General features: G+C 40.7%; 1 protein-coding gene across 5 annotated transcripts; it reads left to right on the forward strand.

The window, feature by feature from the left end:
* Positions 1-218: 218 nt before the first annotated feature.
* Positions 219-42213, forward strand: LOC125903306 (muscular LMNA-interacting protein). 5 transcript variants are annotated; one of them, XM_049600138.1, is made up of 12 exons: positions 219-410; positions 11575-11700; positions 21185-21322; positions 21672-23285; positions 24032-24103; positions 25734-25829; positions 25908-25991; positions 26088-26144; positions 28228-28272; positions 28845-28907; positions 29037-29156; positions 40044-42213. In XM_049600138.1, exons 1-12 carry the CDS (start codon positions 381-383, stop codon positions 40263-40265), a joined length of 2667 nt encoding a protein of 888 aa, XP_049456095.1. In that variant the 5' UTR covers positions 219-380; the 3' UTR covers positions 40266-42213. The 5 variants fall into 5 exon arrangements, with proteins under 5 accessions (XP_049456095.1, XP_049456097.1, XP_049456099.1 ...); XM_049600139.1 differs by having other exon boundaries at positions 220-410; positions 28231-28272; XM_049600140.1 differs by lacking the exon at positions 26088-26144.
* Positions 42214-72089: the final 29876 nt, after the last annotated feature.

Consider the following 72089-nt stretch of genomic DNA (forward strand, 5'->3'; position numbering starts at 1 on the left):
GTATTCACAACTTTGACTCATTCATGGCAATAAAAGAGAGAGAGTTCATTTAAAAAAAAAAAAGGTGACATTGAACATGAAAAACTCTCCAGGGACAACAGAGCTGTGTTGTTCAAAGCTCCGAGTGTGGGTTACTGGTGCCCAGCAGGCTGACTGCTGTCTGCAAGCTATTTGTGGCTATTATGTGTCTATAAAAGGAAATCTGCGGGGCGATACACACACCGACAGTAATACACTTTGAACTTTGCGAGGCGGGCTGAAAAGTGTGCATCTTGCTTCCTGTATCCGCTTTGATCAACAATTTAAGTGCTGAGAGAAGTTTTCCTGAAGCACGGACATGAGCAGCACTACTTGTGGATGGAGAGGCATTTGAAGCAGAAATGGATGGTCTGATTAAGAGTCTGGGGAAGGTAAGAGGGTTTGAACATCTTTGTTTTGTTTGGAATGATTGTTCTTCTTCTAACACATTTGTACCAGATAAAAAACCTCTTCTTGGGGATTTTGCTGTAAGGCTGGAGTAATATCACTGACCTGCCTTTAGTTTCCATTAACCTTTGTAGCTACAATGTTCTGGCTTTAAATGACTCTTTGAGATGATTTTAGATTTAATCCATCAGCACTATTAACCCCTGCATTGTGCCCTTTACCACCCACTCCCACCTTCCAGGCTTTCACACATAAACACAGACACAGTATACACTCAGACGCTGCTACTTGATACTTATCCTGTTATGTCCTGTCAAACAAGGATGAAAAACAGTTACCGAACTGCTTATGGGTGAATTTAAAAAAGTACCAACCACACTAAGAATCACAAGAATAAATGTAAATGCATCTTGTCAGTGTTAATATGTGGTGAAAATTGCATTTATGCGAGTACATGCTTCACTTCTGTAATGTTTTTTAACTTCTACAAAGCATCTGAAGGTCATATAGACGCCGTTATAATGAATAAAATCATCATAGAAAAATTTAAAGTATGTGAGAAATTCTGAGACTTCTTTCAAAAGAAGTCTTTGCTCAACCCCACTGGCATTTTCTTCCTTAGTATGCTGCTTTTTAAAATTGCAGGCATTGATTGGAATATGTGCGTTCTCTTGTTGTTTTTGTCCTTGCGTATAAGACTTGGAGTCATAAAAATTGTTTATTATGTGAGAAAGATAACCCAGTGTTCTCAGTAGCAGCTGGCAGTGGGCTATATTTGCACACCCTATCTACTCCGGAGGGAGGGGCGGTGTGTTTGTCTGTAATTAAACTCTTTACTTAGTGACACGCCCAACTGTTTATGCGTTTACTGTGGCACAACGTGAGCCACTCCAGATATGCATTTTTAACATCTGTGGAGTGCAGCAATTGTATTTTTGCTCTGAAGAGGAATAGCTCACAATGTGGCACCCAACTGAGCATCATTGAACGCAATATGAATGAATATGTGGATAATGAATGCAAAGCTTATGGAGTGTATAGAGTGCTCCTTAAAGTTGAGCTTCTGCAGAGGGAGCATTAGAAATAACATCCCTTGTTTTCTTTAAGTATGTTTGTCACTTTCTGGCTGTGTACTGTTTACGACTGTCCCCTTTAAAGGTCTCCACAGGGTGGTCTGCTTCAGAAAATGATTTAGTGCTGCTTTTATTCTGTCTTTGGGATGCATCCGACATGCCACAAGAAATAACTGAGTGACAGCACGCATGCAGTGAGGCAACATGTAGCACAGTGAGCCAGTGGCGGCTGGAAATGTGATCTATGGGGACGGTGTGACCTCGGCAACACTCAAAGCTATTAAACATTCAAGAGGGCTCCGATGGGCAAGTAGGAAATGCACGCTTCGACCTTTCACAGTATAAACTTACTCTGCTTTGACTACAGAGGACATGCAAACAAGGAGGTTACATAAGAACATGATAAACAAGTTCATGAGATGGCACATGATTACTTTAGCCGAGGCATTTGTTCCGTTTCTTTATTTATAGCTGATCATGGATACGCTGGTGTCGCTGAGATAAATATCTTGGCCGTCAGAAGTGTATGTGAACCTGCTCGGGCTCAGGAACTAGGTGTCATGTCACAAAGAACATGGGTGGCATGGGTTAAAGGAAAGTGGGGGAAGAGGTACCCAGGTCGTTGACATAAGTGAAGCACAATGTAAAAATACTCTGTTACAAGTTAAAGTCCTGCATTCAAAATGTTAACTAAAAGTGCGTAAGTATTATTAATAAAATGTACTTAAAGTATTGAAACTAAAACTATTTATCATACAGGCAGAATAGCCAGTCAGTGTTAAGGCCCAAACACACCAAACCAAGTTCAGAGAGCAAGCAGCAATGACAGTCGACTGCTAAGTGACCTCATGTTGCCTGTATCCGAGCCAAAAAGTTGCACAAGAACACATCGCTATGACCACAGCTGACGGCCAACTAGAACGAACATTCTGTGCCTGCCAGGAAATAATTCTCTCATACCAGCAGGCAGCGGCGGTCTTTATTCATCACTCAAAATGGGAAACCAGAAGACCGTCTCAACGCTAGTTAGCCAGTGAGCACATTAGCAACACAATCCAGTGTTGAAAGAGCAGACTATATTTACCGTGTGCCAGTGAACAACAGCACAAACCATCATGATACTTTTCTGCTAAAGAGCTCAGAACAATCATACCTTATGTAACAATTTTGTTTTGGTCTCACTCCCTCTAGACATTTGCTCTTTGTTTACTTTCCTCATTTTGGTTTCTCTTCTCGTGCACTGAGCTGAACTGCCAATCAGAGTGGTTTCATTCACCGACACGCTCTGCCATCGCAATCGCAATTCAATATGCTGAATCAGCTCAGAAAAAGCCAACAGGGGCTGATGAGAGGCAACAATGTGGGACACACCGCACTGACTAAGGTGTCAAATGGGGAACTGCCCATTGGTGTTCCGACCATATTAAACTCATTGTTCCGAAGTTTGTTCCGAAATCATCATGATGCCCTGTGGTTAAGGTCTGGTTAGGTTTAGGCACAAAAACCACTTGGTTAGGGTCAGGAAAAGATCATGGTGTGGGTTAAAATGAGAAAGAAAGTGACAAACTCATAAGCCGTGAGCCTGCTCTGCCTCAAGCCGGTTGCGGCGCACCATACGTCCGCCGCGAGCCGTTCAGCACCGTGGACATTCGGACTAATGGCATGTCGAACCAATGGGCTGTCAAACCAATGACATGGACCCGTCAAATGCGCACTGATGGCCTAGTGTGTTATTGCACAGAGTACAGGCACTGAGACAGTGAAATGTGGCTAATCATTATTATATGTTTTTTGGGCACATATCTAGTTGTGTCAGATTTTTTATTTATGGTGTCACTTGCTGAGATTTTAGCTTTTCAAATGATGATCAGTAAGTGTGTGCTCGGACATCATCCCTTGAACCTGTCGAAAACTCTGCTGGAGAGATGCAAGTTTGTAAATGGGTTGAAATTATTTGTAAATTGTGGCTCAGAAGGAAGAGCGGGCCGTCCATTTATTGAAGGATCAGTAGCTCGATCCCCGGCTCCTCCAGTCCACGTGTCAAAGTATCCTTGAGCAAGATACTGAATCCAAGATTGCTCCTAATAGCTGTTCCATCGGTGTGTGAGTGCATTAAACATTTGAGTAGCAGGTGGCATCATATGCGGTGGCCTCGGTGAATTATGTGTCTGGATGGGTGAATGTGACTGGCAGTGTAAAAAGCACTTTGAGTGGTTGGAAGACTAGAGAGGCGCTATACAAGTGCAGGTCCATGTACCATTCCCTTTCAATTTTGTACACACATTATATCAACAAGGAAGATTTATAGAAACTCTGAGTGCTTCTGAGATCATATGAGTTATGCTGCGGTCACATGGGATCAGGGAGATGGTAGATGATAAACTGGATATCATTTTAGTGGATGAAAGGAGGCTGGTAAAATTAGGAGTCCTCCGTGACAGAATTTCCAACCCAAAAAGCTGACTAATTGTGGCGCTGTGCTCTATATATTTTCCTGCTTTTTTTGTCCTTTTGCAATCAAACACCTTAATAATACTAACCAGTTAATTAATCGTAAGTTAATTTTAGGCCTTGGTAACTTGTGTTTGCTCCATTAATGAATCTGTACTGTGGCAGGGTGGTGGTGATTTTAAGGGCACTCACTAGAAAGATGAGGAGCTGACACACCACCCTAGGAATTTCACCTGAGGACTCATATTACTTTAAATAACTCAGAAGGCGCTCAGGTCTGTTATACTACAAGGCAGGAGATGTACATCCATCCAACATTAATTCTTAATTAACAATCTCTTAAAATGATGAATCATAAAAAAAGCAATATGAGTAAAAGGGACAGTCAACACACATTCAAACACTCAGTGGGGACAGGCAAGGGGAATTCACTGAAGCTGAGGCTTACCAGTGGAGAGGTGGGCCAATAAGGGAGGATGGTAGCCCAAATGGGAGTCACCCCATATGGCAAGCCGTTTTAACATTTAATCGCTAAGTTTGACTATCTGAAATTACCATTATAGATATCAACAACATCATTTTGACTAGTTGTAATGTCATTGTGACTAGTATGCATTTTAATTGAAGATATCTATGACATCATTCTGACTAGTCAAAACAACAGTTACAGATATCTGTAATTCAGTTTTGACTAGTAACATTCAAACTATTTTTGCCATTAATGTGTATGGGATTTATGGCAAGCCATTTTAACATTTAATCACTAAGTCTGACTATCCGGAATTACTATTATAGATATCTATAATGTCATTTTGACTAGTAGTAATGTCATTGTGACTAGTATAAATTTTAATTTAAGATATCTGTAACGTCATTTTGACTAGTCAAAACTGAATTACAGATATCTATAATGTCATTCTGACTAGTCAAAACTACAGTTACAGATATCTGTAATTCAGTTTTGACTAGTCAGAATGATGTCGTAGATATCTGTAATTCAGTTTTGACTAGTAAGATTCAAACTATTTTTGCCATTCATGTGTATGGGGTTTGTCATTATAGATATCTACAATTACATTATGACTATCTAAAATTCCAGTTTGAGATAACGTCATTTAGACTAGTCATAATTCAGTTGTGGATATCTACAACGTCATTTTGACTAGTCATAATTCAAATTCAAGATATCTACAACGTCATTCTGACTATCTGAAACTCAATTCAAGATATCTAGAAAGGACCATGTAGATATCTTCAATTGATGATAATTAAAGATATCTTGAACTTGAATTATGACTAGTCAAAATTAAATTGTAGATATCTCAAACTGGAATTACAGATATCCACAATTCAGTTGCAGATATCTGCAACTACACTGGAGATATCTATAATGACAAACCCCATATACATGAATGGCAAAAGTAGTTTGAATCTTACTAGTCAAAACTGAATTACAGATATCTGTAATTAGAGTTTTGACTAAGCAAAATGTAATTACAGATATCTTGAATAAGAGTTTTGACGAGGCAAAATTATGTTGCAGATATCAGTAATGAATATCCAGTCTAGCGACTAAATGTTAAAACGGCTTGCCATATGGGGTTTGTCATTATAGATATCTCCAATGTAGTCTCCAATGTGAATTGGAGACATCTGTAATTCAGTTTGAGATATCTACGTCATTTTGACTAGTCATAATTCAAGCTCAAGCTATCTACAACGTCATTCTATCTGAAACTTAATTCAAGATATCTAGAAAGGACCATGTAGATATCTTCAACTGATGATAATTAAAGATATCTTGAACTTGAATTATGACTAGTCAAAATGACGTTGTAGATATCTGAAACTGGAATTACAGATATCTACAATTCAGTTGCAGATATCCGCAACTACATTGGAGATATCTACAATGACAAACCCCATACACATGAATGGCAAAAGTAGTTTGAATCTTACAAGTCAAAACTGAATTACAGATATCTGTAATTAGAGTTTTGACTAGGCAAAATGTAATTACAGATATCTTGAATAAGTGTTTTGACTCTGCAAAATTATGTTGCAGATATCAGTAATGCATATCCAGTCTAGCTATTAAATGTTAAAACGGCTTGCCATACACCCCATGTCACACATTCACACACATGCATGAATGATGAAGATGAGGGTGGACAGGTGAGCACAGCACACACGAAGGCGATACCACCACCACTCTCAAAGAAAGAGGGCTTGGATGACAACTACCTGTCTTTATAAAGTGCCCACCCATGCCGACTGGCTAGAAATTGCTGAGGAATTTAGACAGCAAAACAATACAAACCCATTTAGGCTGAACAGGATGACGAGATATCTCTCTCTTGCAACAGATGGCTGTGGCGAAAACAATGTCATCCATTCAAGCGAAAATGAGTGCTTGAAAAGTACTTTGACTTGTCCCTGTCTGTACGAACTCTTTGATACAAAGTGTAAATGCATATGTTAGTTCTCAGCTGTTTCTGTCTTCTGCTTCCTCTGGAAAATAAAATGACCCAGAGAGGCCAACAACCCTGAATGAACTCAAAAAGCCTCATATTTGGTTTGTATAAATGTCATCTTTATGACAGAAGTGACATTATGATCCTGCAGTTATTTCGATGCTACGTCTGGACACACAGATAAGACCAGTATATTTGAGACTGGAGGCTAATGGAAAGGTTGTTTTGACAGCAAATACGACTTTTCCTCATTGCTTCATTTGAATTCAGATGTTTTTTTTTTCATCTTTGCCAATTCTTCAACATGTGGACATGTTTATTTCAGAGGCTTTTCTTTGCCATTAAAGTAACTCCCTATGGACTCATGGCACTCATGTTGAATAACAGCACCTCTAATGTATGTACGTTAGATGAATCTTGAGGAGGTTGCGATGTGCCCAAACCTTGATGTTTAGAATTAAACAAAAAGATTGCATCAGCGTTACATCAAAGTGCGCAGCCTTTCTCTCCTCTCTTTTCTTTGATGTCGACTGGCGAGCTTGCACCTCGCTACAATAGGTGAGCTTTTTATTCAGCAGATAGGACCTCAGCATTATTTTACATTTCCACTGATATTTATGTAGCTGGTGCATTTACTTTATCTGAACATGTTAAATATGTCAAAAACAAACCCTCACCCACTGATATGCCTCGGTAAATTATACATAATGACTCAGAGATCAGTGTTTTTATCTTGATGTGTTGGGTGTTATAATGAAAAAGGCCTGTTCAAATTGAGCTGAAGGGCAGCAGAGGTGCTGGTGAACTTGTTGAATAGCCATGCTTTCAAAGCTTCCAATGGCCACGGTCCTTCTCGACATTTAAAAGTATAGCACACCATAGGGCATGCCAAAATCTCAAGGCACATTTTTTTTCTTTTCTTTCGGTGGTAGGGCGCTTCACTGGTACTTTGTTGTAATTTGCTCCGTACAATAAACTGGCTGCCAATCACGGCTTTTAATGTGTCGCACACTTGTAATTCCCATGCACTAACTGCGAAAAATAGGTTCCCTGTGAAGGTTTTTAAAATTAAAGCTAAGATTTGCTCTTTATCAGGAAGTGGGATAGGAAGTTGAATACTGCAATATTAATGTGTGGTTATCACAGAATTCCACGGCACACTTGGATTGGCATCACGGCACACCATTTGAGAATCACTGGCTGCAGTGGTGCAGTGGTTAGCATTGTTACCTAACAGCAAGAGGGTTACTGTGCAAACCCAGGGTGGTGGGTTTGAACCTAAGGATGGGGGAGCCCTGCTGTGTGGAGTTTGCATGTTCTTCCTGTGCTAGCTTGGGTTTGCTGCCAGTACTCCAGCTTCCTCCCACAGTCCAAAGACATGCAGGTTAACTGGTGGCTCTAAATTGGCTGTAGGTGTGAATGTGAGTGTGAATGGTTGTCTGTCTCTATGTGTCAGCCCTGTGATAGTCTGGCAACCTGTCCGGGTGTACCCTGCCTCTCACCCAATGTCAGCTGGGATAGGCTCCAGCCCCCCATGACCCCCAAAAGGATAAGCGGTTATAGAAAATGAATGAATGAATGGCTTTGATGTATGTAATGATGCATAGAAAAAACACTAATCATTCAATCAGACTCAAAAGCTGTTAAAGGCATTAATGTTTTGTTTTCTTTAAAAAGTTTATGTGACAGAATTTTTTTACACCCGACCATGAGGCTGCACAGACTACAGAGGAAATCATATAAAACATTTTTTTCTCCTCATGTAAGGCAGATACCAGCACTCATTTTGGAAACAGAAGTTGCCTTCAAGTGCAGTCAAGTCGTTCTTGAAGTCCAGCATGTAATTATCAGACATGATGCACAAAGTAAGAGCTTAAAAAATAGTCACAGCAGGAGCCACAACATGTCATCCAAACAATACACACAATTTTACATTTTAAAATGAAGCTCTGTGGAATCTAGCTTTGTTAACATCTTGGTGATCATTTTGTCTCGGAGCTTTCATCTTCTTCAAATGTTCGACCCACCAAATATTATTATATAAGAACCAGGCAAGCTGGTGGAACCGCAGTGAAACTGTGAGATGAAAGGTGAAAAGTAAACAAATGCTGATTCTTTGACTGCATCTACGTCATCCAGCGGGGGCTGTGTGATCTATTTTTAATACAGTCTCAAGTATGTGCTACAATAACTGCCACTGATTAGTGTAGAAAATCTCAGTGCCCTTTTCCTTCAGTTTAAATTTTGCAGATGACCTGTCGACACTGTGGAGAGAGGGAGCGTGATTAGTAAGCAGCATCAGGTGCAGTACTTTTGAGGAGTGTGTTTTGATTGCCGCAGGGAGAATAAATAGGAAACGTTTTCACATGTCCAGACTATGAAATTTCATTGAACACAAACAGCACTGGGTATTGTGTTGCCACCTTAGTAATTGAAGCCCTGCTCACATTTATGGACAGCATATAGAGTGGCTCAACTACCAAAGTGTGCGTTCACTGAGAAAGAAATGTTTTTATGAAAAAAAAAAACAAAAAAACCCACTGATTTTCTGAATTAAAAAAAAAAAATTTCATTCATTCAGAAAAACAAGAATATGCAAGATTATTATGTTGTTGTTTCAGAAACACAAGAGCAGAATTTTTTTGTATATATTTTTTTCTTGTAATTTTGGATAATAATTTCATTAATTCAGAAACACAGAGCATTTTTCCCCAAGTGCATTTAAGATTAGTAAACTTGTAAGCTTAGTAACTGGAAACATAAATGTAAATGTTCCCCTTGAATTTAGATTTTTACAGCTCTAATTCTTTCAAGATAATCAGTACAGAGAGATGTTGTGGTGTTTTCTATGTGGTGCAGCTCCACCAGCATGAGGGACCCCAGTGAAAGTCGACCCAATATTGCTGATGGCGTGAACGCTGCCCTGTACCCACTGAGCTATGCAGGCTAAGAAAAGCTGAGAGCCGGATGCAACAAGTCACTTCTGCAGACAGAACAGTGGTTTCACAGTATGGACCTGCTTGTCCCAGAGGTTGTGACAAGCTGTGACAATGTAGCAACAGCTGGTATTGTCTTCACCTCATGAGTCTGAGAGAGTGTGTCATCAACGTGGTTCATGCGACACCAACTGTAGCAGGAACTACCACAGAAGCCATTTTGAGTATTTTGCCAGGTGTTTATATGTCTGTCTGTCTTTTGTAAACGTGATGACGTCGCGATCAAGAGAGATCAAAATGAAGGCCAAGTTCAAAGATGGGTGAAGTCCAAGCAAGGTGGGCAAGTAGGGCAGTAGGAAGTAAGGAGGGCGCCACAGGCCCCCCAACCTTATGCCCCTGGATCACTGTATTGCGGCTGGTGTGATCCCAGCACAAGATGGGCTCTAGTTTTATAATGTCAACACCAAAGTGGATTTGAATAAGCCTTTTCATTTTCACAGAGGACACCAATAATTATTTGGCAGTGAAAGTGCTATTTTGAAAAAAGCACTTTATTGTAATCATGTTGTAAAAATAACATTCAGGGTGCTAAAAGCGTCATCAGCCAGGAGTTGCTGCACCAGAAGCATTCGTTAAAAACATAAAACGCCTACACATGCAGGTAGAGCTGTCAGTGTGAAATATAGTAATTGGGGCAAATGCAACGAAAGCCTGGCCTGGTAAAATCATCATGATGTTCAACATTCTGTTTTGCTCTCTATATCAGTCTGAACTCACTACTGCCCCAAACACTTTCTAGCAATTATAATCCAATCGGGGCCAACAGAGGTTTGCACCATAGCTGACGTAAGCAGCCAGTCAGGGACTGTGTTGCAGTTGCTGAGGTAAAGCCCCGTTTTCACCAAACTCTTTCAGTATGGTACCTTTGGAACCAAAGGTAACCCTTCAGACATGGTACCTAGGCACTAGCTTTTCCACTGCTACCAGTACTCTTAAATGTGGGTGGGGTAAGTAAAGTTATCGCAGAAATAGAGTCAAGAACAAGAGTATGCACTTACAGAGTTTCTCAGAGGAAAAGAAGTTTTCACCATTCTTCTGTCGATATTCCACAAAAACTTGTTTCCAACTGGCTTCATCAGCGATGAACATGTTCCCCTGTCTTTTGTTATGCTGATTGACTGAAGGAGTTTGGGGTGGCACAGCGCCCAGACTGATAATGAGAGCGAAACAGAATGATGAGCTCACATCACACAAAGGCATGAAGCAAGATGCCACACTATACAGGCAGAAGTTAAAGTTCTGCATTCATTGCAGTAATCAAACAGTAGGGTAAAATCAGCGTACAATGTAAAACTTTACATGAAGGATGCTTAAAGAAAATCAACATTTTGGTAAACACACGTATTCGTCTTCTTCCCGTGACACAGATGATCAATACTTCTCTTATCTCTGTCCATCTGGCTACAACTAGCATCTGGTTAGCTTGGTGTAAAAACTAGAAATAGAGGCGGACAGCAAAGCTCACTAATTAATGCTTTATATCTCATTATACTGTTTTATCGAGGGTTGTGCTGGGTTATTTCTTTCCATGCTGTGACATCACTGGAACTTTTAGTATCACCGTGGTGCTGACATTGGGCAGGTTGTCTGGTTACTGAAGTGGTAAAAGCCAGTAGATATTAAAGATGCTCAGGTTTTAGTCACCTTAACAGTTTAACACAAAAAAACCTTTGGCTTGTTTTTACGGAGTTTCTGAATAATATTTGACATTTCTCACCAAAACTAACAACACAGCACAAATAAAAAGACTTGTGTGTGGTGCCTTATTCAGAGCCGACTTAATTGCAGCTCATTACTCCTCATTGAGTCTGGGTGTTGAGGCTTTGAGCTGCAGGGTGCTAAATTGCCTGATCTGTGTGTGATGATGGCTCATTAGTGGCGGGGTATAGTTACTCAACCCTGCCAGGCAGAAAGAAATACGATATTCTAAATCTGAAATTCAGTGTGTGACATGTGGTGAGTGGCTGAAACATGGATTTTATTGAGAGCTCGACACGATGCCGTAAACTTTAATCGAGGAGAAGTTTCATTATGCTTGACTCATCAGTCACTGTGAGTAAACAGGCGTTTTTTGCTCTGCAGAGGGATCACTGGGGAATGATTATGAAGAGCTTGTAATGTGGATGATCTACTCCTCTCCTCTCTTTTTTACAGATTTCAATAGGAGTGCCATCTAAGCCCTCTATTTTCACATTTGTGCCAGTGGTGCAGAAATTACCAATTGAAAGCATTGTTACGGAGGAGGAGAGATCTGGAGCTCTGACAGGAAAACCAAATAAGGTACAACAGCAGCAGCAGCAGCAGCAGCAGCAGCTCACACCCAGGAGATTAAAAAGTGATATTATCACCAACTGGTTTTCATTTACTGCTTTGATGACAAGGCGTTAATCAGAACACACATACTGACTTTATATTTGTTATTAATGTAGCTAATTTAGCTAATTGGTCACTTGGTGCTCAGATAGACCAACTTGCTCATATCTTATATTTTGGGGAGAACTCTCTAACGTTGAAAATGAGCTTGCTTAGCCTGCCTGACTCCTCACTAATCTTCAACCAGTTTATTCCATGAATTGATCTAATCTTGTTTTTGAGCCCGCAGCCTCGTGCTGCGTGCTACCAGTTATAATGCTCTGTGCCTGTTTAATAATGATGGCGGCATATGACCTTGCCCAATTTCTTCTTGTATTTGTCAAACATGCCGCTCTGCTCCACACTTCAAACTTTTAAGTCCTGATTTACAATACTTGTTTTTGCAAAGCACTTCTTCAAAAATTCCACTTCTAACTGTATTTATTTGAACACTTTCAACAGTAAAGCCAAAATAACTTGCAATATTTGCGTGTGAGCACGCAGAGAACTCTTAATAACAATAATGGGCAACATCATGAGCATGAGATTTGTCTGAATCGCAACAAATTTTGACAAGCAGCTGTATTCTGGATATATTGTAGTTTCAGGAGAGCTCTGGATGATGAGCCTTAGAGGAGACTATTGCAGTGATCAAGTCTGGAGGTGATGAATGCATGAATGAGAGTCTCTGCAGCTGATGGACACATGGAGGCGGGCGATGTTTCTAAGATGGAAGAAGGCTGCTTCATCATGTCAGTAGTATGAGGATTAAAGCACACGCAGTGTTAACATGTGTCCTGGGTGATCAGATCACAGAGGAGCACAGCTTTATGTCTGTCTGTTTACACCTGGCATTAGAATGAGTTTCTACATGTGTCTCAAGTGACCACAAGTGATTGGATCTCTCTTCCCCGCTCTGTGTGCAAAGAAACATGTATCATTTCCATTGACCAAATGTGTTGTCTGGATCTGCGGGAGATTTTTATGCCATCTGTACACTTAGAGCTATAAATATTTAAAATTGCTAAAATCGTATGTAGTTGCAGAGCTGCACGTAGTGCATACTTTCACTCTGCCCCTCCCTGCCCTTCTTTCTCTCTGTTTATCATGAGATAAGTGCATCCCGCACTCCTGCTGCCCTACTGGTGCTCGGAAACTCCTGCAGTGGGAGTGGGTGTGTTGGTTGTTGATGTTCTGGGACACTGCCTGTTACATGCATTGTCTTCTTTCAAGATACGCTTCTGTTTGCACAGGAAATTTAACATTTACATGCAGTCTCTTTCGAAATAAACACACTACGTTGGTACAACACCACAAATTGACCTTTTTTTATTTTATTTTTTTACTTCAACAACAAACACACATGGTTGGGTTTAGGCAACGAAAACACATGGTTAGGTTTAGGAAAAAAGAACAGGGTTTGGAGTCTTACGGGACACAAACACCGCTCTCTTGGGTGAAAGTTGGTGTTTGTTTGGCCCATACACCACCACTCCCACCCACCCCATTTGGACTTTCGCCAGCTTAACTTTTGTACTTGTCCCACCACGTTTCCCCCTGATGCCGCCGGGCACTGTTTAACTATAACAGCAACCAGCTGTGTATCATGCTGACGTTAAAGGATGCCTTTTTTGTTGGTTTCTGACACCACAAGTCATTGCCCAATTGCGACAATTTCGGAGTGAGACCGGGCTCCCTGTACACACACAGTAAGAGGGTTACCTATTAGCATAACATGGCTAATGTAACCTAATGGTTATCAATTATTGTTTGGTGTTGGTGTGAGTTTGTTGGGATTGTTGAACTGGCCATTTGCCAGCCTCGGAGGAGAGCAGCTTCAGAAATGGTCCTTAAGCACCTTGTCTAACCTGCCGTGTAACAGCAAGTAAGATAAGCTGCTAAAACACTGCTAGAAAATGTTGCCATCTGTGGCCCAGATAACCTCCAAATGTGGTCTAAGTGATCAGATCTCCAAACGCATTTAGAACACATTAGGGGGAATTCACGCCTGCACTTAGCTGTCCCCTTGTGATTCAGTCACCGAGACGCATGTTAATATTAGGTGTTAAGAGCATCTTTGCTTCTGAGGAAGACTCAGTTTCACTCTTACCTGCGACATTTTAGCAAATACACCACAACGTCTTTCTCAGATGGTTTATCTTTTGTCAGCATGACTCATCCTCACGGAGAAATAGGCAAAAAAGATTCACAAGCTGTAAATATTCCTCAATTTTAGAACATATATATGTAACAATTAAAATTAACGTTATATGCTTGAAGCCTTCAACGTGAAATCTTGTCATGTATTTCCCTCTAAAAGTGTAAAAGAAGGAAATGAGCATCATTGACATCATCAAAATGATTTTCTATTCCAGAAAATCAGTGCATCACATTTCAAGATGTCTATATCAATATCAAACATATGCCTGAACAGCCTCAGGGATCGAATCAGATGTTCCCTGTCTTACATACTATTTTCAGTCAGTGATACCAGATGCTCATAAGTAATTGTGATGTGAATAGGATCTCTTCGGCTCAACTTTATTGAGGACCCACTTTAGTGCACCCAAATTACAAATGTTCAAACGGGAGTTATTGAAAGCAACCATCCTGGACCCCCAGTGTTGATTGCTAAAGGGGTTAATGTGTTTTTGGATGTTCATGCAGCATCAACATCACGTCAGTACTTCAACTCTGGGTGCCTCGGGATAGCCGACTGCTTCTGCTGCCTGAAGATAGACTTCAAAGGTCTTCTCACTGGGGGGCGGCACCATTAGTTTCCCAACTTCACCCACTGCTATTACCAAGAGGAGTGGCAGCCCTTCATGTTATGAGCCATAACTCAAAGCGCTGAGTAAACCCATGTTTTAGCATATGTGTTATTTTTTTCATACATGCATCATGTCTGTCTGTCATGTTCATTTGAACTTCATTTCCACTTTATTAGTTGTCTGTCCGTCTATACTCCTACCTCCATCTTTCTTTCATATTGTTGCTCTGAGAGTTTTTTTTTTTCTTGTTTACCAAAGAGCAGTGCCAGAGACTTCAAAAGAAACATTTGGTTCATTCATTCATTCATTCATCTTCTAACCGCTTCATCCTCTTGAGGGTCGCGGGGGGGCTGGAGCCTATCCCAGCTGACATCGGGCGAGAGGCAGGGTACACCCTGGACAGGTCACCAGACTATCACAGGGCTGACAGAGACAGACAACCACTCACGCTCACATTCACACCTATGGACAATTTAGAGTTACCAATTAACCTAGTCCCCAATCTGCATGTCTTTGGACTGTGGGAGGAAGCCGGAGTGCCCGGAGAGAACCCACGCTGACACGGGGAGAACGTGCAAACTCCGCACAGAAGGGCTCCCACGCCCGGGATCGAACCGGCAACACTCTGGCTGTGAGGCGAGAGTGCTAACCACCACACCACTGTGCCGCTCGAAACATTTGGTTTTGGTGACATATTTCGCTATTTTAGAAATAGCAGTGGGAGAAAGAGACACTTAAATTCTTTACTGAATAATAATTATGATAAACCTTCAAGACAAAGTTACAAAGTGCTTTACATTGTTGTGCAAGAAATACCACAATTTAGAAGTTTATATTACTATATTATAATAGTGTATTATTATTGAACAATATATACCCATTGACATTTTTTTATCTATAACCATGTGTCATATTTTACGACATGATGATGTATTGTGAAAAAATATAATCTGTAAAGTAACTCGTATCAATAGGCTCACTGTTAAGTAAAGTAAAAGGTACAATATTCCCCTCTGTAATGTAGGGGAGTAGAAATATACAGTAGCATAAAGCAGAAATACTTAAGTAATGCAGGCCAATAGCACCTCACAATTATAATACTTAAAGGGAAACTTTGCAGATTTTCAACCAGCTCTTTGTCATCACAGTGCATGCAGTGTGTGCAGATGAAGGGTGCTTGGCTTCCCCCTCTATCAAGGGTGTGTAAAGCCCAGTTCAGACCAAAGATTCATGATGAAACGAGTTGAATCATGCAACTACTTGCAATGTGCCATTCTGCAATGTTCTAAAAACCTGCCAGTTCGCACCAATACAACTAGATGAGATGGGCTTAAAGAGAGCTGGATACAGGGCCGTTCATTCCTATGAAAGTTGCTCAGTGGTGCACAAAGCCAAAAATGTTTAACTCCTGGGTAGATTTTCAGCATCCATGGGCCCATAGAGCAAGCGTACCAGCGTTTCCTTCAACCCGCCTCCCAGCTGCTTGGTTTCGGGCTCCTCCACATGAATGACAGTTCACATTAAATCTGGATTTGTCTATTAGTGCATTTTACAACTTTTAGGACATACTGACTTAAAGACTCTGGGTTACTTAGGTGATTGTACTGGGAATTTGATGCAGCCAGTAAATAAATGAATAAATAAAAAATCTGCTAAGTCCATGGGGAAAAGGTCTTTTTTAGCACCATGGCTTCATGGGGTTTGCCTCATTTCCCTGGAACTTCACCAACTTCCAGCAGCAGAGGTCCACCAGGTGAAGTGAAATGCGGTACAGGAGGAAGCACTGAACAATGTTCATCTACACACACTGCGATGATACAGAGCTAATTGCAAATAGCCAGTTTCCCTTAAATACAGTAGTTTAGTAAATGTTAAAGTTGAGTTACTTTTTGCTGCTTGACTAAATTATGTCGGCATGTGAGAAAAAGAACAAACCTTGTGCAAATTCTGTCTTGTGCTCTTTGGTCAGGTATTTTGTTGCTAAGCATGTTAAACTGTTTGAATTAAACATTTAAATTTTGATGAGAGTTAGATAAGACGCTTGATTAACCTGGAAATCCAGATGCCCGCTGAATTGCCATCGGACCAATCAGATCAGTCTATCTGACAGAGGCGGGCTCTGGGCGGGTGTAACATGATGAGGACAGCGCTGGCAGCTGCCGAAGGACCACGTCCATTCAATTTAGCTTTGGAAGAAATGCTAAGCCAACTACACTTTTTTTTTTCTTTGAGAGAGGAAGAGAAGACTGCCCTAGAAGCCTTCGCTTCCAGGAAGGACGTTTTTGCCGTTTTGCCAACGGGATACGGCAAAAGCCCCACTGGTCGGCAAACCAATGGGGCTAACTGCAATGAATACGTCACCTTGTTTTTTGCTCTGATTGGCTGTCTGCTATCCAATTGTGTGCAGCGGCATTTGAAATGCCTCAGTTAGTGCCGCCCCTTGGGTAGGAACGGTGTATCGGTGAGGGCCAGACTCAAAATCTTTCTAGATTTGAGTCTGGATTTCCAGGCTAACGCTTGATACCACTCCCACATCTGTAGAATAAATGGGAAGCAGTTGCCTAGCTGAGCTTGGCATAATGACTGGAAACAGGGTGAAACAGCTAGCCTGGCTGTATCAAATGATAAGTCGTGTACCAAATGTGTACCAAAAAAAGTCCTCATTTTTTCAGACTCTGTGCTAAGCTAACTGGCTTCTGGCTCCAGCTTTATATTCAGTAGGCTACTGCACAGATATGGAAGTGATATTGTTCTTCTCATTTAACTCTCAGCTAGGAAGCAAAAAAAATGTGTTTTCTGATATGTTGAACTGTCTTTTAAAACACTATTTATCCTTAAAATTTCATAGCCAACTTCAGAGCTTTTTGCTTTATATGAAAATACATTCAGCATCATCAGATGTGAGACCTCTCTGTTACTTTGTGCTGGTATGAATGCTGGAGCGTGTTGATAAAGTCTCTTTAGGTTCTGGGAACTGCACACTGTAAAGTAAATCACATTATTCCACCTGCAGTACTTATGTATGTAATTTGCAAGGCTTTTTTACCTTGTAACAAGCAAACAAAGCAGCCTGACATTCATCTGAGTTTACTCTGAGGAAGTCAAGCCAGGTGAGAACACCGTTAGTCTATTTGTGAACATCACAAACACTGCACAGAATCTGTTTGTGAACCTTATTTCAGTTGCTGCAGTTGGGCTACACAGAAACCTGTTTCTCCTTTGATGCACTCATGTGGAGTTTGAGTTGTGGCAGTTAAGGACAATTTCTTTTTTGCTTTCCCACACCTGCGTCTTATTTTGCGCACACGCTCTAATGTTGTGGGGCGTTCTGTTAAATGTTTGTCAGGACGGCAAGAAATTGATTTGACAGTAATCCAAAAAAAATCTGTTACAGTTAACAGCTATGTGCAGTGTAGATTGAGTGACATTTTTTGTTTTAATGCATGAGAGATTAGTGATACTCCCTGTGGTGCGACGGTTTCCATATTTAGAAGCCAGAGGGCAGAATGCAAAGGATTAGCTACCTGTGAGAAGGTCAGCGGCTCATTAATCTACCACTGTGATTCAGAGCAGCCTGCCCCACTAAAAAATCTCAAATTCAAAAGAAAGGAATGACACTTGTGTCTCTTTGCGGTATTTCAAATTACAAGTGTAACCTCAAGTGGTCATTAGCAGTTTGCATTCTGAGTGGACCACTGATTTGAAATATGAGGTACTGCAACACAATACTCCAGCTTCCCTACCTAATTATCTTCTTGCTCCATATGAGAGGGTTTTCTTTTCTATTCCCACTTAACCTATTGTGCACCACAGATCTTCAGTCTAATTTAGCTGAAATGGCAGCATACATTTCCTTTATCCTTTCTTAGATACCCGATAGAACTATTTTGACGCATTTTGTTCAGTTTCATGCCAGATGTTCATCTAATGAGAAGCAACCAGAATAGATGAAGCAAGAACTTTGCCTGAGGCCAGAACTGCACCAAATGTGATTAAATAGTAAAAATAATGAATTCAAGCCAAAATAGCTGGAATTGATCACTTTTGCATGGCTGCACTGTGCATTTACAAGACTCTAATAGCAAGTTTTTATGGAAACATTTACATTTTAATGTGTTTTTAAAAACTTTAACACCAGCCAGTCGTCCCAGTCGTTATAATTTCATCATGCATGCAGTCCTGAGACACGTCAGTGGATATATATATGAAAAACTCCCAGTGACTCTCCATGCATTTGATTTCAGCTCTAAATATAACTGCTTTGGACACACAATATGGATGATATTTTTGACATGAGCTGCCATTTACGTTAAACCCAGTCCCAGGAATAAGTGTCATCCTATCAGCCTTTCATTTGTGTGATTACTGCTTATCTGCAGTAAAGATACAGACCAGCGCTGAGAGAATTAGTGGATTAATTAAAAAGCCTAAAGGGCGTCATTATGTGGTGTCAAATATGTATATATTTTTAGGATCATAATTACCATAAATGTGGGAGTTCACGTTAGTAATGATGCATGTCATAAGCAGTTACCCTTTTTAGTTCCACTTAAATGTCACATATATTATTGTAGAATATTTCTTTAACTCGAGTTCATGCACAAGAAATCACAATCCTTTGAGTCGGAGTAGACTGAATTTATGTCGTGGTCGATAAGATGTTTGTTTTGTGTGAGTGAAAGTACATGTTGGTAACTTTGCAACATCCATGTAATCCAACTACAATCTATTATTATATTCACATACTACAGTTAGAGGTAGCAGACAATTATCTTACCACAAAGACTGGAAACAGTGCCTGGCTGTAGGTTCCTGTTGGTTTCACAGTTTCAACAAATGACATACAACATGATAATCAGTGAGCAGCCTGGTCTCACTACCAGGGTGTCAAAATACGCTATTTAGGCAGTTTCATCATCACCTTTAGCATCTGTATGAGATGCACTGGGCTTTCAACAAACTTCAGTGTAAATCCATCTGTGTTATTATCAGACGGTCAGGGCAATGGATGCTGTATAAAGAGGGTGAAAGTCCTCTTAGAGTGAGTAAAGGGGAGGTGGATGGGTCCAACAAGCACAGGACTTTCACCCATTAGACCAGTTTTTGTATGTGCGAAACTAAAAGTCAACATTGAGTCATTTTCTCACCTGAGTTGTTAGTCTCTTAGTTAGTCCCTTGAGTCATTAGTTGTGTTGACCAAGATCTTTTCCTAGCCAAGCAGGTGGTTTTGTTTCCCTAACCTGACCATCAACCCTTCTTAGTCTCAAAAGTCCTTGATCCAACTCTTTAACAGAGGGGACAAGGAAGAAAGCGAGGCGTATCTTAGCAGATAGCATCCATCCTCTCTTTGGCCAGTTTCAGCTCTTGAGCTCCGGGAGGTGCTGGAGTCCCTTTGGCAACCAGAAATATATTTTAGAAGTTTAGAAGTTTTAGAAGTCCTTCATCCCAGTATCCTTAACTCAGCAAAGTGACTGATGAGTTTTAAACCACAGTTGTCTTTTGTTGTCTTTTGTGTTTGGTGAGACAAAGACAAATTTCCACCAATGGTGGATGATAAAGATATATTCTGTTCTATTCTATTAGTCCATGAGGCCACTTATATGTTTGTGGTTATGTCTCTTTGTTTTATACTATGTGTCCTACTGTTTTCTAATTTTACTGTAAAGCACTTTGTGAATTCTTTCTGTGAAAGGTGCATGACACAGTGCTGACCCCTACTGCTTCAAGCTACAATGCAAAAGGCTGCCCCTGAATAATGCCAGGGGCTTCTGGGAGGGAGGGATGGGGATGAGATCAAGTTGTGCCAAGTGCTTTTTTTTAAAAAAACTTTCCCCTGATCCAAGCCTTTATGCTAAGCTAAGCTAACCAGCTGTTGGCTGTTGTTTAATGTTTATCACACAAGTATAAAGTGTGGTATCAATCTTCTCACGTAACTCTCTGAAGGACAGTGGAAAGGCTTATTTCCCAAAAATTAAAACTCTTCCTTTAGATTTTACATTCATATATTTTAACATGCTTTTGGTACCAAAATATTAGTGAACACAAAAGAAGATATACTTAATCTAAAGATTTATTTTCCTTTAATTTTAGTTTACCACATGCTGACATAATTTTTCAGTGCCTAGTTATCAGAAGTCGAAAGTAACTAGTTAAATATTTCCTCAAGTACTGAACTACCTTACTCTACTCCACTATATTTTAGAGGCAGTACATGACAAATTATTAGGGATGTTCCCTGCTCAGTCAAGGACATTTTCCGTTTACACAACAATAATGTTTGTCTTAACAACTTAATATCTTAACTTGTAGTTCAAACACCATCTCAAGCACCTCTAATCTGTCAGAAAATTATGCTTTCAAGCTTTAATCCCTTTTGTTTTATTGGTTTTGGGACACAGAGAACGCTCACTCATGTTTGATTTAATTGAATTATTTTGGGAGTAGGAGGATCAAAGGGGACATGGGGCTTTTACTCCACACGACGTCAGAGGGACATGTGTGGGTACATGTGAATTATATGTGTGGGGCATGTGGTGTGGTGAAACGAAGCACACCCCCTGAGCTCAGAGCGACTCGCTGGGTTTTCTCAGGTTTCACTCTCTCAGTTCCTCCTAAACATTTGCCTCATTTTTTCCTGTCAGAACTTATCTGCGTCCCATGAGAAGACAACCGGGGAGACCATGTCGGAGAAGGAGATTTTCAAAGCGGAGAAAATCTTTATCAAAGACCCTGTGGAGGGAGGAGCAGGAAACGCAACCCAACCAGGGACAAAGCGTCACGTAAGTACAACACAAGTCATGTGGAAACTATGACAGAAAGCTTTGGCACTGTCAGGAGATAAAATCAATGGACGTGACAGTCCGAGCTGGACATTTATTGCCTTTCAAATCAGACAGTTTAATTAGAATCTTGTGATAAGTTAATATGCAAATATTCCCACAAGTTTTTATAGTTTCTTCTCTGTAATGGGTTTATTGTGTGAGTGTCAGATAGTGCCTGCATCAAAGGACTTTCTTCTTCTCTGCATATATTTTGGTCATGCTGGCTTTTAAGAGTTTATAGTCAAGCACAGAAAACAAAACAATCACACTTTAGTTTCAATTTAATAAAAACTTTTCTGTTTTTCAGCCTTCACTGGATCACGTGAGCCTCTCTCACACCAAAGCGTCTCCTTCAGTCAGTGTTCAGTCTGAAAATACCCCCAACCACGTCGCTGCCGGCACGGCCTCTATGGAAACAGCTGTTGATAAACACAGGGGCATTTCCCAGCGACAGTGTCACGATACCTCTGGACTTACTGAGGTTAGCTCGGGTTACTTTGTAAATAGGGCGTCTGTGTCAGAAGACAGAATAAGCCCCACAAACTCGGCAGACCTGTTCCCCACCCCGGCATCATCCAGAGAGTCCATCCTCTCAGAGGGCTCTGACAGAGAGAAGGGATGGTCAGCTGTGCAGCTTTGCTCTGTCACCTCTCCCACTTCTCTCAGCCGCACTGTCTCTCCCTGCTCATCAGTCCGCTCTGGCGTCTTCTCTCCCTCTGTCATCCAGATCAAGAGGCACTTTCTGGCTCCTGGCTCTAGTCTGGTTCAAACCCCTTGTTTCTCATCCTGTGAGAGCCTGTCCTCCTCTGGCTGTCCCCAGTCCCCTCCTCCTCCTCCCCGGCACCGGCCTCCTCTCACCCGACTCTCACTCCTAACTGCCATCTTGAGAAAAGGCCGTCTCCCTGTCCTGTCTGCTGCTGTGCAGAGGCCTTACACCCCCTGCTGGCCTGTTAGCCCCGTGACCCTGTCCTTCTGTAACGCATGCTCAGCAGCCTCCAGTGTGGCCTCCATCCCCCTCGAGTTTTCCTCCCAGTTCTCCTCATCAGCGTCTATAGATAGTCAGAGCCACATTTACAGGGAGCCTCATAAATACATCACATCTCCTCCACCTGTGCAGTCGAACAAGCTCAGCAGTAGAAGCCCACAAACTCAAGTGCAAAGCTGCTCGGAGCAAATTAGCTCAGGCAATGTGCCTAGATGGGAGCAGGTTATTTCACCCTTGGCGAGGAAGAGCAGCACACTCCCCCGAGCTCCACCTCTATTCTGCTCAAACTTCAATTCTGTTTCTCCATTAAAACATGAAGTAATAGACTGTTGTGCAACTTCCAAGAAGCTGCAACACACACACATGTCCACTTCCAAGTCCCCTGAGTTGAAACCCATCAACACTGGCATACATCTCAAGGGCCCAGCAGATAAGAACCATAAAAAACTCATCTCCTCGTCCCCCAAAGTTACTAATGAGCAAGAAACCTCCATGCCCCAGAAATGGGGTCGCCCAGCAAATTCATCTCTCTCAAGGCTTCAATTGCTTTCTCAGCAACTGAGATCTCCACCTGTCTGCCCTCCTCGGCTTCAGCCTTCTCAGTCACACTTACCGGGTGTCACAATCATGCGTAACACAGCATCACCACCTGTACAAAACACCACAGGGAGGTGTGAGTCAGGGAGGAGCTGTCCTGATTCCAAAAGTGCCACAACATCAGCTCACATAGCTCACTGTCTGTCTCCTTCCCGCTACACACCCATTGCTTTTCCCGGATGGCCGTCGCCCACCAGCTCCCCCACACCTACGCCCTCTCCTGCTCCACCAATCAGAGACTTCACTCCGTCCCCTTCTCTCTCCATGCGCTCCACGCCCTCCCCAAGGCCGGGGAGTGGAATATCAGACTGCAGTGACAGGGAGGGTAAAAAAAGAAAGGTAGCCGCTCTGCTTGCCATATGCATGTTTAAACTGAGATTATTATTTAATATGCTCCGTGTGACATACTGTTCTCCCACGCTATGTAGTTAAAAACAGATTTCGCTCATTTGATAGCAGGATATCAAGTGCTGTTCTCTGCGTGGAGCTGTTTTTAGATTTCTGTTTGTGTTTGCCATCATTTATTAATGTTGTTATAGATCCTTGCGTCTCAGAGTTTTCAAACATTCTGTTTGCTGGATTGTAATGACTGACACATCTGAAATGTCATATGTTGAAGCAAGAGGAAAACCAACATCACCAAATCGATACAGCAGCTTTTTTGAACTCGGGTTTCTAGGCCAGACATACATGCTTGAAGTTACGTAATGCAAGTAGAATAAAATTCAGAGTATTAACCATCAGGAATTGAATTTATTCAGCCGATGTGAGACTTGCCTGTCAGTTTGAAAAAGTTGTTTGTAGCTGAACTTTTTGCTGACATTTACAGTCAGTCAAAAGAGCCACGTGAGCAGCTGTGAAAGCAAACAAACACACTTCAGTATTGTCGTTGCCATCGGGTGTCTGGAGCATGGCTGTTTTGCATGATTAGTAGCCTGCGGCGGTGTGAGATAAAGCATGCCTAAAGACATGTAAAACACTTATGACAAGCTTCCACGAGACATTTATACAAAGTTTATCTTTAGTGAAATGAATTTGAATTCATTTATATTCATAGTCTCCTTTTCTCTCTCTATGATCTCCAGACACACAAGATTAAGTCAAGCTACAAATCGCTCGCTGCAATTCCCACAAACACCCTCCTGTTGGACCAGCAGGTGAGCTTCCTCAATTGACTCTAATCCCACTAACTCATCTTGTTATCCTGTTAAACATCCAGTGATATGAAGCCCTCTAGTGATTATTGCTATGTTGAGCATCATGTGAACATTGTGAAATGGGAATAAACTCATGAAGTTTGTTTTAACTAGAATTACTTATACAAAATCTATACAATCACCACAGTTTCCCAAAATTAGTGTCACCGACTCAGTACCTGACCAAATGTATCCCCCTCTGTTTCTGACTCATGATGCTGAGTTGACCTTTGACCTTTTGGATATGAAATGTCATCACTTAATCGTTTTATCCTGCGAGACATTTGAGTGAAATGTTGTCATAATTAGCCAATGAATTCTTGAGTTATGTTCAAAAATGTGCTTTGTAAGGTCACAGTGACCTTTTCCACCAAAATCTAATCAGTTCATCTGTGAGTCCGCCGAGGCGTTGCTGAGATATCGCATGCCCAAGAATGGGACAGGCGGACAGACAACCTCAAAACACACTGCCTCTGGTCATGGCTGTTTATGGGGCAGAGCCATAATAAGTAGGGATGGGAACTGGTAAGGTTTTGGTGACACCAGTGCAATTAGCGATTCTGCTTATTTGTCTTGATCAATTTTATGTGTGGAAAAAGGCCTTCACAGGTTTTTCAGTATCATTTTCTTACCTCTGAGTCAGTGTGCCGATGAAACGAAAGAATATTTGTACAGCATTCATCTTCATGTAGGTTTTCTTATTTAAAGCCTTCCTGCATGGAGCTAATGCTGTTATGACACAGGATAATTACACTCGGTAACTGACATGTTGCTTAGCTTGAAAGCCGTGGCACTTGTGCGTAGAGTGTCAAATACATGGCATTCCTGAAATTTAAGCTCATGTTGCGTAGACAGATGTTTCAGCACATTAGTGGTATTACCCCCTTACTTGAGATTATTTTACAGAAGTGAAAAGCATCACTGTTGTCAGCTTATTTGTGAAATGAACCCACGCTTTGGACCATTTCTTCCTCTCCGCCCTCACTTTGCACATTACCAGCAGCATAGATGTGAGATTGACGTCACCGTGGTGCATTGTGCAACTGTCTGAAACCATCTCCTTCAGTAAAATGAATTCAATTCAATTTTATTGATAAAGCCAAATATCACAAATCAGTTTCCCTCGGAGGGCTTTACACCACACGACATCCCTCTGTCATAAACTTGGAGGCAAATGAATCTGACAGTCTGGAACCATTTCTCAACTAGAACTGGTTCTTGATTCCCATCCCTAAAACAAACCCTCCACTCATCAGGTTTTATAGAGGATTTTTGAGATAAAACTTGACAGAAAACTAATTTCACGAGGATTCACAGGCTAAGTAAGATGTCAGTCTTAAAAGCTTTTTTAAATGTCAAATCAGACCAAACGAGATGTAAAAACATGGCATATTACTGTCCTATGATCACTGCAGTATGGTATATTTAGAGCTGCAGGAGGGAGAGCTGACTGAGAGGAATACAGAGTGGCTGAATATAAATTATCTGTCGGAGATGTTGGAATGTTGTCTAAACCTACTGTGCAATCACTCAGTGTAAGCAGCAGTCCTGGCAGGGAGCTCAATCTGTCCACTCTGCTTTGCATTCACAGGCAATAGACGAGCAGGTAGAGAGGGAAGAGAGTCCGTGTGACAGGTCGGAAAGAGGTGATACGTTGGACAGAAGTGTTGCAGACACCCACGCTGAGGTATCAGTGCACACATCACTGCTGGTTTTCACTGCACACTTTCTACAACAGTCTGATAACATCAAATGTTTTCTACAGATGTGCTCGCCCGCTGAGCTCAGGCAGCAGTCAGAGGAACTTTATGCAGTTATTGATGAGATATTGGCAAATTCCATTCCAGAAGTGAGTTCAGTTCATTTCATATTGAATAAAATGCGTGAAAATGTTGACCTATGACATCAAAAGTGATTTAATGAGTTTATTTTTGCAACTTTTAAGAACAAAACATCCCGCTCACAGCAGTCCGACAGGTCATCGAGCAATGCTGGTCTGCAGGTACAGTGTGTTTCTTTAACAGCATGTGGCACACTCACTAACTTGATTTCCCCTTCAAGTTTCTTAAAGAAGTAGTTTGACATTTTTGGAAAATAGGCTCATTCGCTGATAGTTGAGAGGATTGATACCACTCTCAGATATGAGAGTCGCTTCAGTCTCATCAGATCTGTATCATTCACCTGGAATTTAGCCTGACATATCAGGTACGAGATTTAGAGAAAGGTTTGACCAACGCTTGTTCACACAACATGAGTTTTTAAAGATGACACCAGGTGTAATAAAATCTGTCACCACAGAAATGCAATGTCACATAAAAAAAAGTTCAAAGTCAAAAAGAAAAGCAATTAACTGTCCTATAACAAGGGTATCACAATTCTGAAAAACTAAATATGGTTAACATAAGGAAAATTAGAAACTGTCTTAAAGCTGAAATACACACCTCTTCTGTCGGGCTGTCAAGCGATTAAAAAAAGCAATCTAATTAATGACATGCTCTGTGATTAATCAATCTAAATTAATAGCAGTATAGAGGGGGAAATTACAACATGTGTAATAGTGAAGCCGGATTTTATATTCATTCATTCATTCATTCATCTTCTAACCGCTTCATCCTCTTGAGGGTCGCGGGGGGGCTGGAGCCTATCCCAGCTGACATCGAGCGAGAGGCAGGGTACACCCTGGACAGGTCGCCAGACTATCACAGGGCTGACAGAGACAGACAACCATTCACGCTCACATTCACACCTACGGACAATTTAGAGTTACCAATTAACCTAGTCCCCAATCTGCATGTCTTTGGACTGTGGGAGGAAGCCGGAGTGCCCCGGAGAGAACCCACGCTGATACGGGGAGAACATGCAAACTCCGCACAGAAGGGCTCCCACGCCCGGGATCGAACCGGCAACCCTCTTGCTGTGAGGCGAGAGTGCTAACCACCACGCCACTGTGCCGCCTGATTTTATTATTATTATTATTATTATTAATAATAATAATAATAATAATAATAAGACATTTATATTTAAAAAGGCACCTTTCAAAACACCCAAGGTCACAGTACAAAGCATAACATAACATAACATAACATAACATGGCAAATTTGGAGGTTTTTGTAGGACACAGCGCAGGTGTAAATCTTTTTATTTTCGTCAGCAGTATTTTGCAGAGATTTCAGTTGCAGGGTGGATAATTGATCAGTCCAATCAGAGCAGATCAGTCAGATGATGGATGAGAGGAGCAGCTGTTTGTGAGTGAAAGCAAACATTTAGACCCGGCACGATTACATTTCACTTTTACTGCTTCTGACATTTTGCTGCTCCGTCTGTGCCCAGAGTACACTCCGCAATGAATAATGGTATACATATTCAAACAGCACTCATAATAAACAGTCCAGCTCCAAAAACAGAAAATCAAAATGTGGCAGCTGATGTTTTAATTGTAGGAAACCCTGCCTCACCCTCTGCACCTTTGCTGGTGGTTTTTGAGGTAGACAGAGTGTCAGAGTTTCTTGAAGAGTAAAAAAAAGAATTAATCGTGGCTCACAAGAGCGTCTGTACACTTGGAACAATAATAATATAGCTAATTGGCCGATACACTTCAATAGTATGTAAATATTAGCTTTGTACTGTAGTTCACAGTGATTTAGACTGAGCCAGCTCACATGATTATGATTTTCTTGCTTCAGTACACAACAGCTTGTATAATTTAACATCTCTCACCAACAGCCTGCAGAATGTCATGAAACAGCTAAATTGAAATTAGAACTTATACAATAACTCATTGAATTAAGATAAAATAGAAAAATAGGAAAAGTAAAACTGCAACCTTGAGGCCACAGAAATGAGTGCTCTGCCCAGTGCTTTATGGAGATACAAACTGGAAGTGAGATAAAAGTGAATTCTGACTGTATAATAATCTGCACGTGAAATGAAAAGGCATCTGTTCATTATTCATCAAAGGGGAGATCTGCTCATCATTTCCAAAAGAAACATACAAATTAAAAGTTTTCCATTTTCCCCAACAGATGAGGCTTTTGTGACTCTTCTGCTTTGTTTCAGATGTTTCTTTCTTTCTCTTTTACTTTCAGCAGGACTCGTCATTTACAAAATCCTTGGGACGTGAAACCAAATATGTGAGTGAGAGTCAGATCGTTTTGTCTGTACAATTAAAGGAAAATATTTTTATCAACATTTTTCCACCCACATAAGAAAAAGTGACAGCCCACCAGCGACAGTTTCACAAATTTAACTTTCAATTTTAGAGCTGAGCTGTTGTGACAAGTCAACGTTTCATTGTGTTTGGAGCTGCAGAGGGCCCTTTAAAGTTATAAAGAGAGCATTTTCCATCAGGAATTTTATAGCTTCAAACGTCTTTACACAGAGTTGGCGCAGCCTGCATTAACAGGCTCTCTGGAGGGAAAAGACAGAATTGCAACAACATTAAAGGAATAGCTCAACATTACGAGAAAAATGCACAAAATATATTTTGTTTTTAAGCGAGTCAGATGAGATAATATTAGCCTAGCTTAGCATAAAGACTAGAAACAGGGGGGAACAGCTACCCTGGCCCCTCTAAAGTTTAAGAATAAGTCTACCAGCTTCTAAAAAAGCTCACTACTTACTTTGGAGGAGCGTTCAGATAGTAGTTTGACCACTGCAGCGTTTGTGTTTATTTGCCCTGTTTTCTCTTACATTGTTTCTTCAGGCATCTGTATGCAGCTTGCACCCATCTACCGGTGTGGAAAGGAAGCTTATGAATCCTAAAAAGGTTGGTACTCAATAATCATTTGATCACGTTTACCACTTTACCAAGTGCTTCAAAACTGATGACATATGTTGTTTTGTAAAGCAGGAATGATTTCATCTCTGCTGTCAAACTCTGAATTCTCCCTTCCAGACAAAGCCCGGGGTTATTCGCCCCATGACGGCCATTCCAAGGCTGACAGTCGAGGACAAGGAAGAATTTCATTCTAACCCATTTAGACAGGATGTCGTCAAGCAGACTGACAGTAGAAAGGTAAGCTGGTGGCATCAGCTCATATAACAGTGTGTTTGTTTTTAAACCCACATAGTGACACGCAGTAGTTTTATTTTTATTTTAAGGGATAACACCCACGCTGCTCATGAGCTTAAATTAAAAAACAACTGGACTCCAACTTTGACAAGCAGAGAAAAGGTCCAAGTGACTAAACAAACTTCTCAAACTATTGTCCACTTCTCTGCTGTCCATCCGTATACGTGTGGTTTCTTCCAAAGATTGTATGTCTGAATACTGCATATTCACATGATGACAACTGAGCCAGTTCCACCTACTGAAGAAGGACTAGTAATATGGTTAAACTCGCCAGTTTCTTCACCAGATAATAAACCGACACCTTTGGTGGCATTATCCCGACAGGACACACAGCCAAGGGTCACTAAAAAAGACCCACATTTGGTGGCCAAAAAGCTGCCAACAGATATAGTGATGACCTGCTTAAAATTAATAAATAAATGAAGGTTTTGGTGCCACACTACTATCCTCTCCACTTCCAGATGACAAAGTCAGCTCATTTACTAAATAACTTTAGAAACATCGATACAATACAAATGACATGTAAAACTGTAATGTGGTTTGCAACAATGTACAATGCCAACATTTCTCCTGGCAACTGCATCCATGTGACTACAAACATACTGTAAAAATGGACCTCAAATTGAATGCACTCTGTCTCTTCTGTCTTTGTTATTTTTGTATGTTAGAACTCAATGTTGGAAGGTCAAAAAAGGCCTAATTCAACTGGAACTTAATGCCTCCTAATTTACTGAAGACTGCAAATAGAATATGGCACTACATTAGGCGGAGAGATTAAACTGAGTTTGAGCGTTAATGCAGAGTTCTAAGATCAGTTTCCTTTATCCAACCTTTATCCTTTTTTTCCACTAAGGTACTGATGTATATTTTACCAAATTGCCACACTTGTTTAAGGATTAAAATTAGACTCATATTTTAGGTAACAGTGAGACAAGAATTTTCTCTTGCGTTGTTAGTGAACTTGGGCTTCTGGGTCAAAAAGGTTTGTTGTAGTGAGACAGAACAAATACAATTACTTTCAATGAAGTCACTTCACTCTCTCTGCAAAATCATGTCTCTCCACACCGCTCACATATCCTGCTCTTAAACCTCTCACACTTTCATGTGAGTCTTTGTTTGTGCATTGTGTGTTTGTGTGCTCTGAACATCTCATTAAATCATTTAATTCTGTGATCCAAAAACAAGCAAATGAGTTATTTTCAGAGAACAGTATTAAACCCTCTATCAGTCTCAAATTGGTGTTTTAATACAAGATTTTAAATTGAACTTTTTTTTTTTAAGATTACTAACTGCACATCTCAGGCTTTACATTTTAGGTGATTATGATACATTACTTTTTAAATAAACGATTCATCATTTGGTAAACTCATAAACCATACCTTCTATGAACTCTCTCACATGAATTAATTTAAGTTTTGTTGAATATTAATGACTTAGGTCATTTCCAACTTCAAAGTCCCTGGCAAGTTAAGGTTACAGCGTCTCAGATTTGTTTTTCAAGGCATACTTTTTGTTTATCCTGGGATCATATTCATTTTGAGCCCAATGTTCAAAACGTACAAATCTTATAGGGGCTTCAACACTTACAACAAAGTTCTCATACTAAATTACAGATTGGGCAATACACTTCAGTATAAAACTGATTATACTGTTTGCTGCCTCTGTTAACAAATAAAGCCCTCAATAAAATGATTAATGTGATGTCAGGAAAATGTGGACTGTCTCCCACCATCCATCTCTTTAACTGAAGTCACATCAAATCAACAGCATGTTTTCAGGGGCTAGACTCTTACTTTCATTTCAGATAAAAGAAATGGGATACCTTTTATGTTGTGGCCTACAGCTATCCAATGTAGCCTCGTTGTCTCTTCTCGTCTTGATCGATTTTTCACCACATCCCCTGTCTCGCCACTCAGCCTCTTCAAATCCTCTGAGAGGACGATTCCTTTGGCTTCACAACTTGTCACTGAGGTTGTGGTGTGCTTCCAAACCTCTTCTTGTCAACTACTTTAACTGGGGAGCTTAAGAAAGTTGCTTCTGTCCAGCTTTCCATCTTGTTGGAAGACCTTTTAAAGTAATGTAGAAGAGTGTAACGTTTCACCCGTCTTGTCAGACAGCCTTGTCAGTCAGCCTCGTCAAATCCTCCTCAGAGTCCTTTAGCTTCACAGGCTGTCACAGTTGAGGCGTCTTTCCAAACTTCTTCTTGCCAAACTACTTTAACTAGGCAGCCTTTACAAAGTTAGGTAAGTTATAATTTTTAAAGCCTTAAAGATTTAGTGTGTAGGAGTTGGGGGGATATATTAACAGAAATAGAAAACAGAGAGACCTCTGCAGATAATTTGGCTCCCGGTAAAAACCACCTGAATAACACTGGAGGAAATCTACCTAGAAGGAGTTTCAGCTGCTTGCAATCTGCAATCCTTGCCAACAGATGCCACTAAATCCCCCTAAATCTGACACACTGTTCCTTAAATGCAGTGGTTTCCAACTGGTGCAGCCACGGGGTCCAGATTTCTTCTTAGTCATTAGTTCAAGGTCCACACAGTTTCATTACATTTGGCATCATACTTGTGTTTAGCCATGTCTTAGAGCTTGTTTGCTGTCTCTGTCAAGTAACTGTCTATTAGTCACTCAATCTACAGCAGGAAACAGCACTGGCTCTACATACTGTGTCAGCAACCGTAGCCAGCAACCCCTCCACAACAAGCAGCGTTGGAAAACACCTTTTTTTTTTTTAATGTGAAACTGCTTTACTCAGCATTTTTACCTGATTGTATCACCAGGTCTACTTGTTTGGAGAGGAAGGGACCTCTGTGGATTCTTCAGGTCCTGGTAAAAACCTCATGAACAATGAACACTGAAAGAATCCAAACAGGGAGAAGTTTCAGCTGGTTGCAATCATAGACTGTAAAAATAATGGCTGTACCTATATGTCACCCATTGGTTTGTAGACTCCTGTTATGAAGCCTCGAGTTTGGCATTTCAGCCGTCTCCATCTTGACTTTTTGGAGCCAAAAGTGACCATATTTGGGCATGAGGCTGGTGCTGTGGAGGAGTGAGGGGTTGATCGAACCTAGAAGCTGAGGATACTATCGGCAGACAGCCTGTCACTCAAAATGGCCCGCCTTAATTATGCGTAACTTAAAGCCTTAATAAAAAGTAAACGGGTGAGTTATAAAAAAAAATCCCCCCCTCTACAGTTGTCATGAAGGGGGAAATTAGCGTTAGAGACCAAAACGGGTCTATGGGGATTGACTTGCTTCTGGAGCCAGTCTCAAGTAACTGTTCAAAGAACTGGCTTCATTTTTCATCTCTGAAGGTTGCTGGTTGGTTGCAATCTGCAGTCCTCACTACTAGAAGCCATTAAATCCCATTAAACCCTGCACAGTGGACCTTTAAATAAAAGACCTAACCCTTAACTAACATAAAACAACTTCACTCCTCGGGTTAATAGTCTTCGCTCTGCTTCTTTCAGTAATGGCTGATAAAGGAAAACAGATTTGAAGAACTATCAGCGGGACAGATAAAGTGTGGCAATTTGTCAGCCGAGTCTTTTGTCATATACACTGCAGGAAAAATACAAAGGGATTCGTGTCTTTAAACTAAGTGGTGCAGTGCGGCGACCACTGAATAAATGACAGCTTCCTGCAGCACCTAGTGCAAGAGTTGTATTGTTATTGTTCCACACTAATATTGTAATGGACATTTACAAGAGGTTGGGACTAAGTCATTGTTTTGTAAGCAACAAGTTAGTCTGCAAGTCTTTGTACTAATTGCAATTTTTATTTTATTTTATCAAGTCAAGTCATTCGTAGTCTGCACCTCTGATCTCTGACATCGACTGTAATACAAAATTCTTTTCATGACAGATTTCATTCCTCAGCTTCTTTGCAGCCACAGTGACAGGAAGTGAAATGATTAAAAACAGAAATGTGTTGACATCCTGAGAAATACCATGGCAATAAAAAGCTCCTTCAATAAGCTTCTTGTGTAATACTGAGCTGTATGTAAAAATACAGGCTGAACCTTGTACATTTGTTGAATATATGGTGTCAAATGTCACGGTCATCAACATTCCATGTACAATGAACTGATGAAACTGTAAAGACTTAAACCATAACCCTGTCACTAAGTACACGCTTTTAACAATCTTCCACACTTAAAGACATTTTTAACACGTCAAGGCTCCCGACATGTTTGATGCTAAAAACACTGTTCTCTCTCTGAAAGGCTGCCATTTATCTTCAGAAAGACAAACAATAGTACTGTTTGAGATGCACAGACTGTTGCTAGCTCATTTCCAAGGCTATCTTGTAGCTTTGTGAATGGTTTGTATTGGTGTGTACATAATAAGTGGAGGATTCATGGGCTGTAACACTGATATTCAGTGTGATGAAATCGGCTTCTTACCTTGGCACAGCCGACTGTGCATGGTTTATCCTGCTGCTGCCGTTTAAGCTCAGGTTTTTGAATCATTGCAGCTAATATTATGCAGTGAGGTAATCATTAACATATTTTAGCTCCAGTTAATTAAGTGCAGTGCAACCAGATGGTTACGCAGTAGAGAGCTCTGAGTGCTCTCTGTCAGACAAAGGTGAGGTGTTATGTTACGCCATGGCTTTGGGGAGGAATGATTTCCTGTATTGGTCCTTGTGGTGGCAAAGCTGCTATAAGTCTGTTGGAAAAAGAGCTCTCCAGTATGTGGTGAAGAGGGTGGTCAGGATTATCAATGACTGATAACAGTTTGTTCAATGTCCTCTTTTCCACCACTGCTTCAAATGAGTCCAGTTTGCAGCCAATCACAGAGCCAGCTTTCCTAATAAGTTTGCTCAGTCTATTAGTCTCACCGGCTCCGATGCTGCTCCCCCAAGCAGCATCAGGCAAAGTAAAGTGCACATTGGCCACAACAGACTGATAGAACATCTCCAACATCTTGCTGCATACATTGAAAGATGTCAGCATCCTCAGGAAATAGAGTCTCCTCATCCCCTTCTTGTACACAGCATCGGTGTTGGCCTTCCAGTTCAGTCTGTTGCCTAAGTGAATACCTAGGTAGTTGTAGTCCTTGACCATGATGATGTCCTCTCCCCGTATGCACAGGGGTTGAGAAGCCATCCTCTTCCTTCTGAAGTCGATCACCATCTCACTGGTCTTGGCCATGTTCAGCAACAGGTGATATCTTCCAACCCACTCCACAAAATCATCCACCAGTGCTCTGTACTCCTCCTCCCGTCCATCACTTATACACCCAACCACTGCAGAGTCGTCAGAGAACTTCTGCAGGTGGCATGACCCAGAGTCATACTGAAAGTCTGTGGTGTACAAGTTGAAAAGGAAAGGAGCCAGAACAGTCCCCTGTGGAGCTCCTGTGCTATTCATACCCATAAAGACTGGAAACAGAAGGAAACAGCTAGTCTGGTTCTGTCTGCCAGAAACAAATCCACCTACCAGCACCTCTGAAGCTCATCACACTTAATCCTGTTAGTTTAATTGGAACACAAACTGAAGTGCAAAATGAACACATTGATATTGACAGACGTTCAGACAGCCAGTAGCCACTCCAGGAAGTGACCATGGCCAGTCTAGAGGTAGTCACATAGTGTAATGTGATTTTAGCATCTTTCAAAGATATGCTGATTAAGTCTGTGTTTGTACCCAAAAAAATGGAATTTACTGCAATTTATTGGATTTCTACCTTTAAGTGATGTAAGTTTGTCAAAAACATTCCTTTACTACAGTCATTTGTTTACCTCTACATACAGTATAATCTAATCACTCAGTACGTTTACAGGGACAGTTTAATTCCACTTTTAATCGGAATGAAAGGCCATTCCGATTAAAAGTGGTCATGTAAATGGTCATTTCGATTGGAAATTAAATCCGATTAAAGGGGGTGGTTTATTCCGTTTGTCATTCCGAATGAAAGAATTTTGTGTGCATGTATACACTCATTCCTCTTTAAGTTCATTCCGGTCTTTCTGCGCATGTTCGTTTCCTTGCCCTTCTGGCGCGATGACATATATAGCGTGCATAGCAACGGGCTGCATAGCAACGGGCTGCATAGCAATGGGCTGAGACAGAGCAGTCGGACTCGTTGCACTCACGGGTTTCCATTCACCACAGCACGGTCTTCTACCTCCCTTCTCCTCTTCAACAGATGAAGCATTAGCAGAACAAGGTTGTTGTCATACTGCTGCTTCAAGAATAGAGGCAAAACACGCCCGAAAAAGGCACTAAGACCTGAATAGACAGGCGCTAAAACAGAGTGTTTTTGGCCAGGGTGAATACAAATTAATTCAGGCAGACAGTGTTGGTAAAAAAAAAATTTCTGAACATTAATGTATGTAAACATGTTCTAGTAGAAACACAAAATACAAGTATGAATCTGAAAATGAGCATTATGACCTTTAAGATAAGATAGAGAAAGGAAACTTAAATAAATGAGTAAACAGTCAAAAAAGCAAAATATAATAACAACAGACTGGATGGCTGAATTCACATTATGGCAGGTAGGAAGTGCTGATATTGCACAGTTAAGTATCAATGAGTGATTATTATCTCCATTGGTATGTGCGGACAACTGGAAGTTGTTGTGATGTTGCTGTTGGTTGTGAAGTCTGACAACAGCAGGGAGGACCTGTATCTCTCTGTCACACACTGCAGGTTACGCAGCCTGTCACTAAAGGAGCTGCTCAGTGCTGTCAGAGTGTCCTACATGGGGGATGATAGCTTAGCCATCATTCTCCTATCTCCCAGGACAGAGCTGACCTTCTTATTAACCAGTCTGTTACGTTTCTTCCTGTCAGCAGACGAGATGCTGTTAATTGTTAACTTGTAAGCACAAATTCATCAATGATTAATATTAATGACAACAAACATGGGTACTGGTCGTGTGTGTGCAGCTGAGACACGCTCCTTATCGACATGCTGTAGTGTCTGAATGTGACCAATGTCAGCTGACATACAAACACAATACTGTTCCAAGAAATTATTGATTATGCAATCTGCATAATGTGACAGCCCACACACTCGCTCTGCTGTCCATTCAGGCCTGTTGCTGTCGTCACCAGTGAGGCTGATGTCTCTCTCTGCCGCCCCTGCCTCTTTCCTGCTCTGTTTCTCTCCTAATCCTAATTGTGCCAGCATCTCAGCCCTCTTCACAGTGAATGTGTGATTTTATATCTGAGTCATATGTATCTGCTGGGTTTAGATCCTGTGGAGCTGCTTCATTATGCTCCCCGCAGACCTTTTCTGGTTTTGATTTAACTTCACCACAAGTGTAAAATACAAGAAAAATGGTATAAATATTTATGTTTGATTTGTTTTGACAACAACAATTACACTTTTTATTTTTTTATTTAGTTTTTCATTTTAGTGAGTAAACGACTTTAGAGCCACAGCCTTAGATCACCATAATTACAAGTGGCAGATTGAAAATACAAAAGATGTAATATAATATCTCTGTCTATATTCCTGTATCTCTAAAGAATGTGTGTCATTTATAGCGAGGTAAAGAATAAAATTCACTGTGAGTATTATTTGACAAGAGCTGTTGAAGGGAAGAAAAGCAGATAGGATCAGTCAATTCATTTGAGAGAGACACAAAGCACATAAGCTCCACATAGATTTTGTAAAAATTAATTAGAAAAGAAGTACCTGAAAGGAACTTTGCAGCTAACTATACTTTTTATTTCTTTCTTTTCACTTTGTACAACAGCGTTTGCTTTGTTTTATATTCCCCTTGTTGGTCAAATTTGACAAATCCAAAATCCCATAATTATGGCCCCATAATTCATAATTCTGTGCTTTCCATTTAAAGTGATATGAATTCTGTGTTTTACAACTCAAGCACATTTTGTCATGAGGAAAAGAGTGTCTAATCATGTGATGGATTGATACAATTTCAACAATTTAATAAGAAAATTATTTGGATGTAACACAACATTGCACTTTTAAAAAAGTTTTCATACAGTTATAAAACAAAACATTTCATCGTTTTGTAAAATAAAGTGTTTCACATCTGAGCTTCACATTGCTCTGCTCTAAATGTTGCCGTTAGTGTCGAGTTTCTCAGTTTTTGGGATGACTTAGCACACATTTGGCAACCATTATTAGCCAAGAAAAGAAAAAAAAATCTTTCTGGAGCAGCAAAACACATTTGAATAAAGGTAACAGCCTATTAAGTCCAAATTAGCCCATCAACATTATTCAAAAATCTTTTAGTACTTTAAGTTTGGAATGTTGGTGGTGAAAGCAAATGAATCCGTCCAGACATTATTAAATCCTTTATTTTCCTCTAAGGCGTTTCCTTTTTCGGATTTGACATCCATAGCTGGCCTTGTTAGAGAGACTCCAGGCCACTGCTACTGAAGTTCAGCAAAACTTAGAGGACAAGGCACTAGGTCAAAGACCTATGACGCACATTTTAGTTGATGAAATGTTAGGCTGCACATTTTTACAATTGTAGAATGCAATAATCACTCTAGGCCTGCAACAATGGCAAATGAAAATCTGAATGTAAAAAAAACAAACAACGTTATTCATATAAGCCAAAGGAGAGGGTCTAAAGAGCCAGAGGTTGTCTCCCCCTGACTTAGCATCTCAGAAGGTTTCTTCAACATCACTGCAGGGTTCAACAATAATGCTCATTGTCAGGATAATTTTTTTCTAGCAACCCAACTTAAAAAATAAAGCAACTTCCCCCAGAATTTAATGTGATCTCTTAATTTATTAGGGACTTCAATAATTTGTTTTATACTTCCTGTGAGTATAATCCACATCTTACATACACCTTATTTTAATAGTCAGATACTGGGGCAATCCCAGTCTGGCAGCAGCTGGTTTGACCATGAAGATGCGAGTGATGGTTAACTTGATGCAGAGACATCAGATGCTGCCACTGGGTGACCCTAGAAGCGTAGGAGGACAGATTTCAGCAAGCACAGCTGGCCGAGAAATTTTTTTTAGTCAAGCTATAATAAGCCGTCACTTGCCTCTCCGTTGTCAAACCAGGTTGGAGACAGACACTTGCAGAGCAGAGTGAAGTCTTGGGAAGTGGAGCAGACATCATGATGTCACTTGTAAAGCATCGTCTGAAAAATTATTCAGCTGTATTTGTCATGTTTAATGACTGGTATTTAAGATGATAGTATTCTTCATTGTGAGTAATCCTCACCCTGAGGAGTTCTGACCACTAGTAGCACTATAGAGCTTTTTTTTTTAGTCATTCTCTGTTTTGTTTTATGTGAGCACAAACAGTAGTTACACACTATTCCACTGATTGGCAGGTTGCATTAATTCACCAAATAAATGCAGGGAGGAAGACGACACGAATGCAAAGGACTGAATTACTTTTATAAATGAGCTTTGCAGATGTGTCATGAGGAGGGAAAGGATACACACTCTATATTTGGGTGAGTTAAAACATATCTTTTGTTTGTTTTCAATTCAATTCCATTGGGCACCTTTAACATCAAAGAAATAAACACAGCAAGCTTGAGCGGATGTGTCAGAGGTGCTGGTTCAGCCTTCCTTGGCAGAGTTGTGTTGAGCCTCAAAACAGAACAAAACAAAGCATAGTGACACAAAAGAAGAGAAACATTGCTCTGCGCTTGATCATGGTGATTGTATGCGACACCAGTATCCTGATCCGCCTCTGTGCCAGTGTGCTTGTTTCTCTGAGTGCTGCTCTGTAGCATCTCATGCAATAAAAATAAGTTTCAACTTAAAGACAGGTTTCTTTGCCACCCAAATGCTGTGTGTAACTAAACTATGTGCCACCCCCACGTTTGTACAAATCCTGTCTTTAGCTTTAATCTTGTCCAGAAGGAAGAGCCTCACCAGCATACATGTTTCTCAAATTTACTTGAAAGTAGACAATATTCTGCTGCCACATCTGCCACAGCTGTCACAGCACCTTCTCCCAGGATAAAGCAGCCTTCTTGACAAGTCTATTAAGTCTCTTCCTGTCAACAGAGGAAACGCTGTTGCCCCAGCAGACCACTTTATGGAAGATGGATAATCATTTATGGATAATTGTTAACTACTGGGGTGTTTGTGTGACGATCCCTGTGATGTTCACCTCATGGCTGTGAGCCATTATAACGAGTATAACATGAGACTGACTGGTATGAACCAACACAGTCTGCAGAAATTTGTATTTTGGATGTGGCATATGCAATATTTGATATTAAAGGGTCGTCGGATGACACTCAGAGCATTAACATAGCATGTATGTGAACATATGGTGGAGTAATGGTGTCCTGAGCAGAGAATTAGCCTTCTCTGTGGTTTGTTTTGGTAAGTCGGTTCGGCCATGCCTGCATGTTATAGCATGTGTTTATCCCACTGGCTAGCTCACTGCCGTGGTGGTTCTTGCTTGTATCGGGACAGTCTCGTACTAGGATCTGAATCACACATAGGGCCCCTTTAAAGACCAGAGTTTTCGTCCTTGACAAATCAGCCAATACAGCAGACAACACATTGGCCTGAAGCATCAAAATTACTTTGATAAGCTGAAAAGCCATACCAAAATTGTTATAATAAAAGGAGTAAACATAGAGCAGGTGACTGAAGTCAGCATTCAATCCAGGAAGATAATTGTCAATTATAAATGCACAGTGAATATTCATCCCAGTGTAAACCTCAAGCTGCCACAGGGGGCAACTAATTTCAAGCAATTTCACTGTGGGCTGAAATGAGTCGAACTAGGAAGTCTAAATAAAAACCAAGTAAAATGGTTTGGAAATTGCTGCTGCTGTCCCTTTCTCCTCTCTGTCTTTATCTGAAAATGCATGGACCTAAAAACCTTTGTGTCTGTTCCTGTTTCAGGTGGAAAGCAAGAGTCTCGAAGACGTCGGCAAGGATTTTTACATGAGTTCAAAAGGCCAAGCACGGAGAGAAGAGAAAAAGCCTGAAAGACGAGGTCCATTCACAGTATGTGACCTTCAGATAACAGAACCTGGAGACCAGACGAGTCCCACAGTGAAAGATGCCTCAACATGTTTCGGTCCAACTCAGCGGCGGAGGGAAGCTTTTGAGACTCATATTTAAAACATTTACCCTCAACCCTGTTTTGTTTTTTATTAAAACAATTATCTGAGAAGGCACAATCAGCACTAAACACCACTACACAGTTAAAGAAGCAATGACAAGTTAATTGCACCTTGCCTGAATTAGTGAATGAGTTTATAACCAAATGTGCAACAGTTAACAGCAGCTGACAACAAAGGTTCGATAAGCCTTACAGAAATAATAAAAATGGAAGCAACAGATGGTTCCCCATTCCCACAGTTACTGCTGCTGCGCCTGTCAAACTGTCCATTTTCTCGCGGCACTTTCACAGTTTGCAGCGATAAGAGGTGGCAGATTTATCGCTCAAAATTCTTTGTGATTTTTTAAACTATGGGGGCTTTGTTTCAGACAGAAGACACTGCTTTAACATGTGGAGAAATCCAACATTTGACAGCCCTGCTGTGCCTTACTGCTTCTAAACTATGTTTGGAAAGTTGTTTTTTGGGGGACGGGTTTAGTGAACAGGGAATTGGTGCAAAACATCCAACAGTGAAGAAAGAGAGTTTAGCTGTGCAGGATTTTCCTAAAGATAAAGCAAACAACTGAGCAAACATCAGGTTGTTTCAGTTGCTCTAAGTGAAGATGTCCTAACCAGCTCGTGTGTCAGTGATTAGGCTAAATGACGTTTTGCTTGTTTGAAAAACTTCTCGGCCTGGTACTACTTTGGCAAAACTTTGCACACCTGCTTACAGCCAGGCTGCACTGCCTGCTTGAGCAGTGCGTGACAAATACCTTGCCGAACTGCTGCAGTTTGCACTATGCAGTGTTCACACAGACAGGGTTGCTGCTGCAGTGCTGCCCAGTCTTGGTGGCTGAAAAATGAAGCCAATATGGAAGTGCCAAAAACTGCAGTTCTTTGAATGGCCATTTGAGGCTAGCTCCAGAAACCAGCTAGTCCCTGTAGACCTCCATGTTAAAATGCCCAACTTTACAGCAGGAATAAACATGTTTACAGCCAGATACAAAAAGCAGTTTTGGTCTCTATAACTAATGATTCCCTTTATGACAACTGTACAGGGGATGGATTTTTATATAGCTCACCTGTTTACATTTTATAAAGGCTTAAAGTTACGCATATTTAAGGGTAGGCCGCTTTGAGTGATGATAATGTCCTCGGCTTCTCAGTCGCTCCTCCACAGCTTCACCCTCTCATCCAAATATGGTCACCTCTGACTACAGAGGTCCAAGATGGTGACTGTTGAAATGTGGAACTTGAGGCTTCAAATCAGGAGTCCACAAACTAATGGGTGACGTCACAGTAGCTACATCCATTATTTTTATAGTCCATGGATGCTAATGCAGAGCTGTCTGCTGTTATAAGTACTATATTTCCACAATGAAAAACCAGTAGTCCATTCATCTATGGAGCTGTGCAGACACTTCATTGTCAACAACACAGTCCTGCAAATATCTCACAATAAAATGCTTTGTGTTCTGTGACAGAATCAGCGTTGTCAGAAGGCTTTTTTGTTGAAACAGAAATACAATGTGTTGAGTTAAAAATAGCCTAAATATTTTTTTCATATGTGTGACAGATATAGACAATGAAACTGTAGTGAAAACTGACACAATGTCAATATGATTATCAAAACACCATTTCACTACCAAAAATCTTGACCACGAAAAAGACAAATTTTGCAGACACAGTGCCCCCCAAAAAAGCAAATATAGTGAGGTAAAATGCCAAGTGGACAAACTGGGCTTGGCTTTCACTTTCACCACTGATACCTCTTACAAATGGTTACTGAGGTCAGTTACCTGCATAGTTCACTCTTTAAAGTAAATTAAAATCTATTTTGAAGTAGAAAAGAAAAATGTAAAACACTTAACGTGTCTCACGCTGTTGGAATTCACAAACATCATGAAGGTCATTGTTATAAATCCTTAAAGGAAAGGCTGTAATGTAATAAAGGGCATCTCTATCTCACCCTATGTGCTGAGTTTTTTATCCTTCTGTTGCTGTATATATATTTCCATATCAATAAAAAAACTTTCTGGGTTACAGACATGCACGTCCGTTTGATAAAAGGTATGGAGGGAAAAAAGAATTGGTTTGCAGGCATTTTATTCATGAGTAGGATCTTTCAAAGAGCGTGATCATTTGATTTCTCTCTTGGATGTTCTGACACATCTAGTGAATGACTGCCGACCTCTCCAGAGTGTGCTGTGCCTCTCGACCAATATGAGCTGGGTTTGGCTCCAGCCCCCTTGCGACCCTCTCAAAGATTACTAAACTAAACCTGATTAGAAATCCTCTAAAGAAAGCCCACTCAAGCTTTAAAGGGGCTCCTGGAGAAACAAGAGTTAAAAGGGTGCAGATAATTGATGTACACAGCCTCCTGTGGACCTCACAGTGATGCAGGTGTCCAACAGCAAATGTGTGCCCACAATCAAAGTGAATGTTGCAGTGTTATAAAAATATCTCAAGCGGTAGCTAACAACCTTGACCTTGGATTCATCAAGAGCTGTCATCTTGTTGTTGCACTTAAGCTTCATTTATCTGTCAGCCACATTCAAAACATGGTTAGTTTTAGAGCTGTTTTTAGTCGAGTCCAGATTTGTTTTTTGGTCTTCTTCTGAGGGAAAATAATATGACATGATATGACCAACCCAATCATAAGAATAAATGCTGCCATTGTATGTTTCTAAAAAAACACGGATATTTAAAATATGAATAAAGCAGTTGCGCAGTTTTGTTGTTTTTTTCATATTACTCAATTATCTTAATTTTATTGTGAGGCTATTATCAGGTATATTGTTGCTTTTTATATGACAAAGATGACACATGTAACACCCAAGTTCACTTTCATATAACTACAGGTGAACTTCAATAAGAAGCCAACAGTCAGTGTGGGTCTTTATAACCTGAGACATATACACAGTTCTTTCAACCCTGGGGGTTGCAGCAGGGGGCTTAGGAACAGACTGTTTTAGCTGCTCATTTTCAGCTTGGAGAGCTTTTAGTTGCTCACGTAAGACTCCCAGTTGCTCTTCAGTTTCACTCATTTTAACGGTATACCAAACAAACCCTTAAAGTCTCAGTAACTGCAAGTTTGGTTGAAAAAAATGCCAATGATGTAAACCTCCTCCTGGTCCTGTGACTTGACTGCAGACAGGGAGCTGTACATCTCTCCAATCTTCTGTGCTGATTGCCGTTTACTACCCTGATCTAAATAAGCACTGATATGGCCAGATAAATAAATCAATTATCACAGACCGACTGGTTCAAATCCTGCCAATAACACCAAGTGTAACACCTGATTTCACTTTCATAAAACTACAGGTGAACTTTGATAACAAAGCCAACAGTCACTGTGGGTCAAAATCCCATAGCAGGTATTTATTAAACTCAGGGTCCCTAACAGAAATATTATAAAAGCAATGAAAAGTCAGAGCATCTTGCTGCAGTTGGTGTGGTGCACCAATCCCTAGGCTGGTGCACTGAAATATACTGTATGTGGATAACCAAAACTACACACAAAGTAAACACCCAAACTACCAGTCACACACCAAACCTTAAATTATATCACCACAACTCAACAGGTGAACTCTCACTGCACCAGCTGCTCCTGTGACCAGACACCAACATCAACCACAGCATTTAAAAAATAAAACCTCATGTTAATAAATTCAAATTACTAAAATACAGAAAGGGCGGCATGGTGGTGTGGTGGTTAGCACTCTCGCCTCACAGCAAGAGGGTTGCCGGTTCGATCCCGGACGTGGGAGCCCTTCTGTGCGGAGTTTGCATGTTCTCCCTGTGTCAGCGTGGGTTCTCTCCGGGCACTCCGGCTTCCTCCCACAGTCCAAAGACATACAGATTGGGGACTAGGTTAATTGGTAACTCTAAATTGTCCATAGGTGTGAATGTGAGCGTGAATGGTTGTTTGTCTCTATGTGTCAGCCCTGTGATAGTCTGGCGACCTGTCCAGGGTGTACCCTGCCTCTCGCCCGATGTCAGCTGGGATAGGCTCCAGCCCCCCCGCGACCCTCAAGAGGATGAAGCGGTTAGAAGATGAATGAATGAATGAATGAAAATACAGAAAAGACAATTTATAATGACTAACATAAAATATAATATTAAATAAAATCAGCACTTTGCCTCCCCTCTGCCACTTCCCCTGGACTGTTAGCACCCAGGCAAGCAACAAATGTTTTCTAACTGTATGGTTTGCCTAAAATGAACAATGACAGCAATATAGTACACGATGAGCAGCGCTAAAATCATCCTACGTAGTTGTCCCTCCATTGTGACATTGGAAAGTGTCACATTTATCTTGCAAGTGTACTCTTCTTCAACGTTTGGTTTACTTCCTGGATTTTTCCCTTATGGAAAATCTGACCAATCAAGAGCAGATTTCTCACACAGGCATTTTATCTGGTCCGCATGTAAATGCTATTGTTAGAACACGAACCATCTCTAGGCGATTATACAACTTTGTCACAAAATTAGTCCCTGATTCGGACCAAAGCAAGTGAACTCTAGGTTTGTCACGGTGCAGGCATTTGTAGCATAAGGTAAAAAGATGGTGCCCCAATTAAAAAAAGAAAAAGAACATGAACAGAGCAGGTTAGGAAAAGATTATGGGTTTTTTTTACAACACTAAATGCTGCCAGTGTCTCCCTAAAAAAACGTCCAGTTGGTCTGCAGCTTGGTAGCTGTCCCGTCTGAGTGTGAAACCATCCACCACTCCCTCCACCTCCTGATGACAAAGTCAGCTCATATACATGTATCAGAATTACGTCACTTAAAGCCGCTACAAGGAACTTTTAACTGGATATGCAAAAGTCTCTCGTTTCTGCTGATGTCTGTGCGTGACCTACAACAGCAAATGAGACCATCGATGTGAAGATAAGCTATTTCTATATAGTGTATACCCATACCTTTAGGAAGCTGAGTCCGGGTCCGTCCCAGGTCACTTCCAGGACGAAGATATTTACGGCACTCAGATGGCACACTTCATCTTACCTAGCTGCTTACATTTAGTGACTCTTATAAATAGTCGCTATTCCTCCTCCTTGACCCAACATCCACAGGGAGTTAAAATAGCAGCAATCATTGGGTAAAAGTTCTGTGAAAGCACTGGACTCACCAAGAGTCAGCCACGTCTCAGTCACACAGAGAAAATCCAATCCTCGGGAAGTCAGGAAATCCTTCAGGATAAACGTTTTGTTCGGTAGCGATCTAGCATTTACCAGCCCAATCCTGGCAGGAGCCGGCGGGTCCACAGCATTAGCTGTCCGGGGAGCCACACACACAGGCCGCAGGTTGCGCAGATTCACCCCGCGCCAGTGGGGATGAGGAGAGCAGGGGCCGCAGGGCTAGAACACCTCATCCGGGCCAACGACAGGTATCAGCCAGGCGTCGACAGGGTCCAGCGAGTGCCAAGAAAAAAAACGCTCCATACTCAGTCCAAGAAGCCGTGGAAGTGCTCGCCAAACAGGCCTTCAGCCTTACCAGCCGACTGCTGCGTTTACCCCGGCGGCAGTGGCGCTTACGCCGGAGAGGTGGAGCTGGGGCGCGGCAGAGGTGAGCTGGGATCCCCGATAGGGGAAAGGGCAAACTTTTCCCGTCTTGTTGTTTCATTCATCCCCAAAACAAACACATGCGCGAGCCAGGTAAGCGTCTTTACGACAATACGCTCATGGGAAATGTAGGCTTCATTCCGGCAAAACACTATCGCTTTTGTCCACAGGGTCGCCAAAATCAACTCAAAATGAAAGTTCCTTGTAGGGGCTTTAAATGTTATATGACATATAACATGTAATGCCAACATTTTCTTTTGGTGACTAAGCTGATATGCTGTTAGGATCTCTTCGACAAGCAGCAGGATTCAGGATTTCTTCACTGGTTGAATCAACAGGATTTGAGCTCTGAAATACTGATGGATGAGTATATTTGATCACAGCTGCCTGGATTAGAGGCAGATCGACTCTGGTGTAGAATCTGAGGATAACTGACGTGTTTCAAGCTGTAAACCAGCACGAACTCCTCTTCTTCACCTCCTTTTATAAATGCTCCAGTCCTCCTCGTGGGTGTCCAGATCACAGGAGAGGATCTGTCAGTCAAAAACTTTCAGACTTCCCATAACAGTAATATTGGGATGACTGTACAGAGGATCAATCACATTTCACTCATTTTTTTTTTTGCCTTCTTACGCCCCTGTGCCCTTGGAAACATGTGCACACATAACAGTCAACACCAAAGCACATAAAAAGACTGCGATCATATTGACACTCTACAACTTCCTCACAGCATGACAGGTTGACTTTATAGAAGCATGAGGGGGTGCGGAGAATGTAATTTATGGTTCAGACATGCACAGTGATATTCTGGTACATTACACAATATGTCTCTGGCTCTGCTGTAGTGCTCTCAGCATCAGAGAGTCATGCTGCTCTCTTGTCAGATTTACTTTGACTTTTAAGTTTTGGCTCTAGCGGTGTCTTCACTACTCTGCGGAAAATATTTAAATGTTTTGTTATTTGACTTTACAGTGCCTCACTTTATTTTAGCAGTGTTAAGTATTTACAGTATGGCTGGGTAGAGAGTGAAAGTGATGTGCAGATAAAACAAAGGACACAAGGCCACATTCGTCTTGTTGCCCCGGGAGACTATTAACTTGTTCACAGCAAAGGCAAAATCTTCCATCCACCATTTGCTGATAAATTCATGGTTGGCATTACAATTTTATTTGTTGTCACACCTGTATGATTTGCTGTTTTTTGAACAAGCCTGAAAATGACAAAGCAATCAAACATGTAGCCATTCAAGGTAACAACTTCCATTTGATAAACTCTGCTGATCATACAACGTCACTCAAGCTGAATTTTGTTCCTGCCTTTCTGTATTTGTTCATGCATGTTTGATTCCAATGTGAGCTCTGTTATAGGACCAGAATAAATCAAATACTCCCCACCGGCGGGTACCAGGGGACTGTGATATTACCTGGCGTCAGAAATGACTGTCTTGGGCAGTCTGAGTTCAGCCGAGGAATGAATAAAGGCTATTTATCACCACATCAGCACCTACTTACGTCAGTGTTCCCTGAGATTCAATTAAATGTGAAAATGATGAAATAACATGTAATACCTCAAGCTTGATATGTCAAACAGAGGTTGTGGATTTATGTGAACTTTGATTACAGCGCTCACCTTTTAACACCGGCTTTACGAGGAGGTGAGCAACAGAGAGAGAGACAGACTCAGGAGCAGAGTGTTTGAGTGGTGAGAAGTTTCCGTCCTTACTTACAAAGCCGTTCGTTCCCTCCACTCCCACGCTCAAAGCTGCTCCAGACTGCTCCGCTTAATAGCGCTCAATTCAGATTTCACCTGGCTTCACTCAAATTGTTCCCCGCTCACTGAGTTTCCTTTTAAAAAGTACTTTATGAGCTCCATTGTGGTGCTCACAGCTGCTACTTCTGACAGGAAATAGTGTGAGGGCGCAATAACATATGCACACTAGGTCAGGCATACTTTGAACCTATGGTGTGAGCTGGGGCTACTGTAGAGAAATCAGAGTGGGATTGAGTGAGAGATATTCCTACTTTTTAAAAATTCTGCTCTGTGCTCCATTCAAAATCCTTCTGCTCAGAAAGATTGCAAAGAACCCCGGAGCCACAGGCCTTGATGGGCCCTGACACACCATGCTGACGGTCAGCTGTTAGTCAATGTTGGCCATTGATGTGCATCTGTCACCATAGATTTTGTGATGAGTCCCGCACTGCTGGCACTACTCGGCCCTTGTCAGCTTCTTTTTGGCTGATTCAGCATGTTGGATCATGTGTTGGGTCAGTGTTGGCTCGGTGTTGGACACGGTGGAGCCAGCCTGTGAATGAAATCACTCTGATTGGCAGCTCAGTTCAGTGCACTAGAAGATAAACAAAAGTGAGGAATAAAAACAGTGAAGAAGGCGTGGGATCCAAACAAACTTGAGATATTAGCAAGCAGCAACCTCCAGGGCTGAAAAATAAAGCCAACATGGGAGTGCCAAAAACTGCTTGAGGCTGGCTCCAGAAGCCAGACAATCCCCATAGACCTCCATGTTAAAATGTCCAGCTTTACAACAGAAATAAACATGTTTACAGCCTGGTACAAAAATGTTTTTTCATCTCTATAGCTAATTTACACCTTCATGATAACTGTACAGGGGGTGAATTTTTATATAACTCACCAGTTTACATTTTATTAAGGGTAATAGTTACACATAATTAAGGACAGGCTGTTTGTCAGTAGTGAACAGTGTATGTATATTAGGTAAGATTATTTTTTAGCCATTGAGCTCTTAATCGTTTGGTCAGTGTTCTTTGTTCTTTCAACACTGGGTTGTGTTGGGGCGTCGGTGACTTAGTGGATAGAGCAGGCGCTCCATGTACAAGGCTGTTGACGCAACGGCCCAGGTTCGACTCCAGCCTGTGGCCCCTTGCTGCATGTCATTCCCTCTCTCTCTCCCCCTTTCACACTCAGCTTTCCTATCGATTAAAGGCAAAAATGCCCAAAAAACATCTTAAAAAAACAAAACATTGGGTTGGTAACTGGCTAACCAGTGGCTTGAATCTCTCCTGTCAGTTTTCTGGTTTCCCTTTTTGAATGACAAATACAGGCTCCCGTCGCCTGCTGGTATGGAGAGTTATTTCCTCTCATGCAGGCTCAGAAGGTTTGTGCTTGTTGGCCATTGGCTGTAGTCTTTGCTGTGTATTCAGGTGCAACTGCAACTGAGAGACAGCCAACGTAAGGTGATGCATTAGTTGTTGCCACTAGCTTTTTATGACTGATTTGTGTGACTGAGCCTCACCAGCAGATTTAGACTGACACCCACTTTGTTCCCTCTCTGGAGACAGATATGATACTGCCATCCGACTGGGGCGACATGCCCAAATTCATTGTGAGGAGCTGAACAACAGAATGAAAAAAATAGAGAGGGAGAGTTTCTGTGATTGGACTTTTGAACGTGTCTTTCAAGTGCTGCCAGCAATCACACCCTGAGAGAGCACCATCGAAATTAGTATTGTTCCAGCCAGCTGCCCTCATGAGCATGAATGATGGGCCACAGTTGACAACCCGCTCCTTCAATTTGTGAGGAAAATCTGAGAAAACAGGCAAAAAACAAACCAAAACAAGAAACCAAGAACACAAGGACATCGTCTGTTGGATGGCCTCGAGCCAGAAAAGACAAAATACTGGCATGTGGGTGTGCAGTGTTTTTGTAAAAAACAGCTAAAACGTGTTTTAATGTTCACAAAACAAAATGCTTTACTGAACAAGGATGACCAAATCTTGTTTCAGGGTGACAGAAAAATGTTAAAACTGTTATATCTTTAGATGAAGAATCCTTTGTTACTGAAACAACACCAGAATATACATGTGTGTGAATAGGTTTGAGTCTGCAGTGCCGAACAACCCACATGGCATTAAAGTTTAACCTTGGTCCATTTTTGTTTGTTTTCTACTCTGGTGGAAGAATGTTTTTGTGAAAATAGGGTTTGAATAGAAAGCACAACAAACACATTGAAGATTTTATTCTGAAGGTTGTGGACACAAAGTGGGAAAACTGGTGCTTAAAGTTTTGAGCCTATGTGGGTGCTGCTGAGTCAGGCGTTACTCTTCATCTCTGAAATGTACAATGAGGGAATAAAGGAATTGGGCCACTCTTGTGAAGTTCACTTTTTGTAAAATTGTTTTAATGGTAATTTTTAAAACACTGAAAGAGCCCGTGGATTTCAGTGCTTTCATTTATGACCAAATTCACCAAATATATGCAAACTAATGAACTTCCCTTCAGCTTCAGCTGTTCTAATTATAAACCTTTAGAGAGCTGTTTGACTGAGAAGCAATGAGGAAAATGTGGTGTAACCTGCAGGACACACAAATCTGCAATGAGAGAGGAACAGGGCACACAGACTTATTTCACAACTCAGATAGATTACTTTCATCAGGTATGATAGTAATATTCAGATGGATGATGATGATGATGATGATGATGATGATGATAATGATGATTGGTAGGAGGAGGATTTAATAGAGGATTAAGACAGTACCCAGACAGAGGGAGAGAGACAGAGAGAAATACAGGACACAGGGAGACAGTGGTGACAGCCAGGAAGGTAACTCCAGTTGAGCGAAGCAACGGAGCAAATATGCCTTTCCATTTTGTCTTGTATCCAGTGGTGTGCACAGGGGGGGGCAAAGGGGGCGGTCACACCCCTCATGGCCCAATTGTTGAAAAACGCTCGCTAAAGTGCCCTCTTGGGAGCCAAAATGCTTGCTGAAGTGCCCCTTTTTGTTCTTTTCGCCCCTGCCCTTCAAAAAGTCTGTGCACGCTAGGGCATTAACGACTTTGATTTTTTTCAGTTCAACTTATCTGTCAATAAAGTCTAAGTCGAGTCAACAAGTCATTTGATGACATCATCACATTGACACTGCGGAGGAAAGTGAAGTATCTCCACACATGTGATGTGTGTCTGTCACTCTCAAGGCCCGAACATACTTGGGCGTACTATTAGCAGAGCGGACTCCGCAAGGAATGTCCACAGTCATTCGGGCTTTTATAGTCGAGTGCACTTCCGTGTTGTAGTTTCCTGTAAAAATCTCCGAGAAAAATATACATGCCGAGCAGTCACTGGTGCGCGGAGCAGAGTCATTTCATTTTCTGTAGCTGCTTATCCTGTTGGCGGTTGTGAAGCCTATCCCAACTGACATTGGGTGCGAGGCGGTTGTACACCCTGGACTATCGCAGGGCTGACACATAGAGACAGACAAGCATTCACACCTACGGCCAATTTAGAGTCACCAGTTAACCTAACCTGCATATCTTTCTGCATAACCTTGCATATCTGCATATCTAACCCCCCACCGTGGCTTCAAACCAGGAACCCTCTTGCTGTGAGGTGACAATGCCAACAACTGCACACCATGCCACCAACTAGCTGGTGGTGTTCCATGAAAAATGAAGAGATCACCAAAGTGAGTACGACTCATCTTGTCTGGGATATGAATGTAGCCTACCAAATTATATAGCTATGGATCAAACTATGGATGGATGGATAAGCTATGGATGTTTTCAAGGCATTTCATATAGGACCGGAAATTTGAACCTTGTGGTGGTAAAAAAGTCAGGAATCACTTAAATTATTAAGACCCTGATGAACCAAACCAATGGTCGCCATCAGTCAATGTTGGGCCATCAGTGAGCGTCTGTGGGCCTAGTTGTTGCAGTGTGTCTTGCACCGTTGGCCCTCATTGGCCCCTGCCTAAGCCGATTTGGCATCTTGAATTGGCAATGGTGGAGCCTGTCGGTGAATGAAATCACTGACTAGCAGTTCAGCTCAGGACACAAGAAGAGAAACGGAAGTGAGGAAAGTAAACAAAGAGCAAAAGTTAAAAGGGAGTGAGATCAAAGCAAACTTGTTGTATTAGGAAAGGCTTTTTTTTTGCCATTGAGCTCTTAAACAGAAATGTTTACTGATGGTTTGAGTTATTGTCCACAGTAAATATGCTTCTTTCAGCATTGGATTAGGCTGTTAACGTGCTAATGTACCTAATTGGCTTGTCAGTCTACTGGTTTCCCTTTCTGAATGATAATTACACACAGGCACAGAATATATGTGGTGGTTGGCCGTGTGTTGTAATCTTTGCGTTGTTCACATGCAACTTTCTGGCTGAGACACAGGTAAAGTGAGGCAACGCAACAGTCAGCCTTTATTACTGCCAGTTCTTTGATGTCACTTTGGTGTTTCTATCCCTTTAGTATTCATTCTCTAGGCAACACAGTTATACAAAATTGAATGACAAAACATCCAACACTGGCTGAGACACTGTTGGTGTGGCAAAAAATTTGAATGTTAACAGTCAGAAGTATGAGGCAGCAGAGAAAAGAAGCAGACCTTAATATGAAATATGTGTAGAAATATCTATTCCTATGAATAGACGGTGGTGAGTGATGTGAATGTAGAGAAGCAGGAAAAGGCAGACATTCAGACACCACCTACACATGAACACAGGTGACAGCTAGAGATTAAATCTTAGAAAGCGGTCAAGGAATGCAACAAAGGCGTCAGTGTACTGCCAGCAAACACAAAGACAAAGCAGATGAATGCAGATGAGCTGTGAAAGCAGATGAATAAAAAAAAGCTAAGATAGCACTCTGTACACAAACCCATTGAAAATGCAGCAAGACCATTGTACTGTAGTAATGCAGAAGGGAAGTTTAGCTTTGGTATGTTGGTGCAGAGTCGAGAGGTAGACTGAAATTTCACTGTTAGCCAACACTAGTCTGATTGACTCAGATCACACAGCTACTGCAACAAACTTTTTTGGCCTGGACCCAAATGTGAAGCCAATGATTTAATCTCAGTCTCTCTTTCTCTCAGTTGCCCATAAGAGAAACCGGTTACAAGAGATTTAGTGCAACGGTGCAGTAAAGTGCTCTGTCTGCTGCTCTATTAGACTATCAATCATAATTAAGTAACTTGTACGCCGACAGTAAATGCTGAGCCATCGCAGGGTAATGTTGTAATACAACTCTCACGGTGCATTAGTTAGTGGAGCTCACACAAACACGCAGACAATTCCTTAAACCTCTCACTTGCATCACAGCACACCCTAAACAATGTAAACCAGTTAAACCAGCAAGCATTACAAACAAAACTGACTTTCTACTTTGTGTTCCAAGCACGAAATATGTCAATAGACTCAATATACTGGGATCAGAGCCACTTTAGACCTTTAGCACAGAGGCTTTGAAGAGGTTTTGGGAAAAGAATCTCAAATAACGCTTATCTAACCTGAAACTGTCCTCACACTGAACCCCAGCTGAGGAGTAGTTTAAAGAATAAGCGAGAACTTTTATCTCAGTGGGGGGCTTTTGGAAGCAGCATTGCTGGTCGATAAAAAAAATGTCTCAAAGTACGCACGCAAGTTTACCCCATAGTCAAAATGAAAATCACACTGTAATAACTAAAGCATGATATTTGAGGCACCCTAACAAGTTCTTACGGGCCAATGTGTGACGCTTTTAATGTGTGGATACTGGTAATGGTATCACAACTTTCATTTGGGTATTATGAGATGAAAAAACTGCTCAAGACTTTGACTGATAAACATGGTTTTCTTATAACAGATGCTGGCACTTCAGTGATAAAGGGCTTTATTCATCAGACCTCTAAAGGAGCGCTCAGCTCTTTGAAGTATGACATTTTGTTGAGCGTGTAAAGAAAGTTCAAAGCAACAACTCAACTCCTTCAGTAGATTTTAATGTGACAACAAATTTCAGCAACCTAATCACCACTACGTCTTTTCAAACAACAGATATGTTATTAAAAAGAGTGTTAAATGAAGGTGGTAAAGTTTCAGCTCCTTTGTGTTTGTTTGAATTTGTTTTCTCACATGAAACAAAGGAAAATCCCTACACATAACATTAACCTCTGCTATACCTTTTGATTTATGAAGACATTTCTCATTGCGCACTTACAGGCACACATACAGTATACTGCAATAAAAGAGGTGAATGAAAGAAATCTTAATGTGTCCTCTGTGGGTGTTTAGATCAATATGGGAGTGCCTATGGTTTGCTTGTTCCACATTTTACCCATATTGTGCCATATAGTGCGTGACTCACACTGGTTTGGTCTTGATCTTGAGTCCAGGTCTTGTCTACGTTTTGGTCATGACTTGGGCTTGATTTAGGTGATTTTGGCTACAACGCTGTATGACACTTGTACGTTTCATATGTAACAGATTCATTGAAAGTTTACACTTCTTTTTGTTTCAGTTTTTTTTAATTCTATGTTGTAACAATGCTGTGGTAAACGTGTGGTTTTTTTAAAGCACCAAAACCACTTGGTTAGGCTCAAGAAAACGAGGGGGCGAGTGCTCTGAGACAACAAGGGAGTTGAACTTCTGCTAAAATTTCACAGAAATGGTCAAATATGCACTATTGAATTTACATTAAAATAAGAATTTACATTGCATTAAACGTGCGCTAGGATGCGTTTCACATCATGACTATGATGTTCAAACATCAGCTGTTTTTCACCAGTTTTCAAACGCGACCTCCCTGTCATACATTCTCGTGTCAGCATGGTGGACGCGGAGCCTCCAAGCATTCCTATGAGACAGCACTGAGCAGGTTTTTTTCATACAGCAAAGCGAGGCGGTCAGTGGATAAATGCAAAAAAATCGTCACTTCCAGGGAGGCTCAGCTTCCCCGGGACCTAATGTAGCGGTAGGCGGGAGAGGACGCTCGGTGTATGCATGATGATTGGAGGAATTGTCTAAAAGGCTGAACCCCTTTGTGACTGACAGCGCCAAGCATTTCGAGCTCAGTCCCATGCGGATATTTGCGAGTGGAGTCTTCTGACAGAGTGCCGTCCGGAGTTCCTTATTTCCATAAGCGATATAGCTCAGTTACTGCCTCCATAGTTACTGCCTCCATACAATATGACAAATTTTATGACGTAAACTTAAAGTGAGCTTCCCCCGTTTGAAAGACCAGCAGCCACCACTGGTCCTGACGTATCGTTAAAAATACCAGCTTTTGTTGTTTGTTGGTCTCAAACAATGGTCTCCAGCTGTCTCATCATCCCCTCCTCTCCCTGATGAAAAACTCAGCTCATACACATGTAATCTGAAGTTGAACACTCTCACTAGAAACGTTAAAATCATTTGTAGAGATTCTGGCAGCTGGGCTGGTTTTAGGGACCAGGTTTCTTTAGGCCCTTTTCCACCGCAGGACCTTTATCATTTACCCGGGATTTTGAAAGACCTTGGTGTGTTTCCACTGAAATTACCCAGGGATAAAACTTTCCCTCAACCCCAAACTTTCCCTGAAGAAAATATCTGGTAGGGGGGTAGGACTTTTCAGATTCCCCAGAATTCCGGCAGCTACACTCGTTACTGTGAGTGACATTAAACCTTAGTGAGTAAGAAGCCAACACTTTATCAATGCATGAATTCAGCAAGCATGAACATGTAGACAGTGATATTCAGTATGCTCTGTCCACAGTTTCATCCACCGTCACCAACGTTATGTCTTACACAAGGACAGCACACTAGTTGATAGTGAATAGTTACTAATAAGTTAAAATGACAGCTGTCTGTATGTAGACTAACTTAGTTTGACACTTATCTTAAAATGCTTTTAAACTTAGCTGCTGGCTGAGACAAACGGCCGCTCCTCTCTACACCAGCACTAATGTCACCATGTTACCAGCTAATAAGCTGGTGGAGCTGAATACAGGGCACATGCTGAATCATCTACATCATCAGCCTGATTTGAATACATTGTCCAGAACTTTGCAGTGCGGTGGAAACGCAAACCACACAGATTACCAGGAATTCTTTTACCCAGGTAAATAAATTTCTGGAAGTAAAAGTTCCTGGAAATGTTGGTGGAAAAGGGGCTTTTGTGTGAATTACCATCTTGAATGTTCACATGATAGGGCTGCTGGAAAAAAAGAGACATTGACACAGACGTGTTTTCCTCCATTGACAACACCAAGAACATCTGCTATATCCATTAAAGCTATTATGTTGGCCTGTAAGGCGCACATCCACTGAAACAATGTGTGATGTGAATGAAACAAATAAGTGAGTGATGCCAACACAATCTGCACCACTTAACTCCTGAAACACTTCCTCCCAACTCTTAACAGTCCATTACCCAGAATGACTTTAATCATCAAAATCATGATTTCATCTTAATTTAGGGTGAAATATGTCAAGAATCATGTCAGGACCAGCTCTTTTCACTGGAGAGCTTTGTGAGTGTGACCTCAGGCTGTTCTGGGAATATGATTTGGCACCGAATCCAATTAGCAAACAGAAGAAAATAGGTCTCCATGTGGTGCATCCCACTGACATGTTTGGCTTTGTGTCGTAAAACCTGCTGTGAGATGAGCTCCATCTATCACTAAGATTGCTTATTCTAGCATGACAGCATCTGGCTGTCATACTGCAGTGGAGTGTGAGGGAACATAATCAGCAGGACTGGCCCTATCCTTTACATATTTTTGTAACCCTAATTTCTTGTTTGGTAGTTTTCTCCAGTCCCTCTATTTATTATTATTATTATTATTTCTAATCTTCTTTAATTAACACCTACATATGGCAAGACACTGTACATCCAGAGCTTCACTCTTCATCAAACTGCAGCACACGTTACCCTGAGTCTCTTACACTCACACCTGTCCCCTGTGAAAACAATGTCAGGTAGAAACTGTAGTTGCTCTGACTCTCACTTGATGCAAAGGGGACATCAAAGATGCACCACAGTGCACCACATTTCTGCTTGTGGCCATCAACCTGTACAACTCCTCCTTCAATGTGTCGGCCGCTCTGAGTCAAAAGACTGACATTTGGACTTCATTCACCTGTTGCATTTATAATTGATTATTATCTATTGGGTGCAATAATTCAATCAGGAGAGACACATTTTTTGGATAGGAAAGAAAATATTTAATTACAAATGCACATGAGAATGAAATGTGAAAATGTGAAAAGTCTTTGGCGATTAGACCCCTTTGAGATGGAGAGCTATAAGGAGGGTGATGGATCCGTAGCCAATTAGGAATGACAGCTGAAAGCGGCAGAGGAGAGAACAGATTTAAAATCCCGTAGTGACAACCTGATTGGCTGATGAAGATCGTGGCTAATTACGATAGAACAGCTAGAAGAGTGCACGCCCGGAGGCAGCTGATTGGAGGAAGCAGTGGGAGTGAGAGAGGGAGAATTGTGAATGAATGAGCGCAGAAAGGTCTTCCTGATTGAACTTACGCTGAGCTTCATTTCAACTGCCACAATATTCTGTGCAATTATTCAACTGTGCAATATTTTTCAGTATACGACTTTATTCTCACCAACACCTCTTGAATGTATATATTTATTCAACATACAATGCACAAAACTGTAGATATGACTTATGTTTACTCTTATTCTATTCTTGTTTTATTCTATTGATGTATAGTAATTCTCCCACTTACAGCCTCAGCACAGTGACGATATATATTTTATTTCTAATATTTTTAATATCTTTAGTACTAGTGTTAAACACTGTAGCATGAGGCACATTTTATTTTTAATTTAATTTAATTTAATTTAATTTAATTTAATTTAATTTAATTTAATTTAATTTAATTCAATTGATTTGATTTAATTTAAGTCAATTAATTTAATTTAATCTGATCTAATTTAATTAAATTAATTAATTAATGTATTTATATACTTCTATTTCATACTCATATTCTGACTTCTTATAATTCTCTATTCTTTACATCGGAGTGACTGGAAGGAATCACAATTTTTTCCTCAGGGATCAATTAAGTATTTTTGATTCTGATTCTGAAATACCAACTTAAAGATACCCATGAAAATATATAAATAAATTAATAGTTAAAGTGCAATAAATGATAAAGGAATTATTGCTGTATGTAATACTGCAAATTAATTCTGTAAATTCAAGATAAGAATTTAGAAATATTCCAACTATATACATCTTTCCAGCTCTCTGTAACATAAATTAGAGTGGTGACTTAAATAAAATAACTAAAACTATAACGTGTACAGTTCCTTTTTTTGCCATGGCAAAATACATTAAATATTAATCTTTTACCTATCAATTATTTTTATGAAGAAAGTGTTATGTTTAATACGTGTGAATGATATAATGAATGAAATTTATTATATAATACTATATTTTGTGATTTTTAAAAAAAAAATTAGCACATTTTAGTTTTTTTGGTAAATCTAGTTTTGATAAGTGTTACAGCAAGAAAATGTGCCCACAAACATGGATTTATACACCTGTGGTAGTGTCCATGTTTGGTTCAGATGATGCACAAAGTTTCTATAGTTCTGAAAGATAAAATAAAAATTAAAAAGGAAACAAAATGTGCACCGAGGTGTTCACACAGCCACAAAATGAATATTGTGGCAACAGCCAAAAAGTTTTTACAGATATCTTATTTCACCGGTCATCTTAGTGTTCAAACAGAATGTCAATACGCCATATGAAATACTGAATGAGACAACACAGTGAACAAACTACAAACAGGTCACAAAAGGCTCAACTCGTCTGCTGCAGAGCGTCGTGACTGCCTGAACCTTCACACCAAGGTAGAGTCCACAATGTCGGCACTGCAGGTAAAACACACAAGGTTGAAACGTACACTGAAACTCAACAACTATGTGAACAGTAGAGATTCAGTGCTTTATGCTATGATATTCTTAATTTCTAATATTCAACTTAATGCAGTTTATTTCAGATGAACACATTTATTATTTATAACTGAAGTGGGGGCAAAGTAATTTATGAATCTTCTATACTGAATAATACATAATGCAGCAACCTCTAACAATGTCTAACAAACTTTACCAGTACATTCACTTTTAAATAAATTCAGTCGGGTAGTTCAAGCAATGTCACAAGCTGTTTCACTGACACTAAATAAAAAACCTGTTGGCATGAGAGACTGAACAACGAGAAGACAGACAGGAGGCAGCACAGTGTGTCACCAGGGGAGGAAAGATTAATGAAGAATGACTGCAACAAACAAACAAACAACAACCTGCAGCTTTTGGACACCTACTATACAGGTTGGGTTGGTGGTGCAAGTTGCAACCCATCCATCCATCCATTTTGATAACTGCTTATCCTCTTGTGGGTCGCGGGGGGCTGGAGCCTATCCCAGCTGACATTAGGTGAGAGGCGAGGTACACCCTGGACAGGACACCAGACCATCACAGGGCTGACACATAGAGACAGACAACCATTCACACCTACGGCCAATTTAGAGTCACCAATTAACCTGCATGTCTTTGGACTGTGGGAGGAAGCCAGAGTACCTGGAGAAACCCCACGCTGACACGGGGAGAACATGCAAACTCCGCACACTGTTATGTAGCGGATATGTTTTAACAACACTGTGGTTCATGTGTGGCTATGTTTAGGCATAGAAACCACTTGGTTATGGTTAGGAAGCGATTATGTTTGGGCTTAAAATACCCTGTGTGGGAGACACAATTCTTGCAGGAAGAGCGGCAACGTCCGGGGAAAAAAAGTAGCTTTTTTTTTGGTCCTATCCACGATGGAAAAACGCAGATGGTTTGCTATGAATCATCCTTGTTGGCAGCCAAAGTTGACTCCTCCTGATGACAAAGTTGGCTTATATTTTCATTTACTGCAGAAACATTGATATGATACTTATGAAATGTACAAATATAATGTATTCATGGTTTGCAGAAACATACAATGCCAACATTTGCTTCTGGCGACCAGGCTGGCATTTTGGCGTAGTGTCTGATTCCTGCAGATTACATTTATATCATACTAATCTGCAACAGCAAATACATCTTGAAGGAAATGTGATGACTTGTTTGGTAACTTGTTAAAAAAATGACCTGTTAATACTGAACATATTGGCAAAATGTTCACTGTCATTTTTTATTTGTTTTCCACACCAGCTCGTAGCAACTAAGGCATTTTTTTTTCAAGGATATTTTGAGACACTCACCGCAGTTTTGTTGGGGAAAGGTAATAAAGGAGTCAATATTGACTTGAAGCATGAAACTTTTTTAAACTGACACCACAATTTCAATTGTTTAGATGTTTCACAGATGAAAAAAGTGTTCTGAAAAAAACCCCATAAACAGCAAGAAAGAAAACCCTCAAGAGAAAACCTGTCTAGCACTTACGATTTTCAGCCACCTGGAAGATTATGCTGTTTCCTCCGCTCTCCTATTATACTTTAATTACCATAACTTAAAACAGCTTTCCCAATCTCCTCCCACAAAAGCAGCACGACAAAGACGCCTGCTACACCTCAATCTCACCTTTTATTACTTGAGCACCGCCCACTAACACACCTGTTTCTTCTTCCTGAGCTCTGGATTCCCACACTCTCACACCAAACACAGTAGTAACATTTCAAACACCGCAGAGATATACAGAGCTTTGGTCTTAAACACACAGTTGCAGTGAAAAGTTTCTGTCAGGTTAGGTCATTTTTATCTATATCTGGAAAGTTAAGACTGCAAGCTAAATCTGGAATCTAATTTTTAGACAAACAAAACAAAAAAATTCTGTCTTATTTTCTTGCATCCCATCTTTGTTAAATGTGTAGACTCATTATGTTTGCTTTGCTAAGTGGGATTTTTTAGTTAAATGCAAATAGCACATGAGCTCTTATTGGATTTGTATTTCATTTTGCAGAACATTTGAAGTGAAGTCAGGAGTTTCAAGTTTTACAGAGGAGGATTAATTAAAAGGTTCAGATGCTGACACAGCTTATGCAAAGAGTACTTTTCTCAAATGTGCTTTTGCATTTCTGGATGGTTTCTGATGGAGCTTTGGGAAGTCTGGTGCAAATTACAAATCCTGCATTTTATAGTAAGGATCTTAAAGTAAGAAGGGGGAGAGTTTGTTGCTCTGGACTTTCAACGTAATTCAAATACATTAAATTAATGTATTTATGTATTGAGGCGGGCAAAAATATGACCAACTGCCAAAGATTGTGTTTAATGCCTGGTTATTGTAATGAATTGCATTAATCATTAATGGTGTGTGTGGATTTGCATAGTGTACAGCGCCTTTACATTCTGCTGACCACACAAATCACTTTCACACCACTTGTCACATTTCACAAATTCATGCAGTGGTGACTGTGTGCACTAACTGTACTGTACTGTACATAATCATTACACACACTCAGAATCTTGTCCAAGGATACTTCGACATGAGGACTGCAGGAGTCAGGGATCGCACCGCCCATCTTCCAGTTCAATAAGGAGAGACACGGTCAAAGAATATTTATAAACATGCGCACATAAGAATAGAAATGTGGAAAGTCTTTGGCGATTAGACCCCATAGAGATGGTGATTTAAGGTGTTAACCCCCCTATCTCCTGTTGATCTCAGGGTATCAACTGTAATGCAGGAAAATTTGCCTTAAATGTAGATGTGGATTATACGTGGAATCCATCTGCTTAATAAAAGATATTACAAAACTGAGCCACAGCTGCCTGTGGAATAAACTGATGTATATCTTAAAAGCTTGTCAGATCAAGTGCAGCAGATTGAAATTGCTCCCGCACTGTTTGCTGTAATTATGTTTCGTCTGCACCCACTTGTCACCTCTTTAAAAAACACTTTACCCCCTGTGTTGGTCTGACAAAATCTTGATGCCAGTTTGAATTAATATCTTTGCTCATATCTCTAAACACACAAAAGAAGGTTAATAAGGTTAATAATCTAATGTTTATTGATGCTTTGATAACAGCTATTACTCACAGTGTGATAACTGACCTTCTCGACAGCAGAAGTGTTGGCATTGTATGTTGTGCAAACAGCGAATGAGTTGCATTTCTACTTGTCATATCACATCAACATTTCTGAAGTGACGGTGTTCAGATCACATTTATATGAGATGAGTCTCTCAGGATGAGGAGAGGATGGTGGATGTGTTGGCTGCAAGAGACTGATAGCACTTCCAGCCGTGTTTTTGGTAGTGTCGGGTATCCTCAAAGTGATACCAGTACCCAAGTGCTTCATTCGACACCCATAATGTGAACAGAGTGGTGTGTAATATAGCCATAACTCTGCTCAGTGGTTATGAATGGGTTTAAAGATGGAGTCAAGCCACTTCAGTGTTGGTGTGAGTTTGGGCCTGTTGATGTCTCTGTGTTGATTGTCAGCCACTACTGCTGTATTAGCTCGTGCTAACCGTGCAGAGGTCGAACCGACAAGAGGAGAGCAGATTCAGAGACAGCAGCAACAGAAAGTTTGCTGATCCGGCAGGGAGTAGGGACAGTCCGGGATCAGACCCCTGGCACAGATAGGGACAAATGCAGGTATTGTTTGACTGGAGACATCTTGCTACATGACACTGGGTTATTTTCAACAGCTAGACTTTTGACCAAAACACAGCAATCCTCACACATCACACCTATTTTGGCTTCCCTGCATTGGCTTCAGGTCTCTCTTAGAATCCATTTTACAGTTCTTTTAATCACATACAGACTCTAAATGATCTGGCACCGGAGTATATAACTGAGCTTCTCACACTGTACCGTCCAAACAGGCCCCTTAGGTGTGCTAGTCTGGGTCATCTAACTGTTCCAGAGTCCAGGTTAAAGACAAAGGGTGACTGAGCCTTTTCAGTTCATGTTCCTCGGCTTTGGAACAGCCTCCCGCTGAAAATCAGATCAGCTGACTGTGTTCACGTCTTTAAATCTCGTCTGAAAACTTACTTTTACAGATTGGCCTTTCCTGACAGTTGGCAGGCTTTTTGTATTTTCTGCACCTTGGAAAGCACCTTGTGCTTCAGCTGGAAAAAATGCTCTACAAATAAAGTTATTATTTTAATTTATTTTATTTTATTTTATTTTATCTTGTTTTGTGTTTGTTAATAATAATAATAATAATAATAATAATAATAATAATGATACATTTTATTTGTTTGGGGCCTTTCAAGGCACTCAAGGTTGCCTTACAAGTAAATAACAGAAAACATAAGAACAGTACAGTAGCAAATAATAAATATACAAATAACAAACATGCAGAACATAGAAATAGCAAAATAAATGCACAAGTAATAAATATAGAGAACATACAAATAGAGATGGCTAAACGGATGGATAAACTATTTGGATTAAAGGGAGTAGGCAGTTAAATAATGTTAATGCCCTAAAGGTATTGTTTACCCAACTCGACCCTAGGTTTTGACAACAAAACTGGTTTTTTTTGGTTTTTTTCATTTTTTTTAAGACGCCAGACATTTCCAGTCTTGTGGGTGGGGAACAAACCGGGTATTTTAAGCCAGAACATGAACATACACATTAACCAAAACATAAAAAAATGTTAAGTTTCAACATATCTGCAACAAATGAAATTTAACATTTGAATTGTACAAATGTGACATATCTAAGGTTTGCAGAAACGTACAATACAAACATTTACTCTGGCGACTGGCTAGTAAAAAGTACACAATCTTCCAAACCATTTAGATATGTATCACTTTTATCACGGCTCCATGAAGAAATCCCCTCTCTTAAATTTTTAATGTTATTAACCATGTTCCTTGTTTAAAATGAAAGAATGTGACTGACTAATGCAATACTAGTTACTGCAGAAGTGATATTAAAACCTCTGAACAAAAGGATCTAAAATGTCTAAATTTCAGATGATCCATTATTTTTATTCCCTTGATGCTGCTTGATCTTCGTCACACGACTGTTCCCCGTCTCCTGACTCGATACAGAACATCATCATAGAAGGCTGTGTGACACATGAAGACCATATCTCCTGACAGCAGGAGACTCTAGTGCAATACAAAAAAGTATGTGCCTGATGATGATGGATGATGGACTCCAGTGCATTCTTAACCTTCACCAACCCAGCACTCAGTCACAGGCTTTTACTGGGTCACTTCATCAAAACACACGTCCAAAATGTCAGCAGTAATGGTCCGAACAAAATAATAGCCACAAATTATGAAAAATATAAACTCTCCTTCAAACACAAAAACAAAAGCATTTTATTTACCATAATTGCAGAGATCTTTCTTGACATCCTCTAAACATGAGTCTGGTGCTGTCCGAATATTACAAGAGTATGTTATTAAAATTCTTTTATAGCGGGCAGAGACAGCTTTCTTTGGTGTGCATATTGGCTCAGATTGATTCACATTAGAGGTTCTGATATAATTGATGCTAAATAGATGAAAAAAATCAGATGAGCGGATAGCAAGACACTCACGTTTTATCTCGACGATACAGTGTCCATCAGCGTAGGATTAGTATGAAATGGTGAGTCAAACAAAGTTGATTTCAGTATTTTTATTTTTTTTCTGTCCTCTCATCAATGGATCTGTGATGTGTTTTTTTGCAACTGGGAACTGAAAGGGAGATAATAAGGGCTCTGAAAAAAATGAATAAATATAGCTTTGAATATGTTGCATGCGATTAGTAAAGCTGAACATTTAAGATAAGAAAGAAGAAGAAGAAGAAAAAATGCAAAAACTGCCAGGCTGCCGGGCTTTTAACCAGAACCAAGATGTACGATCATGAGCCTCTTTACACTGGCTTGTTTTAGGGTTGACTTTAAAATCTTATTGATTACTTTTAAGGCTTTTCATGACCTGGCTTCAGATTATATTTAAGACCTTTAATCCTTTATGAACCTTTGTGTAGTCTGAGATCCTAGGGCAGAGGTCTTCTGCTTGTTCCAGAGTCCAGACTGAGGACTGAAGGGAACAGCAACCAGGGTCCAGAGGCTCTGGAATGACCTGCCCGAGGATACAGGGCTGACTGAGTCACTGTTGGGCGGCATGGTGTTGCAGTGCGCCTCACAGCAACCGGGTTCCTGGTTCAAACCAGGGAGGGGGAGCCCTTCTGTGTGGAGTTTGTATGTTCTCCCCGTGTCAGTGTGGATTTTCTCTAGGTACTCCGGCTTCCTCCCACAGTCCAAAGACATTCAGGTTAGGTTAATGTGAGTGTGAATGGTTGTCTGTCTCTATGTCTCAGCCCTGTGATAGTCTGGTGACCTGTCCAGGGTGTACCCCTCCTTTCTTCGACTGTCAGCAGGGATAGGCTCCAGCCCCCCAGCAACCCTCAACAGTATAAGCGGTTATGAAAAAGAATGAATGAATGAGTCTCCTAAAACATACTTCTATTGTAAAGCATATCCTGACTTTATCTGAGCTGCCTGTCTATTTCATTGCTATCTTACTGAATTTAATTTCCATGTATTATCTTCATTTTATCTTTTACTTTACCATTCCCTGCTTGATAAAGGTCCAGAGGACCAAAACGTTGCTTGGTTAAAACTGTTCCATGTTTTTCTCCTCACTGACTTGGTCAATCCATGTGAAATTTGGCACAGTGGTAGAGGGTCATGGGAGGATGTGAATGAAGTAATATTACATCAATTGGCCAAAGGGGGGCGCTATAGCAACCAATTGAAATTGTATACTTTGAATGGGCGTAGAGACATGAAACTTTGCACAGATATGCCTCTCCTCATGAGGAACAAATTTGCCTCTGGAACCCATAACTTCCGGTTATATAGATTTTCCGCCATTTTGAATTTTTTGAAAAACACTTAAAATCGATCTCTTTCTAGGAAGTTTGGCCGATCTGCATGAAACTCGGTGAACACAATCTAGGGGCCAATATCTAAAGTTCCCTCTTGGCAAAAGTTGGAAAACTTACTAAAACTGAGCTTCTATAAGGCAATGAATATTGTGGAGGGTGTGGCTCATCACATAAAGGTGTATAACATCTCAAGGGTTTTGCCGATCACCACGCAACTTTGTAGGCATATGGCCGCAAATAATCTGAGGGGACCCCTCCATTATTGGAGATCTGTGGCTCCCCCTGTGGCTGAATGTTTTGGTTTTTTCTAATTTTTGGTATGACCAAGTCATGGAATGGTATGCTGTACTCAGTGGGTATGGACTAGTAATTGTTAACATTGTTTGTTAACCATTAAGAAGTGCAGCATTGATTCTTTTGCATGTTTGTAAAGAAAAAGTTGGGTTTTTTTTAGCTTTAAACTTGAATAGCAAGTCTAAAGATATGGACAGGAGGCTCTTTGTGGGTGCATTTTTCAGTACTGTAGCAATAAACCTTTGATCCCAGTGAACTGACGCAGCTGTCTTGGTAAGCCATCAATAGAGCCGTCAAAAGAGTAGACCCTGAACATGGATGAGTAAGTCACATTGTATGAGTCATGATCCATTTTCAAACAAGAAAATGAAAATGAAAGTAAGTTGTTGAATATAAATTTTGTCCATAATCACTTGCACAAAGAGATAGGGAATGAAATATTTCTTAATTTGCTAGATTATTCAAAGTACAAATGAGTCATCCATGTAAACACACAGAAACCCAGAGACTCCTGTGCTGTGAACACATCACGAACTTACATTATTTAATTTGTGTTTTCACTAACACTCACTTAAACACATGCATTAATCAAAGAAAACACAATTCAAAGGTGTTTCCGACAACCAAGAGATAAAGATCTCATAATTACACGATACAGTCATAATTATATTGTGAGACTACAAGAAACACAAGTCAGTTCTCTTTGATCTGTTTCCACACAGAAAAAGTCATCAGGAAGTCGAAGATGCACTCGTCTTAGGAGGATTATTAAGAGTCTAGAAACAATATTTAAGATGAAAGATATTGTGTTCTGTTGTTTGTGTGTTCTTGGGCTTACAGAAAATTTAATTTTGAGTTCTCAATGCTTGAAGTGATTGGGGCTTTTTATGACTGTAGTACTTGCAGTGGTTGATTTTGAAGAACACAGCTATCAAATATTACTGATCAGTGTTCTTCCTCAGTACAATTTATATGTAATTCTGATGATTAAATAAATGCACATTATTTGCTTCAACCTGCAATTAATACTGCCATAGTAAATGCGGATATAATCACTTTTAAGACACCATGGATCCAGTATTTATTGCCTTCTCCCCTTTTTGAAAATGTCTGATTTAGATGTGATTCAATACAATGTCTTTGAATGTTCTGTTTTGATTCAGATGCCCTTTGCAAAGTCCTCACATCAGAGCTTATGAGAATAAGTAAAAAATACAGCTGTATGGCTGTAGAGCAATGTCTGAAATTGTGTATTTACTAAGACAGCAGTGTTTCAAGGCTTCCGGGAATGATCAGTGTCATAAGATCATTGGCTTTGTTTGCTTTAGTTCGAGGTCATTGTATGCAGAGGGTTTAGATGAGTCATAGCATCACTCACTTTCTGTGAGCTCTGCAGTTGTTAATTCAGCAGAGCGCTGAGCTCCACTTTCACTTTCCTCACTGTTAAGATTTTAAAGGTTGATTCTCCTTTAGGCTACAGCAGCATATTATGAACAAATTCCTTTGAGTATATTTAGTGAAAGCATCTTTTAAACAGCTTTTTGCAATTCTTGTTCATAATGTGTGTAATGTTCCTTTATTGTTTCTCTCTCAGTCTCTCCAGATGAAATAAAGGCACAGACAGACAGGTGCCCTCTGCCCAGTGGGACATGACAAACACAAACCTGTTACAGCAAACTTGTCAAATGACATTCATGAGACATTTATGATGTATGATGCTTTTGTTTAATTATTAACATGGTGGGCTGATGGCTGGAGGGAAGCAGCTATACGCATACTCTCTGGCATTCAAGCTATCTTTGTGCATTTTAAAGATCAAAGTGTTTAGTATTAGCGTGTAGGCAGCCAGTGAGGATTCGTGTCCTTGTCGCTGAAGTGGCTATTCTTCCTGGCTGGTCGAAGAGGTTGGGGTCTGAGTATGCTTCAGACAAAGAGCTTGTCTGATGGATAGGCCAACATTGTCTGAGCCCCTCCTACGCCGACTTTCTGAAACAGACAATCCGACGCGCTTGCCCACTTTAGGTTTTAACTTTTTCAGACTCTATCTTTTTTATTCTTCACACAAATATGTGCGTCACTACAACCATGAGCAACACGATTAATGCCTGTTGAGGGAGACTGTCCAAATGTGTGTTCTCTCAGCAGGCAGACTGTAGACTATATATATGGACGAAACAAAATAAAATATCCCAGATATGGCCACTGTCATCTTGCTTTGGTGACGTCATTTGGAGCCAGAGTCTGCGTAGTAGCCATCTCCGCGTTATTGAGTTCCCACCTATACACCCATCCGACCAATCATGATCCCTTTTTATAACATCAAAAACACAAATTAAAACCGAACTTATTAAAAATCTGACACTCAGAACAAAATATAGCGGCATGATAAGAACTACCTAAAATGCCAGTAACCATTTGTGGTACTTTGAGGTTTTGGCTCGGCTCATGACCTATACTGCAGCCAGCCACCAGGGGGCGAAAAAGATTTTTTTTTGGCTTCACTTTTGAGGAGAAGTCATATCATTCATTGTTTTACACGCTGTTGTTACCGGCTCATCCTTTTTCCTCTTTAAGGGCGGTGGCCTTATGGGTAACCTGAGAGGATGTGACATATACTTCATGGTGTGCTTCATGTGTATGGAGGGAGGCAGCTTTCTCAGGGAGTCATGGTGAAGACAGCAGGCAGCAGAGACTGATGATAGTCAGCAGGATTCAGTGTCTAGAGAAGCTCAGGACTACTGTTAAACCTCATGAGTTGTGGTGAAGACTGCAATAAAGCCATTGCTGGTAAACGGCACCTGAAGGCCTCGCCATCCTTCCCTCTGCAGAGTGATCCGGGCTGCTAGAAGCTAGTTAGCAGCTAATAATGAGCTAAGGTAAAATTAATGTTAATCAGCCAACATGTTCCCAACTACGGTTCGGAGCCGGTAAACTGTCACTGAGAGAGGTAACACTGTGGTTCAGATCAAAAACAGCCCTGAGAAAGCCCTGAGAAAATTGCAATGGGCTGCGTTGGTGAGGGGCATTCAGCTACTGGTGAAACAATAAAATCCACAAGTTTGAAGGCAGATTGGAAAACACTGCAGTGCACAGTGGTTTATGACAGTGGTTCTCAACCAGTGGTCCTTGAGGGTCTTTCAAGGGGTTCCCAGACAAATGGGGAATATTCATTTTTTACTATTTCATTTACTATAGAAGTGAGCCCAGTGAGATTAAGAGTCATAAGAGTGACTATTCTGAGAATAGCATTCACTTCCTTCTCTGTTATCTCCTCAACTATAATTGACAACTTCAAAATTATGATCTGAATCTTGTCAAACAACCAAAATCTTGTCAGGTGGAGATACATGAAGAGATATCTTATCAAATGGGGTTATGTGTTTCAATTTAGAGTCCCTGAGACAAAAGTGCTTTAGACCCACTGGTTTGTAGTATTAAGGAGACTACAGAGACATGCAAAAAGCCACAGAGTCCTTAAGACAAGAAAGGTTTGGAACTACTGGTTTATAGTGTTAGATGGACTACAGAGATGTGAAAAAAATCCACAGAGTCCTTGCAGAGAGATAAGGGAGGAATTGTGATGCAACAGACGGATGTGGCAGCAGGCTTTTCATCCTGCCTTCAAGTGAGGCGGTTTAAAGAACACTTTTCGCTTTAGACGTGGTCACCAACACGTTCTACAACCTTGTTTATTTTACAGACACTGAACACTTTGAAAGTGTCAACTGCAGTACAGAAGGATTGATGTTTACTGTAGAAGAGAGAAGTACAGGGACAAAACCTGTGGGTGTTAGAGGAGCCACATAGGGCTGGACCTGCTCTCTGACAGCTTCAGTGTCAGTGGGGTGCTTTGAAGTTCTGCTCTCTAAACAAGAATTCCCAGCTGGAGAACGGTGTAGTCTGACAGCACGAGCTGGTATCGCTGTGAGAAAGCACCACTCTCACTGTGTGAAAACCAAAAATAGGATGTTTTTTATCAATCTCCAACTGCAGCCACAACCATTATTCTGCTCCTGGTGAGACTGAAGGGGGTGTGACTCCCTGGCAATACAGCACAGAACAACAGCATGAGCAGATGTTGCACTGAATTAAAAACATCTTTTTACAAAAAGAAGTTAGATAAATGCAGACAGATGTAAGTCATTTACACTGTGAAATATTTAGTTAAAAATATGATGTGAAATGAAGAGATTTTTAGTTAGTCAGATTATCATCTAGTGCATTTTTTTCTTCTCATCATGAATTGATTTAGTCACCTTCTGCCACCATATTAATTATGTTTAACACCAAATTGTCATTTCATCAATATAGATATATTTCATTTACAGATAACCACGGGTGTGGTACTATTTGTTTGCACCAGAGTGCACCCATGATACGGCATATTTCAAATGTGGCTCATTTCAAAAGTTAAGTTACCACTGTTCTTACAGTGACATGTTTATGTACACTAATGTACATGCATAAGTCAACCATAACTACAAAATGAAAGAATGTTTTGTTGCCCTTTATCTTTACAAGTTCACAGTTATGGGCAACCTTTAATGTGGAATTTCTTTTCTTACGTGTCACTCAATGCATTAATTGTTGTCGGGAATCAGTCAACATGATTGAAACATGATTCTTAAATGTCAATATGATAACCCAGACCATTCCTTGTGTTTTTATTATCTGTCTTGTATGACAATCGCCTTAGAGATGATTGAATATTCAAAAATAAAAACAGTACAGAAATTTCTATCAGATTATGCAAACTGTGAATATTCTATTCCTTCACATAGAGAAAAGAAGTGGCAAAGCAACATAACTGTGTGCTCTTGCAGCATTACCCCCCTGCAGATAACAACTATAGGGAAAATCATAACAAACCTAGCTTAAGTATTAGCTGAGGCTAACCGTGGCCATCTCATAATCTTGCATTTACATGATATTCCTCCATTCTTTCATTTTCTGTAACTGCTTATCCTGTCAGGGGTCACGTGGGCCTGGAGCCTATCCCAGCTGACATTGGGCGAGAGGTGGGGTACACCCTGGACAGGTCGCCAGACTATCACAGGGCTGACACATAGAGACAGACAACCATTCACACTCACATTCACACCTACAGACAATTTCGAGCCACCAATTAACCTGCATGTCTTTGGACTGTGGGAGGAAGCTGGAGTACCCGGAGAAAACCCATGCTGACATGGTGAGAACATGCAAAATCTGCACAGAAGGGCTCCCCCACCCTGGGGTTCGAACCCTGGTTACATGCTATAGTTCACTTAATTTATCTGTCTAGTGAGCTTTGGCTTGGTTTTCAAGTCTGCTTTGTAGTTACAGCAGATTTTCTTTTAAAGATTATTTTTATGGCTTTTTTTGCCTTTATTAGACAGGACAGTATGAAGTGTGAAAGGGAAGAGAGAGGGGTGATGACATGCAACAAAGGGCCACAGACCCTCAGATCCCTGGCCCTGACAAAGAAAACAAGGACACTGCCTTTGTAAACAGGACGCCCACTCTACCCACTGTGATACTGGGTGTCAGGTTACTGCAGATTTAACAAGCTGTTTACAGAGAAAGAACACATATCTGCAGCATAATATTTTTACATAGCCAAGTAAAATAGATACAGGTTATGTTTAACCAATAGTCTATGTTGACCAAATATATTTTAAGGACACCATACCTGCACACCTGACATCTGGGAAGTGGCAGGCATAGCTGTTTGATTGCCGTGGCCTCGCACATTTATTACTTCCTTGTTTTTATGAAATAAAATCCTCATCATACAAACCATACACATCAACAAGGTGTTATCAAGCATGTGTAATAAACTGTTTAAACAACTCCCCTTCCTTGTTTAAATGGGTGCTTCAGTGGAGACATTCACGTGCAGTATTTACAGTTAAACCTGTAATTTACATCAGCTGACACCCTTGATGTCAGCTTTTATGGTAACATGCTACTATGTCGTTTAAACATCATCATCATCTGGAGTGTTGATTTCAGTGATGGAGGATGAATGACTGAGTGTGTGGGCCAGTCTCTGTAGGATATGTCTCAAAAGAAAACCATGCAAAATATTTTTTTTAGAGTCACAAAAAGAATTTGAAAACAAGGACATGTTGGCAAGCTAAAAGATTATTAAGTGCCTTTGAGACAGATCGGTCCCTTTAGTGGGCCCATTTTATGTTCACTCAGGTCATGCTGATGCTTATCACTACGTCAGTGCTGCGTTTAGCCTATTAGAGACACTTCACAACACCAGAACAACATGTCACTTGCTCAGACTTGCCAGCAGGAGCCGAGGATCGCCTGAGGAGCTGATCATGACAACTGTGCGGAGAAGAGATTGGGTGTCACAAAAGGTGACTCACATGGATGTCGCTTCAGGAAAAGAAACTCCCTGTGACTTACTTTACTTTATCTACACACACCCAG

Source organism: Epinephelus fuscoguttatus, linkage group LG16, assembly GCF_011397635.1.
Source record: "Epinephelus fuscoguttatus linkage group LG16, E.fuscoguttatus.final_Chr_v1".
Classification (NCBI taxonomy): domain Eukaryota; kingdom Metazoa; phylum Chordata; class Actinopteri; order Perciformes; family Serranidae; genus Epinephelus; species Epinephelus fuscoguttatus.

What these genes read in the sequence shown, in the direction of transcription:
- LOC125903306 (XM_049600138.1), top strand. Translation starts at nt 381, where the DNA reads ATGGATGGTCTGATTAAGAGTCTGGGGAAG. An exon ending in CCCTCCTGTTGGACCAGCAG is followed by an intron (nt 24,104 to 25,733) that starts GTGAGCTTCCTC and finishes TTGCATTCACAG; the next exon opens with GCAATAGACGAGCAGGTAGA. An exon ending in TGGCAAATTCCATTCCAGAA is followed by an intron (nt 25,992 to 26,087) that starts GTGAGTTCAGTT and finishes GCAACTTTTAAG; the next exon opens with AACAAAACATCCCGCTCACA.